Source organism: Musca vetustissima, unplaced genomic scaffold (assembly GCF_032173495.1).
Source record: "Musca vetustissima isolate MV318-11 ecotype Yass unplaced genomic scaffold, APGP_CSIRO_Mvet_v1 utg7876, whole genome shotgun sequence".
In the NCBI taxonomy this organism is placed as follows: domain Eukaryota; kingdom Metazoa; phylum Arthropoda; class Insecta; order Diptera; family Muscidae; genus Musca; species Musca vetustissima.
This window is the reverse complement of record NW_026877735.1, coordinates 171,676-222,848: the sequence shown is the minus strand read 5'-3', so window position 1 is coordinate 222,848 and position 51,173 is coordinate 171,676. Positions and strand designations below refer to the sequence as shown.

Genomic DNA, 51,173 nt, shown 5'->3' with positions numbered 1-51,173 from the left:
ATATTGTCGTATGTGATCGGATGTGGGAGATACACTTAAATATTTACAAGTGCTAACGTATTCAGATATAACTTAGTAACCCATTACCACACTGGAGGGCGGAAATATAGCGTTGATCGCTTTGAAAATTTCCATGAGGTCAAGGACAATGCCTATAATATGCGATGATGATCAGATAATAATTTGGGATGAAGTGGACCGAAAACACATTCTTTTTGTGTTTTTTTTTCTAGTCGATCTATAGGCCACAATTATGAGCCGATCATCACAACACAACTTACGGTGAAGGGAATATGGACAAGTAGCTAGAAGGACTGTACTGAATATTAGTAATATTCGGAAAATATGTCAGTGTAAGGAAGAGGCGGTATTGGCCTCTTATCGGGAAAGAGGGTGCAACTATCACGAAATATTGCCCGAAATATTTCTTTGGTAGTTGTGTAGGGTATCGTATGGTCGGCCCCGTCCGACTATACTGCTCCGCACAGTGGTTTTGAATTATTTTTTTTATTCAACGCCTATTTTTAAAACATCCTCGCTTTAAAGCCTCAAAAATGATTTTTAAAAAATCCACGCCTCTGGTGGAGCCTCAAAACTGATTTTTAAAAAATCCATGCCTCTGGTGGACCCTCAAAAATGGTTCTTAAAAAATCCACGCCTCTGGTGGACCCTCAAAAATGGTTCTTAAAAAATTCACGCCTCTGGTGGACCCTCAAAATATGTTTCTAAAAAACCACGCCTCTGCTGGACCCTTAATTTTTTTAATCTATGCCTCTGGTGGAGCCACAAAAAAAAATTTAAAAAAATCTGTCTGGTGGAGCCCCAAAAAAAATTTTAAAAAAATATGTCTGGTGGAGCCTAAAAATACTTTGTAAAAAATCCACGCCTCTTTTCAAGCCTCAAAAATATTTTTTAAAAAATCCAAGCCTCTTTTAAAGCCAAAAAAAATTATTTAAAAAAATCCACGCCTTTGTTAGACACTCTGGTGGAGCCTAAAAATATTTTTTTAAAAAATCCCCCCTTTGTTAGACCCTCTGGTGGAGCCTAAAAAATATTTTTAAATGAAAAAAAATTAAACCCACGCCTCTGGTAAAGCCTTAAAAATATTTGTAAAAAATCCACGCTTCTGATACACCTGGGAAAATATTTGTAAAAAAATCAACACTTATCTAGATTTAAAAAAAATATATTTAAAAAACACTTTCTGAAGGGTGGGTGGAAATCCACAACACCTTTTGTTTTTTAAATTTTATTTTCAGAAATTCCTCCACTTGTGTTGATTATTTTCACGTTCGTCACTCATTGTTGTGTCTTTTGTTTTTTTGTTTTTATTTTCATTTTTATTATTATTGTTGTTGTTATTATGTTTATTATTGGTATTTAGTATTTACTCGCTTCAAATGATCTCAGAAGAATGGCATGTTTATGGCGCGATATTTTCTGTTGTTCTGTTGTGTGTGTGTGTTCGATTTTCAATTTCAATTCATAAAGTGTAAATATGGGTGTTTCCATGAAGGTACGCAAAAAGAAAATAAATAAAATGGTGAAATTAAGTAACGAAAAATATGAGATGTGTAACAAAATGGGGTCCTGAATGGGTTAAATGATAAATATGATAACCGATAAAATAGAGGAAAACAAGTTTGGAAAACTTAGCGGGAAAATAAGACCCTGGATGAACACGAGCTGACTTCGATTTATTTTATTTTTTTTTTAATTAAAATCAAAAATATTTTTTATAATGCACCCTCCCATTTTCTCTCATAGTCACATTGATTATTACTTGCACGTGTACCATTCATTCATTAAATGATCTTCATATAAAAATATTCCATCCATAAAATAGCTCTCTCAAGAGAAAAAAATCAATTTCATGCAATTAACCCCTTCCAAACGACTGACCCAAATTTCAAGCCCAGAACATAAAAATCATAAGAAAATCTAGCGATTGCCGTAAAAACTAATAAATGTTGGCAATAAATTTTAACTACCTGTCTGTCTGTCAGTCGGTGTGTGCGTTTCTCTATTTTTTCTACAAATTAATCTTCATTAGAAGAGAGGAGCAGAACATTAAACAGAAAAATCATATCCATCACTATTAAGTGCGTTCATTAAATTTTTTAATATTTTTTGATTTCGATTTGAATACTTTATTTCATATATTTTGAAAGTTGTAATGAATTAACAAAAATTTTTAAAGGGACCAACAGAGACGTGGACTTTTTAAAAATGTATTTTTGAGGCTTTAACAGAGGCGTGGATTTTTTAAAAAAGTATTTTTGAGGCTTTAACAGAGGCGTGGATTTTTTAAAAAATACTTTTGAGGCTTTAACAGAGGCGTGGATTTGTTAAGAAAATATTTTTGAGGCTTTAACAGAGGCGTGGATTTGTTAAGAAAATATTTTTGAGGCTTTAACAGAGGCGTGGATTTGTTAAGAAAATATTTTTGAGGCTTTAACAGAGGCGTGGATTTGTTAAGAAAATATTTTTGAGGCTTTAACAGAGGCGTGGATTTGTTAAAAAAATATTTTTGAGGCTTTAACAGAGGCGTGGATTTGTTAAAAATATTTTTGAGGCATTAACAGAGGCGTGGATTTTTTAAAAAATATTTTTGAGGCTTTAACAGAGGCGTGGATTTTTTAAAAAATATTTTTGAGGCTTTAACAGAGGCGTGGATTTTTTACAAAATATTTTTGAGGCTTTAACAGAGGCGTAGATTTTTTAAAAAATATTTTTGAGGCTCCACCAGAGGTCTGGATTTAAAAGCAAACATTTTTTGAAGCTCCACCAGAGGTGTGGATTTAAAAAAATAAGGCTCCAAGAAAAGCGTGGATTTTTTAAAAAAATATTTTTGAGGCTTTAACAGAGGCGTGGATTTGTTAAAAAAATATTTTTGAGGTTTTAACAGAGGCGTAGATTTGTTAAAAAAATATTTTTGAGGCTTTAAAAGAGGCGTGGATTTGTTAAAAAAATAAAAAAATATTTTTGAGGTTTTAACAGAGGCGTAGATTTGTTAAAAAAATATTTTTGAGGCGTGGATTTGATAAAAAAATATTTTTGAGGTTTTAACAGAGGCGTGGATTTGTTAAAAAACCTTTTTGAGGTTCCACCAAAATCCGTCTGTAAATGTTAAATTGCAAACAAAGTACAGGTCGCATTTATGATCCGATTTGGATGAAATTTGGCACAAGTCACTTATTTGGCCCAAGAACGAACCCTATTGAAATTGAAGAAAATCGGGTCAGGTTTAGATATAGCTCCCATATATATTTTCGTCCGATTTAAGGTAAATGGGGCACCAATGTCGCTATATATATTTCGATTTGCACGAAATTTGGCACAGTGTACTGAATTGAGTGTAGAATGATGTGTGCTGAGTTTCGTGAAAATCGGTTCTGATTTAGATATAGCTCCCACATATAGTTTCGTCCGACTTTATGTAAATGGTGCGCCAATGTCCCTATAAATCTTTCGTTTTGCACGAAATTTGGCTCAGCCTACTGAATTAACTTAAGAATTATGTGTGCCAAGTTTCGTGAAAATCGGTTCAGATTTAGATATAGCTCCCATATATAGTTTCGTCCGATTTAAGATATATCGGGCGCCAAAGTCCCTATATATCTTTCGATTTGCACGAAATTTGGCATAGCGTACTGAATTGAGCTAAGAGTGACGTGTGTTAAATTTCGTGAAAATCAGTTCAGATTTAGATATAGCTTCCATATATATTTTCGTCCGATTTAAGTTATATAAAGCGCCAAAGTCCCTATATATCTTTCGATTGGCAAGAAATTTGGCATAGCCTACTGAATTAGGTTCAGAATAATGTGTGCTAAGTTTCATTAAAATCGGTTCAGATTTAGATATAGCTCCCGTATATAGTTTCGTCCGATTTAAGGTATATGGGGCGGCAAAGTCCCTATACATCTTTCGATTTGCACGAAATTTGGCATAGGGTGCTGAATTAGGTCCAGAATGATGTGTGCTAAGTTTCGTGAAAGTCAGTTCAGATTTAGATATAGCTTCCATATATATTTTTGTCCGATTTAAGGTATATGGGGCGCCAAAGTCCCTATACATCTTTCGATTTGCACGAAATTTGGCATAGGGTGCTGAATTAGGTCCAGAATGATGTGTGCCTCGAAATCCCTATATAACTTTCGATTTGCACGAAATTTTGTATAGTATACTGAATTGAGTCTTGAATGACGTGTGTTAAGTTTCGAGAAAATCGGTTCAGATTTGGATATAGCTCCCATATATATTTTCGTCCGATTTAATGTAAATGGTGTATCAAAGTCCCTATATATGTTTCGATTTACACGAAATTTGGCAAAGCGTACTGAATTAAGCCTAGAATGATGTGTGCTAAGTTTCGTCAAAATATAAATTTTTAAAAATCTTAATTTGCACGAGATTAGGCCTATGGTAATGAATTAGGTCTAGAATGATGTGTGCTAAGTTTCATGAAAACCGGTTCAGATTTATTTATAGGTCCCATAAATTGTGCACTATATATACTGAAATTAATATTCCTTCGAAAAGGCGACGTCTGTTAGGATACATATGTAGAATATACACAAAATGGTGAAGGGTATCATATAGTCGGCCCAGTCCGACTTTACTACTTTCCTTACCGGTTTTTTAATATTTTTGAGGTTCCACCAAAATCTTGGATTTTTTTAAAATATTTTTGAGGCTCCACCAACATCTTAGATTTTTTTAAAGTTTTTTTTATATTGCTCATATGCGGGTTAATACGATGGTAGGTGTGTGAGCCAGGCAACCAGCCATTCCAAAAAACAACCACATTTGCCACTCACCGATTCTCAACAGCTCCTCAAATCTAAAGTCTATGGAATTTAATTAAATAGTTATGGATTACGATCGTTAAGTGCTTAACAACAACAACAACACATAAAAATAACTTAATGATTTACTTTAGCAGATAGACAGGCATACAGTGTTGAGTTGGAAAAAAGTGGTTTTCAAATGGAATTCTTAATTCTGAACGTCGTTTAGCTGGCAATTACTTGGCACAATTTCTGTGCTGTGGCAGCGTTACTATGTGTGTTTTTTTGTGATTTACTTGATGGTGATTTTATTGTAATCTTTTTTTTTTTTTGAAATTTATTTTTTTAATTTTCTAATAAATATTTTTGCTTAGATTATTATATAGTTTTATTTATTTATTTTTTTTTTGTTGGATTGGCTAGCGAACTCTCAAACATGGCTATTAACCTCAATTATAGAATGGAGAACAAAAAAATGTGAAGTAATAAAATATTAAATATGCAAATATTTTCGATATTAGACTTTGGAGTTTGGGTGGTGAATTAATAATATAATAATTTTTTAAATCGAAAAAAAAATAAAAAAATTGATTAAAAAAATCCACAACTATGAGTTAAATATTTTTTAACCATTTTTATTTGAAATATATATATATATATATATATATAAATTCAAACCTTCGGTGGAGCTTGAAAAATATATTTTTTTAATCGTGGCCTATTAATAAAAATATAAAAATAAAATAAAAATAAAAAAAATATTTTTTTAAATCCAAGACTTTGTAAGTCCACGAAAAAAAAAAAATATTTTTATTTTTTTTCAGACCCTTTTGCTTCCCTAAGGTTTAAAAATGCACACACGCAAATTGAATATCGTGTGATTTATACTATTCCACCCCTCCCCCTTTAATTCTAATTATATTTAATTATAGAATTTTTATTTCAATTTGGCAATTTTGAAAACTTTACGTTTTTATTGTCACTTTTTGCCTTTAAATGATGTGACAATTTGTGGGACACTCCGCTCCCAATGCCACCGCGCATTAGCGGCATGAGAAAAAAGCAAATTCCTAAATAACTGACTATCCGACCGACCGAATGCCACATTCTTCAGCAATTACATATGGATTTAATTGAAGTTTAATTACTTAATTAAAATATAATTAATAACACTTACGGGGGAAAAAAATTAATAATTGCTTAAACACACGATGAAGTTGTGTGGTGGTCGTGGTGCGGAAAGTGTAACCCAGCCATAAATGCCATAAAAACTTTTGTAATAAAAACTAGAACTAACAAATATAATTTTCGAGGCTCCACCAGAAGCGTAGATTTTTCAAAAAATATTGTTGAGGCCTTTTGAGAGCTCCAACAGAGGCGTGGATTTAAAAAAAATATTTTTGAGTCCTTTTGGAGGGTTTAACAAAGGCGTGGATTTAAAATAAAAATATTTTCGAGGCCTTTTGCAGGCTCCACCAGAGGCGTGGATTTAAAATAAAAATATTTGGATTTAAAATAAAAATATGTTTTTGAGGCCTTTTGGAGGCTCCACCAGAGGCGTGGATTAAAAAAATATATATTTTTGAGGACTTTTCGAGGCTCCACCAGGGGCGTGGATTTAAAAAAATATTTTTGAGGCCTTTGGGGGGTTTAACAAAGGCGTGGATTTAAAAAAATATATTTTGAGGCCTTTTCGAGGCTCCACCAGAGGCGTGGATTTTTTATTAAAAAATATTTTTGAGGCCTTTTGGAGGGTTTAACAAAGGCGTCGATTTTTATACCCTACACAACTATGTTGTCTGGGTAATATAGCTTTGTGCAGCCCCAAAAGTTTGTAACGCCGCGAAATATTGGTCCTAGACCCACCTTTAAGTATACCGATCGTCATATCTCGTCTAGCTGAGTCGATTTAGACATGTGTGTCCGTACGTCCGTCCGCCTGCCCATTATAATTTGTAAAAACGATACAGGCCACATTTATGGACAAATCTTCACGAAATTTTGCATGTAGAATGGGTTCTGGCCAATGAAGACCCCTGTTGTTTTTGGTAAAGATCGGTTAATATTTAGGGGATGAAATGGACCTAAAACTTTATTTTTGTCGGTTTTTCTGGTCGCTCCCGAGGCCGCAATTATTACCCAAACACCGCGAATTTTTGCACGGAGAGGGGGATGGGCCATACAGAAGGGGGATAAAGATCGGCCAATATTTAGCGGGTCAAATGGACTCTGACTTTTGTGTGAAAAAATGACAAAATTTGTATTCTATAGTGTATATATTTACCCCTGAATGACATAGACCCGAGAAGTTGATATTATATCCAAGAGGAGTGGTTGACCTTTAAATTAAGACCAATTATATTGTTGTATGTGCTCGGATGTGGGAGTTACACCTAAATATTTACAGGTATCTCCGTATTCGTATATTATTTAGTAACCCATTATCACTCTAGAGAGCAGAACTATAGCGATGATCGCTTTGAAATGTTCCATAAGCTTCCAATTATGGTCAAGGACAACGCCTATAATTTTCGGTGATGATCAGATAATAATTTTGGAATGATGTGGACCGAAAACTTAATTTTTTATGTTATTTTCGAGTCGATATATAGACCACAACTGAAAGCCGAACATCACAACACAACCCACGGTGAAGGGAATCTGGAAGGAATAAACATCCGCAGAAAATTTGAGTTCCGCAGTAGTTGTGTAGGGTATCGTATGGTCGGCCCCGTCCGACCATACGATACCCTACTCCGATACCCGATACTACTCCGATACCCTGCTCCGCTCACTGGTTTTTAAATATTTTTGTAGCTCCACAAATTGCGTGGATTTTTTATACCCTCCACCATAGTATGGGGGGTATATTAATTTTGTTATTCCGTTTGTAACTCATCGAAATATTCATTTCCGACCCTAAAATATATATATATATATTCTTGATCAGGGTAAAATTCTAAGACGATATAGCCATGTCCTTCCTCTGAAATGAGATAGTGTGCTGAAATTGTGCATAGGTTTGTCTTTTGTCTGCAGGCAGGTCAAGTTCAGGTCAATTTCAAAAATACCAATTTTCGGTATTTTTGAGTTCTTGAGCGCGTGTTTCAACAGAATACGCTGACATTTGGTACATTGGTTTCTTATTTGATACAAAATGTATCCACAAGAAATTATAAATATAGGTCCACTTTTTCTGGTAGCCCCCATTTAACGGTTCCTCCTAATTTTCAGTATTTTTGGAGTTTTGATCGTATTTTTCCACCGAATTGGCTGCAATTTAGTATTTTGAGTTCTTAATAGGTACCAAATCTCTCCACAAAAAATTATGAATATAGGTCCATTTTTTCGGATAGCCCCCATATAAGGGTACCCCCCCCAAATTTCGGTATTCGAATTCGCTGCAGTTTGGTATTTTGTAGTCGTGCATGGTAACAAATCTTCCCACCAAAAATTGTTCATATTCGCCCCCTTTTTTAAGGGTAGTGCCCAAATAACCCCCTTTTTATTTATATTAAAATAGTTATCTAATTTGTTCCGCGTTTTGGGTTTGGTTCTAAGAGTCTGTCGTAATCATTTCACCTGCGGAGGATATCGAGATAAAAAGGTAGAACGTAAGGTTCGATAATGATCTATATATGAACTATAAACCGCATTTAGGCCTAGCCCTGTGTGGGAGGTGCCAGAAGTAATGGACCGATATTCCCCATCTTCGAACTTGAACTAAGTTCGGAAGAAATAATAAGATTGCCAAAGTTTGGATGAAATCTAAATTTTTTGAAACAAATTTGGTCCAACGAAACATGGGGGTCTAGAGTCAATATTTAGAACCTTAATAGGTTTGTAGAAATGTCGGTATAGGTACACTTTTTGGTATGTTCCCTATATTTTTATTTCAAGTACCTGACAGTATTTCTACTAGGAGTCTGGAAACAATATTTCCATGAGGCACATTTTCACCGTGTCAAAGTTTATACAACCTCATCAGCTATAAGACTGAGGGTATAATTATCAATTAAAAATTTCTGAAATTTGTATTATGGTTTACAAAATCGGTTTGTAGAAATGTCGGTATTGGTGCACTTTTTGATATTTTCCCTATATTTTCATTTCAAGTTCGGTCCGGCCGAACTTAACGCAAAGTTTGGATGAAATCAAAAATTTTTGAAATAAATTTGGTTCAAAGAAACATGGGGTCTAGGACCAATATTTAGAACCATAATCGGTTTGTTGAAATGTCGGTATAGGTGCACTCTTTGATATTTTCCTTATATTTTCATTTCAACGATTTTCCACTTGTTAAAAATATTTAAAAGCTAATGTTGAGGCCTAAGCAGATCGGGTTTTTTTAATAAATATTTTTGAGGCTCCACAAAAGGCGTGGATTTGAAAAAATATTTTTGGAGGCTCCACAAAAGGCGTGGGTTTGAAAAAAAAATTTTAGGGTTCCACCAAATGTAGGGATTTTTAATTGCCTTTGGATTAAAATAAATATTTAGAGAATTTTTTCAATATGCGTGGATTTGAAAAAATATTTTTAATGCCTAGTGGAGGCATGATTTTTTTAAAAAATATTGTTGATACTACATCAAAAGCTTAAAATTTTTTAATCAAATAATTGTGAGCTTCCACCAAAGATGGAGATCAAAAAAAAAAATATTTTTCGAGTCTCCAACAATGACTTCAATTATTTAAAAAATATTTTTGAGGAGTGGATTTTTTTGCAAGTTCTAAAAAAATAAAAAAAAACCCACACCTTCTTACAAGGGTTAAAAGCCACACAATGAACAACTCACTCCCTAATTATTTTTTTATTTTTGTCTTTTTGTTGTTGTTGTTGTCGTTGAGGTGTGTAATTGTTTATTTATTTATTGTCATTGTTTAAACAATTTCGTGTATAGGCTTATATTTCTTTCTTCGACAATTCAAACAAACACACTGGCAGCACACATGGTCATAATTTGTGGTTGTTGTTGCTGTTACCTTGTGTGTGTGTGTGCGTGTGAATGTGTTATGCCAAAAATGGAATAAGGTCAGTAAAAGTTTGTTTGTTGTTCGGTTTTAGTGTTGACTTTTTTTGGGGTTTTGTTTTTTTGGTGTGCATATCTATGGGTGAGTATGTGACTATGCTTACTGGTGGGACATCCCACTTGTGCATACCACTAGCAGGGGACTTAAAATATCAATTTCAATTTCAACAAATAATATTTGATTTAAAAATAACAACGCTACTGGTGAAATAAAAAAAATCTAAAATCAGGAATCTAAAAAAAAATTTTTCAAAACCCACGCTCTTTCTGGGCCCAGAAAAATATTAAAAAATCTACTCTTCTGCGGGACCATTAGAAATAATTTTTTTATAAATACGACACCTCTTGCGAACCCTAAAAATATTTTTTTAGCTTCAATCTTCAGCTGCACACTAAAAATATTCTATTTTACATTCACGCCTTTGCTGAACCCAAAAAAAAAATATTTTTAAAAATTCACGCTTACAACTTAGACCATTAAAAAATATTTTTCATCTCCATTTCTCTGTTCAAATTTATCTTCGGATTTTCCAAAATGACCCGAAAATGCAACACAAAACAAATTAGTGAAAGAAAGTTCCACATAAATACGTTATCACAATAAATTGAATTTTTTGTTATCCAAGATTTATGAATAAATTACCAAAAAATAAAACAACCACAAAATATTTCTTCATTACAACAACAACAACAGCATTAGAGAGAAAAATTTACAAGAACGCATATTAGCTACTGTTGTGTTTTAGGTTTCGATTTCGAACTAGAAACAAATTAGATTAGGCGTTAAAACATTTATTGTTGTTGGTTTTAGTTATTCAACAAATAAAAATGCAGTTACAGTCAAGTCTCAATAAATGAAACGGGAAAAACTATTGATAAGAGCGTTGATTTAAAAGAGTTTTTGGAGGCGTGGATTTTTAAAGAAATATTTTAGGATAGTCTCGACAGGTGTGGATTTTTTAAAAAATATTTTAGGAGAGTCTGGACAGGCGTGGATTTTTTTAAAAATATTTAAGGAGAGTCTGGACAGGCGTGGATTTATTAAAAAATATTTTAGGAGAGTCTGGACAGGCGTGGATTTATTAAAAAATATTTTAGGAGAGTCTGGATAGGCGTGGATGTTTTAAAAATATTTAAGGAGAGTCTGGACAGGCGTGGATTTATTAAAAAATATTTTAGGAGCGTCTGGACAGGCGTGGATTTTCTAAAAAATATTTTTGGAGACTTCTAAAAGGTGTGGACAGGCGTGAATTTTTTAAAAAATATTTTTGGAGACTTCTGAAAGGCGAAGACAGGCGTAAATTTCTTAAAAAATATATTTTTGGAGACTTCTGAAAAGCGTGGACAGGCGTGAATTTTTTAAAAAATATTTTTGGAGACTTCTGAAAGGCGTAGACAGGCGTAAATTTCTTAAAAATATATTTTTGGAGACTTCTAAAAGGCGTGGACAGGCGTGAATTTTTTAAAAAATATTTTTGGAGACTTCTGAAAGCTTAGACAGGCGTGAATTTTTTAAAAAATATTTTTGGAGACTTCTGAAAGGCGTGGACAGGCGTGAATTTCTTAAAAAAATATTTTTGGAGACTTCTGAAAAGCGTGGACAGGCGTGGATTTTCTAAAAAATATTTTTGGAGACTTCTAAAAGGCGTGGACAGGTGTGAATTTTTTAAAAAATATTTTTGGAGACTTCTGAAAGGCGTAGACAGGCGTAAATTTCTTAAAAAATATATTTTTGGCAGACATGGATTTTTAAAAAAATATTTTGGGAGAATTTGGACAAGCGTGGAATTTTTAACAAATATTTTGGGAGAATCTGTCTAGGCCCTCTAAATTCCATTTATCTGCCCTTAACTTTATTATCGTGCTATTTTGAAAATAGCTATGTATGTATATTTTTTCAAAATGTCATGTTTTCGTTTTGTTTGAAAAAAAAAACTCCTCTAAAACGCAGATCTGACTGACTGACTTTTAAGAGACCTGTCTGTGGCATAACAGACAGCTAGCCACACTGGGCTTATTAATATTCATACCCAGTCCACACGAGTGGTGAGTGAAGAGATAACAAAAAAGAAAACAGTACACAAACATCGCATACCTATTATTCGTACATTAGGTCTGTCTGTTATTGTGTGTGTGTTTTCTTCTATAATCAATCAATATTAGAATGACATAAATTATATTTTATTTCTGAGTTTTTTAAGGCAGTGCTTAGAGTAGAGTTTGGGGATGAAAGGGTGGCGGTGGTGCTGACCGTTGTCACGAACCATGAAGAAAATTATAGCTTTAGATTAAATTCTCAACCACAACATATTTCACGAAGACATTCGGAGACATTTCTTAAATATTTATGTAAATTTGTTTGTTTGTTTTTTTTCTTTTCCTAGAGGTGATTTTGCGTTCGAAGTGATTTTTTTGGTGGCGACAAATATTTTAGGTTAAGCTTATTAATGGATAATGGGTATGGCTGATAGGAAGACCTAACCTAAATGACTTTCACAAAATTATCGGAATTTTGTTCAAATTTGTATTTAATAAATTTCCGTGATGCATTAGAGAAAGAGAGGGGGGGGGGGGGGGGGGCTCACAAATATTTTTTACAAAATTCACGACTTTATTATTGGAACTTAACACACATCATTCTAGACCGAATTCATTACGCTGTGCCAAATTTCGTGCAAATCGAAAGATATATAGGGACTTTGGGGCTCCAAATACATCAAATCGGACGAAAATATTTATGGGAGCTATATTTAAATCAGAACCGATTTTCAGGAAACTTAACAAACATCATTCTATACCTAATTCATTAAGCTGTGCCAAATTTCTTACAAATCGAGAGATATATAAGGACTTTGGTGTACCATTTACCTTAAATCGGACGAAAATATATATGGGTGCTATATCTAAATCTGAGCCGATTTTCAGGAAACTTAACACACATCATTCTAGACCTAATTCATTGCGCTGTGACAAATTTCGTGCAAATTGATAGATATATAATGACTTTGGGGCACCAAATACATTAAATCGGACGAAAATATATATGGGACCCATATCTAATTTTGAACCGATTTTCACGAAACTCATCACACATCATTCTACACTCAATGCAGTATCCTGTGCCGAATTTCGTGCAAATCGAAAGATATATAGCGACATTGGTGCCCCATTTACCTTAAATCGGACGAAAATATATATGGGAGCTATATCTAAATCTGAACCGATTTTCAGGAAACTTAACACACATCATTCTAGACCTAATTCACTACGCTGTGCCAAATTTCGTGTATATCGAAAGATATATAGGTGCACCATTTACCTTAAATCGGACGAAAATATTTATGGGAGCTATATCTAAATCTGAACCGATTTTCAGGAAATTTGACACCCATCATTCTAGACCTTATTCATTACGCTGTGCCAAATTTCGTACAAATCGAGAGATATATAGGGACTTTGGGGCACCAAATACGTCCAATCGGACGAAAATATTTATGGGAGCTATATCTAGATCTGAACCGATTTTCAGGAATCTTAACACCCATCATTCTAGACCTTATTCATTACGCTGTGCCAAATTTCGTGCAAATCGAAAGATATATAGGGACTTTGGTGCACCATTTACATTAAATCGGACGAAAATATATATGGGAGCTATATCTAAATCTCAACCGATTTTCACGAAATCTTGCACACATCATTCTAGACCTAATTCATTACGCTGTGCCAAATTTCGTGCAAATCGAAAGATATATAGGGACTTTGGTGCACCATTTACCTCAAATCGGACGAAAATATATATGGGAGCTATATCTAAATCTGTACCGACTTTCAGGAAACTGAACACACATCATTCTATACCTAATTCATTACGCTGTGCCAAACTACGTGTAAATCGTAATATATATGGGGACTTTGGCGCCCTAATTACCTTAAATCGGACGAAAATATATATGGGTGCTATATCTAAATCTGAACCGATTTTCAGGAAACTTAACACACATCATTCTAGACCTAATTCATTGCGCTGTGACAAATTTTGTGCAAATCGAAAGATATATAGGAGCTTTGGTGCACCATTTAGATTAAATCGGACGCAAAGATATATGGGAGCTATATCTAAATCTGAACCGATTTTTCCCAATTTCAATAGGGTTCGTCCTTGGGCCAAATAAGTTACCTATGCCAAATTTCATCCAAATCGGATCATAAATGCGACCTGTACTTTGTTCAATACATGGACGGACAGACGGGCGGACATGCATAAATCGACTCAGAAAGTGATTCTATGCACATTCTCAAAAGGAACCATGTGTCTATCTCGTTTCCTTTTGCCTGTTTCAAACATATGCACAAAGACATAATACCCTGTACCACAGTGTGATGAAGGGTATAAAAATCCACCCCTCTGCTAAAACTCAAAAATATTTTTTAAAAATATCCATGCCTCTATTATATTTCTTTAATTGCCCATATTTATTTTATTATTTGATATTTTGGGCCTCCAACAAAATATATTTATTACTAATTTTTTTTCGGTGCTGTAAATTTATTTTCATTTTTTATGAAGACCCTAGTCATAACATCAGAAATATACCACCAATCAAAGTTATCTCAAAAGAAAATATTTTACAGGAATTTGTTTTAAAGCTTTTTTTCGTTATTTATTTTCCAAATAAATAAAGATAACTGAAAATTAATTTATGACCATAGCACCTCCCAGCCCCTTGAACCCCCGCTCACCATAAAGAAGAAAAGTTTGAAAATACCATAAAAACGATTTTTCTTTGATTTGTTCACGTTTTTATGGCCCACTTACATTTTGTAAAACATTCCAATAAGACATTCCATTCCAACATTCGTTTCTCTCTCCCATCTCTCATTTTTCATTGTTTCCACTTTTTCCAAAATATTTGTTTTTATTAGCTGGTTGGTAGTTGTTGTTGTTACAGTCATTAATTGATATGATTTTATTATTCTTCTATTTTATGTTATATTAGCCCTTCTTATGTTGTTGTTGTTTAATTTTCATTTTGTTGTTGTAATTTATTTTTCTAATTTGTTGTTGTAATTTATTTTTCTTATTTGTTGTTGTATTTTTTTATTTCTTCTTATAGACAAATATTTCCAACGATTTTGTTGCATTGAAATAACGATGCAGCATGCGAGCGTTTTGTACTGTCAGCGCGCCATTAGAAGTATGCGCGTCCTCGGCCGAACAGCTATCACCGGGCTCAAGATTTTTAGCACTAAGGTAAGCAGAATTTTATTGTAATAAATAACGTTAATATTAAATTATTTAATAAAAAGAAAATATCGGACCAAAAAAGAGCAACGGCAAGGGAGAAGAAAAGGAGAGAGACAGGCATCTGGGTTTGTGTCTTAAGTCTTTTGTTTAGACAATGAAACCTCACCAATAATAGGTATGCTTGGATTAAAAAAAAAAATTTTGGAGACTTTAAACATGCGTGGATTTTTTAAAAATATATCTGCAGACTTAAGACAGATGTGGATTCTCTAAAAAATATGTTTTTTTTTAATATTTTTGGAGGATTTTTTAAAAAATATTTTTTGAGACTTTTGATAAGTGTACATTTTTAAGAAATCATTTTGGAGACTTCTGATAGGCCTGGATTTTTAAAAAAATGTTTTTGGAGACTATAGTCAGGCCTGAATTTTTTAAAAAATGTTTTTGAAGACCCTGGACAGGTGGGGCGTAGGTGAAGAGAGATACCAAGCAACGGCTCTGATTGGATTTAACATGGCGAAGTCCAGGCTTATCTTGGTCCCTCTTTCATCTCAATTGTGGACACTGACCTACCCGTGGTGCCACCTGGGGTACCTATTTTCATTACCCGATGAAATAGTGAGCTAATATGTGCCGCGAATTCACCCATAAGAACCATTAAAAATGGGTTGAGGCGTCGGGTTAATTGCCCATACTCGGAAAACCGAAAATACTAAGAAAAAGCAAAGAAAAATAAAACCAAACCTACCAATGTTGACAACCCCCGCAAACGTATAAAGGACCATGATCTGCGAATCTGCACTTGGAATGTGCACACCTTGTATAAAACAGGCGCAGTTTTCGCTTTGGCGGATATACTCAAGAAGTACAAAGCCGATATTATTGCCTTACAGGAAATGCGATGGAAAGGGACGGGCGTAAGTAAATCAGACGATAACGCACTGTATTATAGCTGCCATGAAACGATACATGAATTTGGCTGTGGATTTATGCTCAACAGGAGAATAAAAGAACTCGTCTCCAGATTCACTCCAGTAGATGAGCGAATTACTATAATCCGCATAAAAGCGAAGTTCTTCTACATCAGTCTCATTTGCGCCCATGCTCCGACCGAAGATAGAGATGAACAGACCAAAGACATATTTTACGAGCCTCTAGAAACAGCATACGACCGTTGCCCTTGCCATGACATTAAAATTCTGCTAGGAGATTTTAATGCAAAAATCGGACATGACATGGCCATGACATTAAAATTCTGCTAGAAGATTTTTAATGCAAAAATCGGAAGGAAAATATTTTTGGTCCCACTGTCGGAAAATTCAGCCGCCACAAAGAAACATCCGACAACGGCATGAGGTTGATTGACTTCGCGGCAGCAAAAACATGGTAGTTAGCAGCACCAGATTCAAGCATCTCGATATACACAAGGCCACTTGGATTTCTACTGATCGAACAACGAGAAATCGAATTAATCATGTTGTGATCGACGGAAGGCATTCAACCAGTGTATTAGACGTTCGATCGATGCAGGATAACTTTAACTGACACAAGATCAGCAGTTAAAGTCGGGAAGGACCTCTCGGAGCCCTCCAATATCGAACGAGGATATAGACAAGGTGATAGTTTGTCGTGTGATCTTTTTAACATCCTGCTGGAAAAGGTCATACGAGAGGCAAAAGTGCACAGAAATTGCACTCTGTACACCAAACAACACATGTCACTCGCCTACGCCGATGACATCGACATAATGGGTCGAACATTGAGAGCGGTAACAGACACATGTGAACAAATTGAGAAGGAGTCTGCCAAAGTGGGTCTGGCAGTAAACTGCGAGAAGACCAAGGTGATGGTATCAACGCGCAAGACGTCCAGTAGACTCGGGCCAACTGTGGAACTTGAGAACTACAGCTTCGATGTAGTCAAAGATTTTATATACCTTGGTACCGCCATAAACAAAACGAATGACATTATTTTTGAAATTCGGAAAAGGATAGTGATGGCCAACAGATGCTACTATGGTCTAAGTAAGCAGTTTAGAAACGAGGCCACTTCTCGCTAGACCAAACTCACACTGTACAAGACGCTGATACTACCCGTTCTGTTATATGGATCTGAAGCATGGGTACTTGCGGAAGCAGATGAGACAGCTCTTGGAGTGTTTGAGAGAAAAATTCTCCAAAAGATCTATGGGCCGATCTGTGTTGACGGTGAATATCGCCGTCGAATGAACCCTGGTCTGTACCAGCTATTCTCGGACTTCGATATTGTTAAACGTATTGAGCTGCAGCGACTACGTTGGCTAGGTCAGGTTGTGAGAATGGATGAAGATGCCGTAGCCCAGAAGGCATATAAAAGCGAACCAGCTGACGCGCCTGGAAATCTGTTTTAAAGCTCGGCTTATGGAACGAAAGTTCTGTCACAAGCCAGCTAAGAAGAAGAAGAGGACAGGCGTGGCTTTTTTAAAAAATTGCTTTTGGAGACCCTGGACAGGCGAGGATTTTTAAAAAAATATTTTTGGATACTTTAGACAGGCGTGGATTTTTAAAAAAATATTTTTGGAAACTATTGATAGGTGTGGATTTTTTTTAAAGTATTTTTGGAGACTATTGATAGGCGTGGATTTTTTAAAGGAAAATTATAGATTTTGATAGTCGTGGATTTTAAAAGAATACTTTGGAGACTTTTGACAGGCGTGGATTTTTTAAAAGTATTTGTGGAGACTTTTGATAAGCGTGTGTTTTTTAATAGTATTTTTGGAGACCTTTAATAGGCAGGGTTTTTAAAATTATTGTTAGAGACTTTTGATAGGCGTGGTTTTTTAAAAGTATTTTTGTAGACTTTTGATATGCGTCGTTTTTTTAAATGTATTTTTGTAGACTTTTGATAGGCGTGGTTTTTTAAAAGTAATTTTGGAGACTTTTGATATGCGTGGTTTTTTAAATGTATTTTTGTAGACTTTTGATAGGCGTGGTTTTTTAAAAGTATTTTTGTAGACTTCTGACAGGCGTGGACCTTTAAACAATTTTTTTGGAGACTTCTGGCAGGCGTAGACCTTTAAACAATTTTTTTGGAGACAGGCGTGGACGTATAAACAATTTTTTTTGGAGACTTCTGACAGGCGTAGACCTTTAAACAAATTTTTTGGAGACAGGCGTGGACGTATAAACAATTTTTTTGGAGACTTCTGACAGGCGTAGACCTTTAAACAAATTTTTTGGAGACAGGCGTGGACGTATAAACAATTTTTTTGGAGACTTCTGACAGGCGTAGACCTTTAAACAATTTTTTTGGAGACAGGCGTAGTCCTTTAAACCAATTTTTTGGAGACTTTTGACAGGCGTGGAGGTATAAACTATTTTTTTGAGACTTCTGACAGGCGTGGAGCTTTAAACAAATTTGTTGGAGACTTAAGACCATAGTCGATTTTTAAAAGAAAATGTTTGTGGACTTTTGACAAGTGGGATTTTTAAAAAATATGTTTGGAGAATCTAGACAGACCTGGATCTTTTAAAAAATATTTTTGGAGTTTTTTGTCAAGCTTTGAATTTTAATAACACATTTTTGGAGACTTTTTTAATTTATTTCTTTTTCTTATTTTCATTTTTTTCGCAGGCTTCTAGGCAATCAACAACCCAAAACCTTATACTTCCTAGTCGATGCCAAGAGTCGAGTCAGAGAAGTGTATACGCAGACATGTCTACATTTTGCCACACAAGGCATGCTAGATACCGAACTATTCGGTTTAGCTGTGTTGATAGGTAAGTGTTGAGAATAAAAACAAATTTAAAATTAAATAAATAAAAATAGAACAAAATAAAAAAAATATAAAATTGCGGAATAAGTGAAAAAATTAAATTTGAAGTATTTCCAAAGTCGTGGATTTTTTGAAGTATTTCCCAAGTTGTGGATTTTTTAAAAATATTTTTTGGATTTTTTCAAATATTTTTTATTATTTCCTCAAGCCAAGTACCCACAAAAATGCCAATGCAACCAGTTAACTGGTATGCAAGTTTAACAAACCCGTAACATCAGTGTACACACATACACTCACACATAAAAAATCAACGAAAAAATGTCTACAAATCAAACAGACATATACACACTTACAAAACTAAAAAAAAAAAACGAAAAAAAAATATTTTTTGTGCAGATGGATATTTTTATCCTCAAATTTAAAATTGTTGTTGCAGCTTCGTCTTCTTCTTTTTACATGAAGCATGCCTTGTAATGAAAAAAATTGAAAAATTTTTCTGATGCCTCCTTGAACACTTAACTGCCTCTGCCCGGGCCTGACTGCCAGCTAAGAAAAATTTACGTTCTTCTTAACATCACATATTTGTTGTTGTTGTTGTTTGGTTCTGATGTTGGGGATGCTGCTGCCTGTACTGGAAATGCTTCTGCTTGTGCATTGCATTGTTGTGTGTAACAACAACAGCAACAACAACACGACAGCCCAGCACAGCATCAAAAACGGCACGCTTGCTTGCGGTTGTATTAAAGCAATGCACAACAGCTACCTGAATTACTGAACACGCGTCTTATGTTTGTATGACTGTCTGTCTGTCCGTCCGTCCGTCCACTTTCAAAGTCTGTCCATCTGTTTTGTTGGCCGTCGTTACGACCTGTCTGTCCATCTACTTTTTTATGGGTCCCCCACCACATCTCCCCAATCATGCTGAGATCCATCTCCCAAACCCAACCGTCCTTTTGCCTGCCTGACTGGTTGTCTGTCTCTTCGTCCGTCCGTTCATCTGTATGTTTATACATATTTTTCTGTAAATATGTGTGTAAGTGAAATTTGAAATCTTTAAACGTCGTTCTTAAGGTCGGACTGTGGATGGATTCTGGTTCTTTGTTGACTTGGTTGTTGGTGGAGGTGCTGGAGGTTGGCCTTTTTGTTTGGTTGCTTCCTTAAGTATTTTGGTCCGGAGAACAACAACAGGTGGATGGCATGTTGTGTTTGTTGTTTCATTTGTAACTTATTTTGAAATAATAAACAAATACACACACATACATTAATTGGGCACCAAAAGATTTTCATGTTTGTGTCTTAAGTCTTTTGCTTTCTTAATTATTTTCGTATGATGAGGGGGTTTTTTTAAAAATATATATCTTTTTATTTTTTAAAAAATATTTTTGAGACTTTGGGCAGGCGTGGAAATTAAAAAAAAAAAATATTTTTGGAGGCTTAGGACCCGAGTGGACCCGAGATAGTCTTGAATTTTTTAAAAATATTTTTGGAGTCCATATACTTACTACTTACTTAGGTGGCTTGCTACAGAACGGTTGTTCCATAAGCAGAGCTTGAAAAAAGATTTCCAAGCGCGTTCCAAAATGTTGTTTTCTACTTGGTCTTTCCATCTAAGTCGTGGCCTTTCCCTTGTGCGGGAACTATAAGTAGGCTCGCTTTTATATGCCTTTTTAGCTGGGGCATTCTCATTCATTCGCACAACATGGCCTAGCCATCGTAATCGCTGCAGTTCAATACGTCTAACAATGCCGATGTCCGAGAATAGCTGGTACAACTCGTAGTTCATTCGACGCCGATATTCACCGTCGACGCCGTTCGGCCCGTAGAACTTTCGGAGAATTTTTCTTTCAAACACCCCAAGAACTGTCTCATCTGTAATATCAGCGTTTTGTAAAGTGTGAGTTTGGTCTGGCGGGATGTGGCCTTGTTTCTAAACTGCTTACTTAGACCATAGTACCATCTGTTGGCCATCACAATCCTTCTCCGAATTTAAAAACTGATGTCATTCGTTTTGTTTATGGCGGTACCAAGGTATATAAAATATTTGACTACCTCGAAGCTGTAGTTCTCAAGATCCACAGTTGGTCATAGTCTATGGACGTCTTGCGCGTTGATACCATCAGCTTGGTCTTCTCGCCGTTTCCTGCCAGACCCACTTTAGCAGACTTCTTCTCAATTTGTTCAAAGGTGGAAACAGCCAAAACTCGCAATGTTCGACCCATTATATCGATGTCATTGGCGTAGGCGGGTAACTGGTGTTGTTTGGTGTAAAGTGTGTCATTTCTGTTCACCTTTGCCTCTCGTATGACCTTTTCCAGCAGGATGTTAAAAAGATCACACCACATACTGTCACCTTGTCTGAATCCTCGTTCAGGCTCCGATAGGTACTTCCCGACTTTAACTGCTGACCTTGTGCCACTTAAAGTTATCCTGCATATCCGTATTAATTTTGCAGGAATGCCGAACGTAGACATGGCTTTAAAAACCTCACAATGGATAGGGCTGTCGAATGCGGCTTTATAGTCGACGAATAGATGGTATGTGTCGATGTGTTTTTCGTGGGAGTGAAATGGTCAATGGTGGATTTGCGAGGTCTGAAGCCGCTTCAATCGTTCACACAGCGCCACTGGATAGAACTTTATATGCGATGGGAAGGAGACTTATTCCTCTATAGTTGGCACATATCGTCTTGTCTCCTTTTTTGCACGGGACACTTGATGCTGAGATTCCAATCATTGGACATGCATTCTTCTAGCCAAATTGTACTAATCAATACTGACCAGCATCAGACCACCGCACTTTTATGACCTCATCTTGGCTAGGTGGTACGCACTCTATACCATCATCTCTTATTGGTTCTGCGGTATCTTCTTCACCCCCACTATTTGCTACCAGGAGCTTTTCAAAATGCTCCTTCCAGATCCTCAGCAGGCTGTCTGTATATGTCACCAGGTTTCCTTCTTCATCTCTACAGGAGGATTTGCCTGCACCAAAGCCTTCGGTTTGGTGTTTTACTCGTTGGTAAAATTTTCGGACTTCGTTGAATCCTGTAAATCTCGATTTGCTCACGCTCACATTTTTCTTGCTCTTTTTTCATTTTTTGGAAAATACGTTTCTCCTCTCTCCTTTTCTCCCGATAATTCTCCATCACATTACGTGTTGCTACTGTCCGTAGGGTTTCCCTATACGCTGCGTTTTTCACATCAGTAGCATTACGAAACTTCTGATCGTACCATGGGTTTCTTGGTGGTGGTTTTTGTACCCTTTGCTGCAGTTTGTAGGGAGTGGGCAATTCTTTGCCATTGTGCTTCTATACTGTTATCGGAACAAGAAGTGCTTTCGTCAAGAAGGTGGGTAAGTTGAGCGGAGTAGGCCTCGGCTACGACGTCGAGTTTCCGTTTTGTGTTAGATCGCACCTATGCTGCTACATTAAGACGGGTGGGTACCTTGGCTGCCACAAGGTAATAGTCCGAATCGATATTCGCTCCTCGGATCGATCGAACGTCTAATACACTGGATAATTGCCTCCCGTCTATCACAACATGATCGATTTGATTTCTCGTTGTTCGATCGAGGGAAATCCAAGTGGCTTTGTGTATATCGAGATTCTTGAATCTGGTGTTGCTAACTGCCATGATTTTTGCTTCCGCGAAGTCCAATCAACCTCATGCCATTGTCGGATGTTTCTTCATGAAGGCTGAAATTTCCGACAGTGGGACCAAAAATATTTTCCCTTCCGTTTTTTGCATAAACATCTCCTAGCAGAAATTTAATGTCATGGCCAGGGCAACGGTCATATGCTGTTTCTAGGCGTTCGTAAAATATGTCTTTGGTCTGTTCATCTTTATCTTCGGTCGGAGCATGTGCGCAAATAAGACTGATGTAGAAAAACTTCGCTTTTATACGGATTATAGCAATTCGCTCATATATTGGAGTGAATCTGGAGACGAGGTCTTTTATTCTCCTGTTAGCCATAAATCCGCCAAAGCAACGACTGTGCCTGTTCTGTACACGGTGCTTACATTCCAAGTGCAGATTCGCAGATCGTGGTTCTGGATGCGTTTGCGGGGGTGGTCAACAATGGGGGGTTTGGTTTTCTTTTTCTTTGCTTTTCAATAGTAGGTTCGGCTTTCCGAGTGTGGGCAACTAAACCACCACCTCAACCCATTTTTTATAATTCTTATGGGTGAACTCGAGGCACATACCAGCTCAAAAATATTCTTTTAAAAAATACACGCCTTTGGTGGACCTTTAAAAATATTCTTTTAAAAAATCCACGCCTTTGGTGGACCCTTAAAAATATTCTTTTAAAAAATCCACGCCTTTGGTGGACCCTTAAAAATATTCTTTTAAAAAATCCACGCCTTTGGTGGACCCTTAAAAATATTCTTTTAAAAAATCCAGCCAGCATCATAATTCAGAGGGTATATCGAATTCGTTGTAAACGTACTTATCAGAACTTTTATTTGTTAGGTATTTTTGTAAGACCTTAGTTGTTATTGTTGTTGGTTTTGTTGAGTGTTCATAATGTTTTAAATGGCCTTTCCATGCATGCAATAATCATGCCCAGCATCATCTTTTTACCATCGTCATCATCATCATCATCGCCAACATGATTATCTCCTTTATTTTCAGCCTTTTTTCCTACAACATGGTCTTCCTCTTTAGCGTCCTCGTCCACATACACATCCTCTGGCATTTTTATATAGCTGGGTCGTTTGTTTTTTTTTTCGATTCTAAAAGTGTTCTTCCAGCAACGACCTCTTCTTTAAAAAAAAAGAGAAAAAAACCAGAACCAGTATCAATCTCAGGCCTTTTTGGCCAGAACATAGAATCTTTAAACAGCAACAGCATCGGCATACACCACATAACCAGCACCTTTTTTTCTTCGTCTTCATCTTCTTCCTCATCCTCCTACTTCTCCTCACAGCTCTTCTCGTAGAACTACAAGAATTTGTTATTAAATACAGGTTCTTCTTTTTTCGTGGTTCATGGTTTCTTTGCAATGGCATGCCATGCCATTAGGGTTTCGGGATACAACAACAACATACTTTTTTGTGAATTTTTGTTGTTGCTGGTTTTTGTAAATGCGGGTAAAGAATTTTTCGATTTTTTTTGCAGACAAGCCAACCAAACCTCTAAGTTCTTGAGGGAAAACAAAACAAAAAATGATGATGAAGAACTTAAAGATAGTGTTTTTTAGGAAGGTTCGGTTTGGATGGTTGGTAGGTAGGTTGTTGTTGTTCGGTCGCCTGATGCTAAAAATAAAGACAATATATAATTTTCAACAAAAATTTGTCAATATCGACATTAATATTTAATTGGAATGTCAAATAGTTTCAGCATCAGATTCGCTGAAGTAGTGGTGGTGGAGAGGTACAGGCATCCAATAAAAACAAAAGACTTAAGACACAAACTTCAATGAAGAAGATGAAGGGGTTCTTTTGGAGATTTTTGCTTACAAAATAATTATTATGAAATGGAAAATATTAAATGGAAAATTAAATCAATATTAATGTTAAAAATACTTTGAAAATTTAAAAAAAAATTTTTTGAAAAAATTATAAAAATATATTTTTTGAAAAATTTAATTTTTTTTAATTAAAAAAAAATATATTTTGGTAAAAACTAAAAAATTTTTTTTATATATTTTTTTTATTAAAAAATATTTTTTTATTAAACAATATTTACTTTTATTAAAAAATATTTATTTCTATTAAAAAATATTTTTTTATCAATTTTTTTTTATTAAAAAATATTTTTTTATTAAAAAAAATTTTTTTTGGGATTCTTAAAAATATTTTTAATAAATTCAGGCCTTTGGAGATTCTAAAAAACATATTTTAACTAGCATATACCCGCAACTTCGTTAGCGAATGTATCGACCATAAATTAAATTTGAGTACCATTTAGTACCAAATTTCATGAATTTTTGTTGTTGTTAGTTTTTGTAAATGCGGGTAAAGAATTTTTCGATTTTTTTTTGCAGACAAGCCAAGCAAACCTCTAAGTTCTTGAGGGAAAACAAAACAAAACATGATGATGAAGAACTTAAAGATAGTGGTTTTTCGGAAGGTTCGGTTCGGTTTGGATGGTTGGTAGTTTGTTGTTTTTGTTGTTCGGTCGTCTGATGCTAAAAATAAAGACAATATATAATTTTCAACAAAAATTTGTCAATATCGACATTAATATTTAATTGGAATGTCAAATAGTTTCAGCATCAGATTCGCTGAAGTAGTGGTGGTGGAGAGGTACAGGCATCCAATAAAAAACAAAAGACTTAAGACACAAACTTCAATGAAGAAGATGAAGGGGTTCTTTTGGAGATTTTTGAAAGAAAAAAAATTAATTATTAGGAATTGGAAAATATTAAATGGAAAATTAAGTCAATATTAATGTTAAAAATACTTTGAAAATTTAAAAAAATATTTTTTGAAAAAATTATAAAAATATATTTTTTGAAAAATTTAATTTTTTTTAATTAAAAAAAAATATATTTTGGTAAAAACTAAACTAAAAAATATTTTTTTTATTAAAAAATATTTTTTTTTTATTAAAAAATATTTTTTTATTAAACAATATTTACTTTTATTAAAAAATATTTATTTTTATTAAAAAATATTTTTTTATTAGAAAATATTTTTGTATTAAAAAATATTTTTTTTTTATTAAAAAAAAATTTTTTTTTTGGATTCTTAAAAATATTTTTAATAAATCCAGGCCTTTGGAGATTCTAAAAAACATATTTTAACTAGCATATACCCGCAACTTCGTTAGCGAATGTATCGACCATAAATTAAATTTGAGTACCATTTAGTACCAAATTTCATGATTCGAATCCTAAAGGTTCACCCAAATCCAAATTTTACCAAATTTTCCATTTAGCGCACATTATTTCCATAAGTACAAAACTTCGTGCGTACCCCTTTTCTACACCCCTACAATGATTCCAAATTTAAATTTCAGGATTCCAACTCTATTGGTTCACCCTCAATTAAATTTGTACCGAATTTAGTACACAGTAGTATGAATATCCAAAACTTCCTACTTAACCCAAACCTACACTCCCACAGTGATTCTAAGTCCAAGTTTCAGGATTCCAACTTATCGGTTGACCCGCAAATCAAATTGTACCAAATTTGGTACATAGTTGTACCAATTTCCAAAACTTCCTACATACCCCAATCCTACACCCCCACAGTGATCCTAAATCCGAGTTTCAGGATTCAAACTCTATAGATTCACCCACAATTCAAATGATACACAATTTTGTACATCCCAAACCACATAGTGATCTTAAATCCGAGTTTCAGGATTCCAACTTTATCGGTTGACCCGCAATACAAATTGTACCAAATTTAGTACAAAGTAGTACGAATTTCCAAAACTTCCTACTTAACCCAAACCAACACCCACAGTGATCCTAAATTTTTGTTTCTGGATTTAAACTCTATCGATTCACCCACAATTCAAATTGTACCAAATTTAGTACACAGTAGTACCAATTTTCAAAACTTCCTACATACCCCAATAGTATACCTCCACAGTACCAAATTTAGTACATAGTTATACTAATTTCCAAAACTTACTACATACCCCAATCCTATACCCCCACAGTGATCCTAAATCTAAGTTTCAGGATACAAATTGTACCAAATTTAGTACATAGTTGTACCAATTTCCAAAACTTCCTACTTAACCCAAACCAACACCCCCACAGTGATCCTAAATCTAAGTTTCAGGATTCAAACTCTATCGGTCCACCCACAATTCAAATTATACAAAATTTTGTACACAGCAGTACCAATTTCCAAAACATCCTACATACCCCAATCCTACACTCCCACAGTGATCCTAAATCTAAGTTTCAGGAATCCAACTCTATCGGTTCACCCACAATTCAAATTGTACTAAATTTAGTACACATCACCAAAGTCTCTATATATCTTCCGATTTGTACGAAATTTGGCATAGCGTACTGAATTGAGTCCAGAATGATTTGTGCAAAGTTTCGTGCAAATCAGCTCAGATTTAAATATAGCTCCCATATATATTTTCGTCCGATGTAAGGTAATTGGTGCACCAAAGTCCCTATATATCTTCCGATTTGTACGAAATTTGGCATAGCGTACTGAATTGCGTCTATAATAATGTGTGCTAAGTTTCAAAAAAATCGGTTCAGATTTAATTATAGCTCCCATATATATTTTCGACCGATTTAAGGTAAATGGTTCACCAAAGTCCCTACATATCTTTCGATTTCCACGAAATTTGGCAAAGCGTACTGAATTAGGTCTAGAATGATGTGTGTTAAGTTTCGTGAAAATCGGTTCAGATTTAGATATAGCTCCCATATATATCTCTGTCCGATTTAAGGTAAATTGTGTATCAAAACTTCCTACATACCCCAATCCTACACCCCCACAGTGATCGTAAATCTAAGTTTCAGGATTCAAACTCTATCGATTCACCCACAATTTAAATTGTACTAAATTTAGTACACATTAGTACAAATTCTAAAACTTCCTACAGTATTAATTTGTTAAACTGCATCCTGACTCTAATCCTACACGCCTACAATGATCATGACTCCTAATTTCATTGTTCCCGCTCTATCGGTAAACCCAAATACAAATTGTACCAATTATAGTACGATTTAGTACTTTTCGTACACATAAGTAAACATTTTCCAAAACTATGTACATATCCCAATCCTAAACTCCGATGCTATTGGTAATTTCAAATTTCAGGTTTCCAGCTCGATTTGTACCTCCGAATTAAATTTGTACCAAATATAGTACCATGTAGTACTATTTGTACACAAGAGTACATGCTTTCAAAACCATTTCCTTAAATAGACTCTACATCTCAACCCGAATTCGCATTTCAAATTTCAAGTTTTTAGCTCTATTCATTCTAATGTTACAAAATTGTACCGAATTTAGTACATTTTAGTACTTTTCGCATACTTATAGTTCGAATGTCCAAAAAAAACCCTTTGCTATATCTATTCTACACTCCATCAGTGACCCTCAGTTAAAATTTAAGAATTCTAGCTTTGCCGGTTCGTCAAATACAAATGGTTTCACCTTAAGTTATTTTTAGTACTTTTCGTGGCGTTCTAGTACGAATTTCTAAAAAACCCAGGCTTATCTGTCACCTTTGGACCAAGAGTGACCCTCACCCAAAATTTCAAGATTCTAGCTTCAGCCGTTCCGTCTGGGCGTCAATCACTTTACTCTTTTATTAGTATAGATAAATTCACACCTTTGGAGATTTTTAAAAAATATTTTTAAAAAATCCACGAAGATTTTTATAAAAAATATTAAAAAAAAAAACATGTCTGTAGAAATAATTAACATCCACTAGTACAACTCCCTTCATCATGTGCCATCATGTTTGTTCAATGGAAACATATTAAAATTTAAATTAAAACAACAAATTATCTTCCAATGAAAAAAAGCGAAGAATCTCCTGAGAATTCTTCGACATCAAGGTCATGATTTTTTTTTTTTTTTTTTTTGAGAATATTTTTTTTGAACATCACTCTGTGGTGCATTCAAAACACCTACGACGAAAGTCAAGGAATTCATCCATGTTAAAGGGAAAAACATTTATTTGTATGGTTTCATCAACCAATCTTCGATGTTGAACAATGTGGGACATTATCCCAAAAATAAAATCCAAAAAAAATCCCCAACAACATTTCAGTCAAGACACAACACAGACACAGTCAGTCAGCCGGACAGACATAAAACTAATCAGACTTTTAAATTAAAACATTTTTTCGGGGTATAATTTGATGGCATGAAATTTCCGGCCACAAAACAAGAAAACATATCGAATGAAACCTCTTCAACCATCTATCCAACCATCCTACCAAAACCAAAAAGTTGGCGGGATGACGACACAAACCGATGTTAAAAGTTGATGGAACCTGAAACAATACGAAATAAAACATGGACAGGGTTCAGAAAAACAAGCACATGATTCCTCCTCCTGGATAACAACACCTTGTGTCATTCATGACAGTATGACATGTTGACGGATGGATGGATAGACGGATAGGTGGATGGATGGGCGGCAGACGTTTATGGGCACACATCATAGATTCAGAAATGAAATTTCAGGAAGTTCGTCTATGGGCACAGGTCAGGAGTTGTATGAAGGGGGAAAAAAGAGAGGCGGGTTGGTCTTGAAAAAAATTAAATCCACGACTTGTTGGTCTTTGAAAAAATAATTTTTAAAACCTGCGAGCGGAGCAGTATAGTCGGACGGGGCCGACCTTACGATACCCTACACAACCACCATGGAACTCTAACTTTGAGTCGTTCTAGATTTTGAGCTTGGGCAATATTTCGCTATATTTGAACCCTCTTGACCGATTAAAGATCAAAATCACCTCTTATTTACACTGGCATATTTTCCGAATATCCAGATTCTTCTTATCCAGATTCTCTTCACCGTGGGTTGTGTTGTTATGTACGGCTTTCAATTGTCGATCGACTCAAAAAAAAAAAAAAAATAGTATTCGGTCCTATTCATCCCATAATTATAATCTGATCATCACCGAAAGTTATAGGCGTTGTCCTTGACCATACCTGGATCCTCATGGAAAATTTCAATGTGATCAGCGCTATATTTTTGCCCTCTAATGTGGTAATGGGTAATGGGTTACCACATCCGAGTACATATAATTGGTATTAATTTAAAGGTCAACTACTCCTCTTGGATATACTATCAACTTCTAGGGTCTATGTCCTTCAGGCGTAAATCTATACGCCAAAGAATACAAATTTTGTGACACAAAAGTCAGGGTCCAGTTGAACCGTTAAATATTGACCGATCCTTATGAAAACCGGCATGCTTATTCTTTGGCCCAACATACTTCTCCATATAAACTTTCGATATTCGGACCATAATTGAGGTCTCTGAAGCAACCAGAAAAGCCGACAAAAATTAAGTATTTGATCCATTTCATCCCCTATATATTAACCGATCTTTACCAAAAACAATAGGGGTCTTCAGTGGGCCGAACCTATCCTCCATGCAAAATTTGATGAAGATTGGTACATAACTGTGGCCTGTATCGTGTTTACAAATTATTATGGACAGACGGACCGACTGACACACATGTCTAGATCGACTCAGCTAGTCGAGATATGACGATCGGTATATGTAAAGGTGGGTCTAGGACCAATATTTCTCGGCGTTACAAACTATTGGGGCTGCACAAAGCTATAACACCCTGACAAACATAGTTGTGTAGGGTAAAATAAAAGACTTAAGAAACAAACTTCATATTGGGGGAGTTTTTATACCCTTCATCACACTGTGGTACAGGGTATTATGTCTTTGTGCATATGTTTGTAACAGGCAAAAATAATCGAGATAGACCCATGTTTCCTTTTGAGAATATGCATAGAATCACTTTCTGAGTCGAGTATGCATGTCCGTTCGTCCTTCTGTCCATTTTAAATTGTAAACAAAGTACCGATCGCATTTATGCTTCGAATTTGATGAAATTTGACACAGCTCATTTGTTTGGCCCAAGGACGAACCCTATTGAAATTGGGAAAAAATCGGTTCAGATTTAGATGTAGCGTCTATATATATATTTTCCTCCGATTTAAGGTAAATGGTGTACCAAAGTCCCTCTATATCTTTCGTTTTGCACGAAATTCGGCACAGGGTAATGAATAAGGTCTAGAATGATGTGTTTTAAGTTTCGTGAAAATCGGTACAGATTTAGATATAGCTTCCATATATATTTTCGACCGATTTAAGGTAATTGGTGCACCAAAGACCCTATATATCTTTCGATTTGCACGAAATTTGGCATGGCGTACTGACTTGAGTTTATAATGATGTGTGTTAAGTTTCGTGAAAATCGGTTCAGATTTACATATAGCTCCCATATATATCTCCGTCAGATTTAAGGTAAATGGTGTATCAAAGTCCCTATATATCTTTGGATTTACACGAAATTTGGCAAAGCGTACTGACTTGAGTTTAGAATGATGTATGTAAAATTTCTTGAAAATCGGTTCAGATTTAGATATAGCTCTCAAATAGTTTCGCCCGATTTATAGTTTCGCCCATATATATTTTCATCCGATTTAAGGTAATTGGTACACCAAAGACCCTTTATATCTTTCGATTTCCACGAAATTTGGCAAAGCGTACTGACATGAGTTTATAATGATGTGTGTTAAGTTTCGTGAAAATCGGTTCAGATTTAGATACAGCTCCCATATATATTTTCGACCGATTTAAAGTAAATGGTTCACCAAAGTCCCCACATATCTTTCGATTTACACGAAATTTGGCAAAGCGTACTGACTTGAGTTTAGAATGATGTATGTAAAATTTCTTGAAAATCGGTTCAGGTTTAGATATAACTCCCATATATATTTTCATCCGATGTGAGGTAATTGGTGCACAAAAGACCCTATATATCTTTCGATTTGCACGAAATTTGGCACAGCATACTGAATTGAGTCTAGAATAATGTGTGTTAACTTTCGTGAAAATCGGTCCAGATTTAGATATAGCTCCCATATATATTTTCGTCCGATTTTATGTAAATGATGTACCATAGTCCCTATATATCTTTTGATTTGCACGAAATTTGGCATAGCGTACTGAATTAAGTCTAAAACAATGTGTGTAAAATTTCGTGAAAATCGATTCAGATTTAGATATAGCTCCCATATATATTTTCGACCGATTTAAGGTAAATGGTTCACCAAAGTTCCCACATATCTTTCGATTTACATGAAATTTGGCATGACGTACTGTATTGAGCCTAGAGTGATGTTTGCCAAGTTTCGTGAAAATCGGTCTAGATCTAGATATAGCTCCCATATATAGTTTCGTCCGATTTTATGTAAATGATGCACCAAAGGCCCTATATATCCTTCGATTTGCTCTAAATTTGGCACAGCGTAATGAATAAGGTCTAGAATGATGTGTGTTAAGTTTCGTGAAAATCGGTCCAGATTTAGATATACCTCTCACATATATGTTCGACCGATTTTAAATAAATGGTACACCAAAAACTCAAAGATATGCCGATTAACACAAAAAATTTACACTAACGTGTGTCAAGTTTTATTGGAATTCGTTCAGATTTAGATATAGCTGCCATATAGTTTCGTCCGATTTTAAGTAGGCCAAGGACTCAAAATATTTTCCTTAGGAACAAAACGTGCATAAATTAGTCTAATCTAACCTGTGACAAGTTTCGTTGAAATCCGTTCATATTTGGATATAGCTTCCATATCTATTTTCATCCGATTTTAAGTAAATATTGCACCAAGCTCTTCATGTTTTTTTTTTTTTTAGAATAGAATGACGTAATTGCGTGTAGAAGTACAGATGTAGACCATATATATTTCTGACCGACTTCGTGTTAATTGGGCTCCAAATATTCAACGGGTACCCGATTGATATTTGCTTGAAATCGATTTACATTGTAACAAACGAATGACATGTTTATGGACTGATCTAAGTCGATTCTCATTTAGATAAAGGTCACATATTTTAATTCATTTAATTTCATGTTAATGGCCCTTCTGTTAGAATGTTTTTTTTTTTTTTTTGTAATATACCCATAGTGCTGAAGGGTATCATATAGTCGGCCCTGTCCGACTTTACTGCTTTCCTCACTGGCTTAAAAAAATCCACGCCTTGTTGGTATTTGAAAAAAAAAAATTTGGAACTGTCTGTTCTATTTTCTCGTTGTGGCGCCTTTCCAATACCCGTTTCCATTCAACAACAAGACATGACAACGACCGTCAGGGTAACTAACATACATAATTGCTGCAAAAAAAAAACCTTATCGCTACTGATCTACAAAAAACAAGAGGAACAACAGAAATAATCCAAAATAGTACAACAACTAGTCAACAGCAAACTTTCTAATAAAGCATAATTTGTATATAGGGGAGCGCGCGATATATGCATATTTTTTTTCTTGTATGTAATTACCCCGAGCGTTTTCTTTTTTTTTTGCCTACTACGATTTTTTTCTTCTTCTATCATCCATGGTTCGGTTTTTTTTATTCAATATCATCTTTAATAATTTTTTGTAATATTTTTTCTTGTTTGGCTTTTTACAAAAAAAAAAAAAAAATGATAACAACATGAAAAAAACCTGGCTGGCCGGGGAGGCACAGCCAAAATGATGATCTTGGCCTCGACCAAAAAAATGTATGGAACCAACAGCATCATCACCACTGATGCTCTGATGATGACGATGATGCTGTTGCTGCCGGTGGTGGTGATTATCAGTTTGACGTTTATAATAATGGAGTTTTGTGCAAGTTGTTGTTGTTGATGTTATAGCCAAGAATAACAACAAGAAAACAACAACAAATTATATATTAATAATAAAAATACCATGTCATCGATTTGCTGATGAACTACTTTAAAACATCTTTTTTCGATGTTGTTGTTGTTGGTGGTGGTTTAAACGAACCACCAAAAGACTTCAAACCAGCCAACGAACCAACCAACCAACCGAACACAGACCCACCTTGTCATCACCAAACAGCCAATACTCCACACACAAAATCAAGTGTGTCTAGAGCGCATGCGCACCAGCTTCTTCGACTCAGGCCAGCCATGCGGCAAAGTCAAGCATCTAGCAAACGAGGCTCGCCAAGCTCGGCCCGGCCCGGCCAAGCACTTTGTATGGAGTTTGTGCGAAGATGAGATTTGAGATTCTTGTTTCGCTTGGTGGATTCCAATCTGTATTGGGTGGTAGTGGTGGTGCGAGGCTACAGGCTTGATTGTTGGATATATGGTCGTGGTGTGCAGGCTATGTGTGTGTGTGTGTGTGTTCAAGTGACAGCCAGTTGGGCCATTTGTTTCTGTTGTTGTTGTGGTTCTATGTGTGCTACCTTTTTTAGCATTTCCAATTTTTTTTTTTTGCATTTTTCTTTTTTGTAAAAAGCATTCACTTTGTATGTGTGTCGTTTTTGATGGAATCTCCAGCTACTGGTGCTACCCGTTGGGTGCTTTTTTTGTTATTACTTTACAAAAATAAACAACAACAACATCAAAAATTGACTCAAGCACGCGTCTTGTACAGCTTCACAAACGATGTAGTAGCACTTTATAGCACTACAGTGACGGGGCAAAAGAGAACAGGACAGCAATTTTTTGATGGAGGAAAAACACAGGTTTCAGGACTATAGAATTTTTTTTTTCATAGAAAACAATCAGATCTATTCGAAGAGGAATTTTTCCCTCCTATAGAAATAATAAAATCTTAAAGAAATCCTTAATATGAAGTTTGTTTCTTAAGTCTTTTGTTTTTTAATATTTACTTGATCTTTTTTAAGGAATATCAAGACGTGCATTTAAAAAAAATCAGACGAATATCGAAGAATGGATTAAATATATATATATATATATATATATATATTCCGAACAATATCGAAGAACGTATTAAACTTACTTACTTATCTGGCTTGTGACAGAACTTTCATTCCATAAGCCGAGCTTAAAAAATATTTCCAGGCGCGTCGGTCTTTTCCCAATTTGAAGTACCATTTTCGGCAATGTTGACCTCCACTTGATCTTTCCATCGTTTTCGTGGTCTTCCCCTTTCTGCGTGAACCATCAGCCGGTTCGCTTTTATATGCCTGTAGGGCTGGGACATCTTCATCCAGTCTCACAACATGACCTAGCCAGTGTAATCGCTGCTGCTCGATGCGTCTAACAATGCCGATGTCCAAGAATAGCTGGTACAGCTCATGGTTCATTCGACGGCGATATTCATCGTCAATTTTTCTCTCAAACACTCCAAGAGCTGCCAGATCTGTTTGCGTAAGTAACCATGCTTCAGATCCATATAACGGGTAGTATCAGAGTCTTGTAGAGTGTGAGTTTGGTCTGGCGGGAGGTGAACTTGTTTCTAAACTGCTTACTTAGACCATAGTAGCATCTGTTGGCCATCACAATCCTTTTACGAGTTTCAAAACTGATGTCATTCGTTTTATTTATGGCGGTACAAAGGTATATAAAATCTTTAACTACCTCGAAGCTGTAGTTCTCAAGTTGTAGTTCTCACAGTTGGTCTGAATCTACTGGACGTCTTGCGCGTTGATACCATCAGCTTGGTCTTCTCGCCGTTTACTGCCAGACCCACTTTGGCAGACTCCTTCACAAACGATGTAGTAGCATTTTATACCACTATAGTGACGGGGCAAAAGAGGACAGGACAGCAATTTTTTGCTGGAGGAAAAACACAGGTTTCGGGACTATAGAATTTGTTTCCATAGAAAACAATCAGACCTATTCGAAGAGGAATTTTTTCCCTCCTATAGAAATATTTTAGAAAATCTAAAAGAAATTCATAATGTGAAGTTTGTTTCCTAAGTCTTTTGTTTTCTTAATATTTAATTGATATTTTTTTAAAGAAAATCAAGACTCCTTCTCAATTTGTTTAAAGGTGGCTATTACCGCTCGCAATGTTCAACCCATTATATCGATGTCATCGGCGTAGCGAGTAACTGGTGTTGTTTGGTGTACAGAGTGCCATTTCTGTTCACCTTTGACTCTCGTATGACCTTTTCCAGCAGGATATTAAAAATATCACGAACGACAAACTGTCACCTTGTCTGAATCCTCGTTCGGTATTAAAGGGCTCCGAGAGATCCTTTCCGACTTTAACTGCTGATCTTGTGCCACTTAAAGTTATCCTGCATAGCCGAATTAATTTTGCAGGAATGTCAAACGCAAACATGGCTTTAAATACCTCTGAAGGGATAGGTCTATCGAATGCGGCTTTATAGTTGACGAATAGGAGAAATGTGTCGATGTGTTTTTCGTGGGTTTTTTCCAGGATTTGGCGCAGAGTGCAAATTTGGTCAATGATGGATTTTCCAGGTTTGAAGCCGTATTGGTATGGTCCAATAATGTCATTGACCATTGGCTTCAATCGTTTACACAGCACACTGGATAGCCCTTTATATGCGTTGGCAAGAAGGCTAATTCCTCTATAGTTGGCACATATCGTCTTGTCTGCTTTTTGTGCACGGAACACACGGGATGCTGAGGTTCCAATCATTGGGCATGCTTTCCTCTAGCCAAATTGTACTAATCAGCTGGTGCATGCTCCTGACCAGCATCTGACCACCAGTCGTGATTAGTTCGGCTTGTAACCCATCGGCACCTGTTGCTTTATTATTCTTCAGCCGATGGATTGCTATTCTGACTTCATCTTGGCTAGGTGGTATACTAGAGTGTATCGTCATCTCAAAGCATTTCAAAATGCTCCTTCCAGATCCTCAACACACTGTCTCTATCTGTCACCAGGTTTCCTTTTTCATCTCTACAGGAGGATGTGCCTGCACCAAAGCGTTCGGTTTGGTGTTTTACTCGTTGGTAAAATTTTCGGACTTCGTTGAATCCTGTAAATATCGATTTGATCACGCTCACGTTTTCCTTGTTCTTTCTTCTTTTTTTCTGAAAACACGTTTCTCCTCTCTCCTTCTCTCCCGATAGTTCTCCATCGCATTACGTGTTGCTACTGTCTGCAGGGTGGCCCTATACGCTGCGTTTTTCAGATCAGTACCATTACGACACTCCTGATCGTACCATGGGCTTCTAGGTGGTGGTTTTTGTTACCCAAGTGTTGCTTTTGCTGTAGTTGGTAGGGAGTTGGCAATTCTTTGCATTGTGCTTCTATACTATTGTCGGGACAAGATGTGCTTCCGTCAAGCAGATGGGTAAATTGAGCGGTGTAGGCTTCGGCAACCTGTTGTGTTTGCAGCTTTTCGACGTCGAGTTTCCGTGTTGTGTTAGATTGCACCTTTGCTGTTACATTAAGATGGGCGCGAACCTTGGCTGCCACAAGGTAGTGGTCCGGATCGATATTCACTCCTCGTATCGATCGAACGTCTAAAACACTGGATCGAACGTCTAAAACACCGTCTATCACAACATGGTCAATTTGATTTCTCGTTGTTCGATCGGGAGAAATCCAAGTGGCCTTGTGTATATGGAGATGCTTGAATCTGGTGCTGCTAACTACCATGTTTTTTGCTGTCGCAATGTTTATCAATCTCATGCCGTTGTCGGATGTTTCTTCATGGAGGTTGAATTTTCCGACGGTGGGGATATTTTCCCTTCCGATTTTTGCATTAAATTTTTTAGAATTTTAATGTCATGGCCAGGGCAGCGGTCATATGCTGTTTCTAGGCACTCGTAAAATATGTCTTTCGTCTGTTCATCTTTGTCTTCGGTCGGAGCATGTGCGCAAATGAGACTGATGTAGAAGAGCTTCGCTTTCTACGGATTGTAGCAATTCCCTCATCTAGTGGAGTGAATCTGGAGACGAGGTCTTTTATTCTCCTGTTGGCCATAAATCCGCAGCCAAATTCATGTCTCATTTCATGGCAGCTATAATACAATGCGCATTCGTTTGATTTACTTACGCCCGCCTCTTTCCATCGCATTTCCTGTAAGGCAATAATATCGGCTTTGTACTTCTTGAGTACATCCGCCAAAGCGAACACTGCGCCTGTTCTGTACAAGGTGCGCACATTCCAAGTTCAGATTCACAGATCCTGGTCCGTTATACGTTTGCAGGGGTCGTCAATATTGGGAGGTTTTGTTTAATTTGTCTTCTGTTTTGCTTTTTCATAGCAGATTCGGTTTTCCGAGTGTGGGCAACTATCCCGACGCCTCAACCTATTTTTTTATAGTTTTTCTGGGTGAACTAGCGGCACATATTAGCTCACTATTTCAGCGTGTGATGAAAATAGCTACCCCAGGTGACACCGTTGGGAGGTCAGTGTCCATAGCAGATTTGGTTTTCCGAGTGTGGGCAACTATTCCGATGCCTCAACCTATTTTTTTATAGTTCTTCTGGGTGAACTAGCGGCACATATCAGCTCACTGTTTCAGCGTGTGATGAAAATATCTACCCCAGGTGACACCGTTGGGAGGTCAGTGTCCACACTTGAGATGAAAGAGGGACCAAGATAAGCCTGGACTTCGCCATATTAAAGCCAATCAGAACCGTTGCTTGGTATCTATCATCCCCCTTAAAAATTTTTTTTTTAAAATCCACGCCTCTATAAAGGATTCTCATTATTATCCTCTTCAAACCACATTGACTTTTTTTAAGGCTTGTGCCGGTTTTTGTCACCCGAAATTTGATGATGATGCCCAAAACCGTGAAACAGGTTAGAGAAAATCTTGATTGGGAAATAACTTAGTGGAGGATGAGATGGTGAAAAATACAACACCAACAACAAAAACACGAAGCAAACAAAACTGCTTACAACATACATTGTTGTTGTTGTGCAGTTGGGGCTCCAAAAATCGAAAATTCTGCCTACTTAGCAAATATCCCCGAATAGCTGGTGACTTGCAAGGAGGGCCATCGATGCATACAAACAGAAATATATTTTATGTTTGGATGTATGTATGTATGTGGACTGTTGTTGTTGTTTTTGCCTTGCCAAAAAGGCAGGTGTGATTATTTTTTTGTCCACTGAAAAAAAATTTTTTTTTTTGGTTTGCTGAAAATGCCATCTTTTTCCGGCAATCGGGTTTGTTGTTATTGTTGTACTGCAAATAGTTTTACCTTTTTTCTGGAATGCACACAAATACCCTTCAGACAAGAGTTTGCTTCGTCGCTGAGTCTGTAAGGCCAGGGATAATGTGATTCGATTTGTTAGCCATTGAAAGAAGAAGAAGAAGAATATGTGAGATTGGAATTAGAAATTCCCTGGTGTGGCGGAAGAGGATAATTTTCGAAAAACTTATTTTTTTTAAGAGAATTGTTTCTTGTATTTATTCTGTTTCTATAATTATATGTCTGTCTATAATTATATGGTTTGGATTTGTGTGTGTGTGAAATATTGATTTTTGCAAAATAGCCCAATTAATTTGAAAACCAATCTCATTTCCGGTAATTAAAAAATTTTAAGGAACGATTTTTTCCAGGGTTCCTTTTTACAAAGAAAGAAAAAAAAAACCAAAATTTTTTTTAATTCAAATTATTTCAATATTATGTCAGTGCGAGTGTGCATGTCACAACAGGTCACCTCTTCGAGGCAGCATTTTGTGTTTCAAAAAAAAAAAATACCTAAAGCCATCCACATCTATTTTTAAAAAAGCTACACGTGCATAGATCGAAAGAAGGACAGACAGATCAACGGAGACACGTTACCACAACAAATTAATAAAAAACCAACAACAATAACAACAACAAAAAACAAACACAACATTAACATCGAGAGATTATAATCTCAAGGGCATGACCGACCTTTAAAACGGATCGTTCAAAGCTTTTAATGTCAAAAAATAAACAACCGAACAAAAAATACATGTAGCAGAAATTACCACAAACTGACAGCGGGTGGGGGTGGGGAGAGAAAAAAAACAGCAACAACAACATAACAGATAATCCCAACTCCCCCGCTGTTTGCCGGCGGTTTGACGAAAATGTCATTATCATCATAAAAAAAAAGTTTTTTTATAGACACATACACACACATACACACAACACTCACGTGTTGTACACAATTGAAAAGAAAACTATTTTTTAAGTTTTATGAGATCTCACCCCATAGCGGAGTGTATGAGGTAGTGGATTTTTTACAAAATGTTTTTAAAAAAATTAAAAACATAACGAGGTCTGGATATTTTAAAAAATATTTTCAAATATTTACCAATGTTTGGATTCAAAGAAACTGGAAAGGTTAACAAGCCGTGAATTTAAAAAAATATTTTTAGGAAGAATATCAATCGTAGACTTTTAAAAAAAATATTTTTCAGGAAAACATTTAAGGCATAGTCGTGGATTTTTTTTTTACAATTTTTTTTCAAAAAAAAAATTGAAAATTTTTTTTATAAAACCAGATATTTTTAATTTTTTATATCGTTAAAAAAAAAAACATCTTAATGTTTTATTCAATTTTTATACCCTACACACAGGGTATAAGAACTTTGTGCATTCCCAAGGGTTTGTAACGACGCGAAATATTGGTCCTAGACCCACCTTTAAGTCTACCGATCGTCATATCTCGACTAGCTGAGTGTATCTAGACATGTGTGTACGTCCGTCTGTCCATTATAATTTGTAAACACGATACAGGCCACAGTTATGGAACAATCTTCACGAAATTTTGCATGTAGGATGGGTTCTGCCCAATGAAGACCCCTATTGTTTTTGGTAAAGGCCGGTTAATATTTAGGGGATGAAATGGACCAAATATCTAATTTTTGGCGGTTTTTCTGGACGCTCCAGAGGCTGCAATTATGGCCCAATCGAGCCAAAGTATAAGCATGCCTGTTTTGATAAAGATCTGTCAAATGGAACCTGACTTTTGTGTGAAAAATTACAACATTTGTATTCTATGGTGAATATATTTACTCCTGAAGGACATAGAGCCGAGAAGTTGATAGTATATCCAAGAGGAGTGGTTGGCCTTTAAATTGGTTTACGGTGATAACAATATTGGAATGAAGTGGACCGAAAACTAATCTTTTCGATTGAAAGCCGAACATAACAACACAACCCACGGCGAAGGGAATCTGAACAAGTAATTAGAAGGGCTGTACTGAATTTTAGTAATATTTGTTGACCTCTAGTCGGTCAAGAGGATGCAAATATCGGGGAATATTGTCCAAGTTCAGAATCGGTTCAGATTTAGATATAGCTCTCATATATATTTTCGTCCGATTTAATGTTTACCAAAGTCCCTATATAACTCCCGATTTGCACGAAATTTGGCATAGCGTACTGAATTAAGTCTAGAATGATGTGTGTAAAATTTCTTGAAAATCGGTTTAGATTTAGATATAGCTCCCACACATATGTTCGACCGATTTAATGTAAATGGTTCACCAAAGTCCCTATATACCTTCCGATTTGCACGAAATTTGGCATAGCGTACTGACTTGAGCCTAGAATGATGTGTGTAAAATTTCTTGAAAATTGGTTCAGATTTATATATAGCTCCTAACATATATGTTCGACCGATTTAATGTAAATGGTTCACCAAAGTCCCTATATACCTTCCGATTTCCACGAAATTTGGCATAGCGTACTGACTTGAGTTTTGAATGATGTGTGCAAAATTTCTTGAAAATCGGTTTAGATTTAGATATAGCTCCCATATAAGTTCGACCGATTTAATGTAAATGGTTCACCAAAGTCCCTATATATCTTCCGATTTGCACGAAATTTGGCATAGCGTACTGAATTGAGTCCAGAATGATGTATAAAGCTCCCATATATAAGTTCGACCGATTTAAGGTAAATGGTGTACCAAAGTCCCTATATATCTTTCGATTTGCACGGAATTTGGCATAGCGTACTGACTTGAGTCTAGAATGATGTGTATAAAATTTCTTGAAAATCGGCTTTGATTTAGATATAGATCTCATATATATTTTCGACCGATTTAAGGTAAATGGTTCACCAAAGTCCCTATATATCTTTCGATTTGCAAGAAATTTTTTTCAGTGCACTAAATTGAGTCTAGAATGATGTGTGTTAAGTTTCGTGAAAATCGGTTTAGATTTGGATATAGCTCCCATATATATTTTCGTCCGATTTAATGTAAATGGTGTACCAAAGTCCCTATATTCCTTCCGATTTGCACGAAATTTGGCACAGCGTAATGAATTAGGTCTAGAATGATGTGTGTCAAGTTTCCTGAAAATCGGTTCAGTTTTGGATATAGCTCCCATATATATTTTCGTCCGATTTTAGGTAAATAGTGCACCAAAGTACCAAGAGGGCAAGAGCAAGTGGGTGCAACTATAAGGAAATATTACCCAGGCTCGGAATAAAATCCGCAGAAATATAGAGTTATGTGGTAGTTGTGTAGGGTATCGTATGGTCGGCCGCGTCCGACTACTGCTCCGCTCACTGGTTTTTAAAAATATATATTTTTTTAATTTATTAATTTTTCTATTTTTTATTTCTCTCATTCTTAATTTATTTTTTAATCTAGTTTATCCTTAATTTTTTTCTTATCCTTCCAGATGGCGAATACATGTTTGCCGATCCCGAGAGCAAACTATCCAAATATGGTCCAAAAAGTTGGCGTTCCTCGCACACACATGTAAGTCGCAATGAAATTGCATGTCTAATATTTTATTAACCCGCAATTACTTATTACAGGGTCTCGATGCCAATGGTCGCCCTTTGTTGGAGCTGCACTTTCGGGTGCAATTCTATATCGAGAGCCCGTTCATGTTAAAAGATGAGACGACGCGACACAACTATTATCTCCAATTAAAATACAATGCCCTACAGCGTGACATACCAAGAGAATATGCGGAACAGTCGATGATATTGCTGGCGGGTTTGGCATTGCAGGCGGATTTGGGTGATGCTCCGACGAGCGGCGGCGGCAATAACAACAATGGTGGTGGAAATAACAACAATGGTGGAACAGGTGGTGATTGTAAAACTTCCAGCGACAGTGGCCAAGGTGACAATACTACGAAACAGGACAATGGAGAAGCGAAGGGAAATAAAACCGGGACGAGCAGCAGCACTACAACCTTGCCAAAGATTAGTAAACGTGCTAATATGGTAAATGAGCGGGTATTACGTTTGTCCAGTTATATGGCCTCAAGCTCCAGGGACCATCCATCAGCAACGGGTATGGATGGCTTGAAGCGGATTATTGGTTCGTCAGCAGTTAAATCACCACTCTCACCCTCTTCCTCGTCCGCATCATCGATTAGTCGAGGTCCCAGCAATGCCTCCACGAATGCTTCGACAGTTTCAACAAATGCCAGCTCTTCATGTGCGGATTATTTTCGTTTAGAAGATTATCTGCCCGAACATTTGAGGACAGCCTGGGCTGCCAGTGCTCTAAGGGCCTGCCATCGTGAAAATCGTGGCCTGTCACAGGCCGATGCAGAACTCCATTACATCCAGCAAGCCTGTTTGGTCAACGAATGCATCAATGCCCACACGTTTCGTATGCGTATGAGCAAAAATGAGTTGGGTCCAGGAAATTCATGGTTTGTGGTCTACGCTAAGGGTATAAAAATTTTCGGAGGTGCCACCGGTCCGGATGGACAGCAGCAGCAGATAACCTTCCTATGGCCAAATATCACAAAACTCTCCTTCGAACGTAAAAAATTCGAAATTCGATCGGGTGAAAGTAAAATCACCCTGTTCGCCACTTCGGATGAGAAGAATAAAATGCTGTTGACCCTATGCAAGGAAACGCATCAGTTCAGTATGAAAATAGCGGCACGCCTTAAGGAGGTCATTAAGCGTGAGGAGGAGGAAAGTAATTGCCTGCATGCCTGTTACGTCTACTCGCGTAGCCTTCATTTGCCGACCTATAAAAATAAAAGCGATCAACGGATATCGGTTATATCGAGTACCAGTTCCAATACCACTTCGGGTATTGTCAGTGATCGGGTGCATTCGGAAGATGAGCTGGAGATAATGATTAATTCACCACCGGCTCCCATTGCTGCTCCGTCGACGGAAAGTTTGGCATTGGCCCATTTGCTGGATAGACCCAGTGTTAGTAGGCAAACATCTTCGGTAGGGCAGGTATCTCTAAAGGATTTGGAAGAACAGCTGGCGGCCTTGACGGTGCGTCAAGCCCAGAAGCAGAGAGAATCTCCAACGGAATTGAGTAATACCTCCTCGGCGGGAAATTCCACCTCGACAAGTGGTTCGTCGCTACCAGTTCCCATGGCCGCAGGAAGCCAGCGTAATAATACCGACTCATCGACAGATTCCCCCTCTTCGCAGCACAACATTGGCTCACAATGTTCCTCGACCTGCAGTACCGTAGTTGTGGCATCTTCCACAGCAAATGACAACAACAATTCCCTGGCCACCTTGGCAGTGCGCTCAAGTGTTCTGAATTCTTCCGATTCCAATTCGCCGCATCATCATCATCATCACCATCAACGGAAAAATTCCACATCATCCAGTTTGGAATTGGGTTTCAGTCACACGGCACAAAATTCCACCCTATCCGAACCGGAATCGACCTGTATCGATCATGATTTTATTGCCGCGTCGTCCAATCAGGATGAAAATGAAAGTGTTTCGGGGGTGTATACCTTGGCCCATGCAGTGGCCCCTACCGAAACCTCAGGTGTGTACACCATGCACAGTAGTGAAATGACCGGCCAATCTTCAGAAATGGCTGAATCGGAAAAAAGTTCCCATTATGGCATTTTTCAACCGGCCAGCGGAAGCGGCAGTGAAGTGAAGCATAAGCTACAAGACTCCGTAGATGGAGGAGGAGGGGGACACAGCGGAGTAGGGGAAGCCTCCGCCGGAGGATTAGGTGGCCTCGCCACCTATCGTGGTAAACGTTTGAAAAATTCCGATTTTCGTTTACGTTCCGATTCGAATGTCAGCACCAGTGACTCGTTCCGTGGTGATGGCAGTGATCCCACCGACAACAAGCATTCCCTGCTCTCGGCCGAAGAGTTGACGGAGTTGATTGTGGGTCGCGGGTCATATCCGAATCGTAAGACGGTATCGAATACCCTGGACTCGGATTGCGATTATGTCACATTGCCTCTGTCGATGTCGGGGGAATCTTATATCCAAGGCCATCAAGATACTGCACCCACAGAAGATCATGTGGAAGATTTGATTAGCGATCTATTGCCCACCGATCCTCCAGCACCACCTAAGCGGGTCGATAGCAACATACCCAGTTTGAGTAATATACAAATGCGTTCGCCGCCACCCTATAATGCGAGGCATAAGACGACTGGATTGTGTGGGCCACCCATAAGGTCTACCACCACGACAACAACAACAACATCCACATTGAATTCTGGAGGAACTACATCGACCACCTTACCACCAGCAGTGGCCCCACCGCCACCTTTGGCCTCTGGGAAAACTACCTCCACCAGTCATGTGCCATCGTCTGCGGAATCTAAACCACTACCGAAAATAATGAACACACCCAAACCACCCACACCTCCCATAGTGGGTGCGCCAGCGGGACCCACAGTCATTAAGCGACGCAATCCACCACCCTACCCCTTGGCCACGAAACCACGACCAACCTCTCTCATTTCTGTTGCCTCTTCAAGTTCCTCACTCAATCAAGCGCCAGCCAATGGCTATCCCAATGTTGGCGGATCAATGACATCCTTGAAATCCGAAGAAATTACCGCCCGTTTTATAACCACAAGGCCACAAATAAATATTCTCAAGGCCCACACATCCGTCGTGAATGAGAATCCGAAGCCGAGTTATGCAGCACCGACCAATTGTTCCTCCGCTGCCTCATCCACCGGGTCTGTGTGTAGCCATCATCTACCCAGTCATTTGTCACAATTATCGGTTCCTAATTCCAATTATGTTAGCGGTTCACAGGCATCGCTGAACATGCAGTTGCATGCGGCCTCCACCCCTACAACACCTACCCATTCGTCCACCATGTCGGTGACCTCAATGGGTCATCAAGCAGGAGGTGGATTACCCAACTCATTGAGTGGTGGTATGCCAGCGCTACACCACCCATACTCCCTACATGGTGGTCACAAATCCATGTCCTCGCTGCACCACCACCATCATCATCACCACCAGCAACAGCCTCCGCCACCACCACCACCATACCCTTCGGAATTGAAGCAACCCACCCCAAGGACATGTGTTCTCCTCCCTGTCATCAAGCCACGACAATATTTGCCGCCACCACCACCCTCACTACCCAGGCAACCACCGCCTCCACCACCAACCCAATTGGCCAGCCTCTACACCACCGCCAACCCACTGGCCCACAAACAACTGGAACTCTATCAACAACAACTGTACAGTGATGTGGACTATGTCATCTATCCGCTGCAAGATCCGGCCGTCAGTCAACAGGAATATTTAGATGCCAAACAGGGCTCTATGTTGGCAGCCATGGCTCAATCACCACCTCCGCCGCCGCCCTCACATGCCGCCCACCATCACCACCACCCCTATTTGGCAGCTGCAGCCTATCATCATCATGCTGCCGCAGCCGCTGCAGTCTCCCATCATCACCATCAGGCATATGAGGCCTGTAAAGGTCATGCGATTTATCGCAGCACCCCCTATCTGCCATTGGCCTTGACCACACATTCGCGTTATGCCTCAACACAAAATCTATCCGACACCTATGTCCAACTACCAAGTGCCGCCGCCGCCTATTCGCCCATGTATTCGCCCTCGATGGCCAGTATATGTTCATCATATGAACCACCACCACCGCCGCCTTTACATCCTGGCGCCGTGACAGTTTCTGCGGGTTCAACATCGACGGCATCACTGTTCGGCCGATCACGTTCAGACGATAATATTCTGAATACGTTGGATTCGTTGCCGAAAGTGAAACGATTGCCGCCTCCGCCGCCGCCACCCTATGTGGATAGGCGTCTGAAGAAACCTCCGATGCCGACGCCAACGGAGAAGCCGCCACCAAGTGAGTAGGAAAGGGGAGGGAATCACATCTTTACTCCAATAACAGAGGAAGATCATTTTAAAGAATATATCGGGCTTCAGGGACCCTTGAAAACATTCTTTAAAAAATCTACTCTTTGTTAAAAACCCCTAAAAATATTCATTAAAAAATCTACTCCTTATTGTAGACCCCTAAAAATATTCTTTAAAAAATCTACTCCTTATTGTAGACCCATACAAATATTCATTAAAAAATCTAGTCCTTATTGCAGACAAAAAAAATCCACGCCTTGTTAAGGACCCCCAAAGATATTCTTTAAAAATCCACTCCTTGTTAAGGACCCCCAAATATATTCTTTAAAAAATCCACGCCTTGTTAAGGACCCCCAAAGATATTCTTTAAAAAATCCACGCCTTGTTAAGGACCCCAAAAAATATTCTTTAAAAAATCCACGCCTTGTTAAGGACCCCAAAAAATATTCTTTAAAAAATCCACGCCTTGTTAAGGACCCCAAAAAAAATCTTTAAAAAATCCAGGCCTTGTTAAGGACCCAAAAAAATATTCTTTAAAAAATCCACGCTTTGTTAAGGACCCCAAAAAATATTCTTTAAAAAATCCACGCCTTGTTAAGGACCCTAAAAAATATTCTTTAAAAAATCCACGCCTTGTTTGGGACCCCTAAAAATATTCTTTAAAAAATCCGCACCTTGTTAAGGATCTCTTAAGACATTCTTTAAAAAATCCACGCCTTGTTAAAGATCCTATAAGATATTCTTTAAAAAATCCAAGCATTGTTAATGATCCCTAAAAATATTCTTATGAACCCCAAAAAATATTCTTTGAAAAATCCACGCCTGGTTTTTGAACCCCTAAAAATGTTTAAAAAAAAATCCACACTTCTTGTGGACCCTTGAAAAAAATATTCTTCAAAAATTGACGCCTTTTTTATTCCGAATATTAATTTTTTTCTTCTTCTTTTTCAGTACCCTCCAAACCCTCACCCTTAAGCCAAACTACCAGCAACCTGAACCTTGCAACAGCAGGTCAGCAGCAGCATTTACAACAGGATTCAATGTCAGCTTTTCGTAGCAGTCAATTACCCCCACGCAAACCCATAACGCTGAGCGTTCCACGCGGCATTAATAGCCATATGACAAAGACCTCAAGTGGCGCCCAATGGGCTGGCGAAAGACCCAAACATGATTTGCTCCTGGGACGCTGTCAAGAAAGCAATATTATTGCCCAGCTTCAGGCCTCAGTCCAAGCGGCCAAACAGCAGGCCAGTCGTACAGCCTTGGCTGCATCACAATCAAATGGAGTTGCCACATCGATATCAAGTGGTGGTGGTGGTGGAGCTGGTGGTCAAACCCCACCCAGCGAATTTGATATAGCCTTGCTGAGGGAGAAAAGTAAGCACTTGGATCTGCCCTTGATATCGGCTCTATGCAATGATCGTTCGCTGCTCAAGCAAACCAAAGTTTTGACACCGACGAACAATAATAAAGGTTCAAAACCAGCAACATCAAAGGATTCAGGTGGTGGTTCCAGTGGTTCGACAAGTTCTACACCACCTGGTAGTAGTTTGGAAATTAATGGTAATATCAATGCCAGTACAGGAGCGGGTAATAATAATAATACCCCACCTGCAGCTTCTTCAACCACCTCAGTGGCTAAGGCCCTGACCAATAACACTTCCTCGACTAGTACCAGCGTCCCAACTGGCCAACTAACCAAGACACGTAAAACTTCGATACCCCACCGTCATCCAAATGATAAATTGCCTCCATTGCCCATGCAATTGGCCGAGGCCAATAATTATGTTATGGATCCGGCTGCTGTATTGAAACATCATAAAAGCTATAATTCGCATACGTAAATGGCAACAAGAAACAACAACAGCAACAGCCAAGCAACCGCAACAGCGACAACTGGGTACCATCTCTGCAAAATGGGTACCTCTTTAAAAGCAGCAGCAGGGCTGCTACAACAACTGTTACCATCATCTGATAACCGGTGGCCACAAGTGACAATTTTCATCATCAAGGTTTCATAATAATAATACAACAAAAACAACAACAAACCAAACCCCCTCAACTCAACACAAAACTGAAAGGTATTCGTTTTCGTTAATAGTAGATTTCTGACAAGATGAACAAATACAAAAAAGGTCATACTTTTAATGGTATTCCCCCCAAAAAAAGAGGATGAAAAAAATATTCCAAAAAAAGGGGAGGAGATTTCCCTTCTCCTCCCCTTCAAGGAGACAAAGAAAAAAAGAGTAAATGGAAAAAATGTAAGTTGATCTTTTTTTGGCATTCTGTTTGAAAATTAAAAGGAGATTGACAGGTCAGCCGAAGTGGTTATGTCTGAAAATTATAAACAATGCTAAAAATGGGGACCCTCTCCATTTTTAGTAATTTTAATAATTTACAACATTATCATTCTCATTCTGACCTTGCCGTACCCTCTAATAAATACATTATATTTGCGATATTTATATATTTTTTATAAAAATACATTTCAATCGACTCGCAGATCTATGAAGATTTTTTTGTGGTGGAAATTATTTTAAAACGAGATTTTTAATACAAATGTTATTTTTTCTAAAAGACCGGTGTATAATTTTCCTCCCAAATGTTTTTTTTATAAACAAAAAAGTCAGTTATTAAAAAATGACGTCGTTAAACGCTTTACCTTTTTGAGAAATGTGTTGCTGCAGAACCACCAATAATTTGATGATGTGAAGAATGAGACCCAAATTTAATATATGGTTGCATACTTTTAGGGGGCTGGTGTTAAAAACAATAACTACAACCAAAAAATGTTGCATACTTTTGGGAGATAATTTTTTCATTCTAAGAAAATTCTTGTAAAGAAATTGATTTATATAATTTTTTTTATTTAGAATTTTCTTCGAATGAAAAAATTGAGTCTTCGCAATATGGACCTTGAGAATTCTACAGATTATGAAAGAAGGAGAGATCAGCTGAAAACAGGTTTTGTTAAAGGATCGAAATTATCTTAGCGTGGGCAAAAAAGAAGTTAAATACCTTTTCCAGGAATATTCTTGGAAAAAATATTTTTTTAAAAACCAAGCTGGGATTTTTGAAAAATTTTATCTTCAACAAATTTAAAAAAAGACATAGATTTATTTTTAAAGTTTTGTTTAAAATGGTCCAACAACTGATTTTCTAATCCAAGATTAGAAATTTTGAAATAATAATAATAATAATATATTATTTTTAAAGTTCAAAAAAGAATATTTTTGAAAATTACTTTAAAAAAAATTTTTTTAAAACAATTTTTTAGTCCAATACTTGATATATATATATATATATATATATATATATGGATATTTTTGAAAATACATTTTTTTTTAATTTTCAAAAATTATTTTTTAAGTCCATTTTAGTCAATATTAACAAAAAATTCCAAAAAAAAACTTACGACCAAACCTTTTTTATGTTTATAAATGTTTTCTGATTCAAAACAAAAATAAATGACATATTTTTCAAAACCAAGGAGTTTGGTCGTAAGTCACTCGAATTCGTTCGTTTGGAATTTTACAAAAACAGGCTGTAAATATTCTTGGATTTTTTTTTTATTCTAAAAAACGATTGCTTTTTCTTTTAAATTCACCTCTTGGATATATTGAAAAAAAAAAATGATTAACGAATTTTTTATTGAAAATTTTAGAAAAAATATTTTCAAAAATCTACGCTTGAATATTCTTGGAAAAAATATTTTTTTTTTTGCTTTGAAAAATCCACGTTCTGAAGTGAAATATTAAAAATGCCAAAAATGGTGCCTATTTTTAGGCGCGCCAAAATTCAAGTTCGGATATTTTTGAAAATATATATTTTTTTTCAAAAATTACAAAGAAGAATTTTGCATCAACAATGCAAAAAATTGTGCCTATTTTTAGGCGCGCCACAAGGAATGCAACTGATTTTAAAACTGAAAACTTAAATCAGCTGATGCTAAATATTGTCAAATATTTAACATATGATAGTGAAGAAAAGATTGCATACTTTTTGGAGTGACATTTATTACACAGCTATTTTTCGACATATCAAAAAATGTTTTAGATATCAAAAAATATTTTAGATATTGACGAATTAAAGAAAATGTATGCATACTTTTAGGCATACGGTAAAGGTTTACCCCAAATTTTTTTTTATATTTTGACATTAAAAAAATTATATGGCACACTTTTTGGCTCATCTGTCAATTTTGAAAATGTTGCTCACTTTTTGGCACATCGTTTTGAAATGCTTTAGAGTGTAAAAATTTTAATTAAATTTTTTAACAGCTGATTTCTAGAATTTTTCGAGAAAAATAATTTCACACAATTATTTCAACAAAATCAAAGCATATACAAAGAAATCATTGCCTACTGTTAGGCATGTCATATAGCAAAACAGCTGATCTCAACGAATTTGAGGAACATTTTGAAGACATGTTGAAGTTTGGACAATCATACCATTCAAATGTGGCCAAGGGTTACCAAGTGTCAACCAGACATAATAGAAGCGAGAGAAAACATTCTGAGCCGGAATAAATATTTGAAAAATAATATTGCATACCTTTTGGTGTGTCGGCAATAAAATCAAGCGGTACGGGAAATTGTATACAAAAATATTTATTGGAAAAATATTTACAGGAAAAAAACCTAACAACTGAGACAAGACAAATTTTGTTGATCTTTGTCTGCAAAAATCCCTCAATGGGTGATTTTGAACTTATCAGATGGCGGGCCATCATTCTTTTTCAAGTAATTACAAAGTACAATTTTATATATTTAATTTTGTATATGTGTGATTACTCGACCTTAGGCTAAGGCATTTATTTAACAAAAGCAAAACGATCTTTTACAAAAATCGATTTTGCCTAATATTAATATAGCATAGTTTTAGGATGCCTGCTGGTAAGTGT

The 51,173-nt window shown here is 36.7% G+C and overlaps 1 protein-coding gene across 1 annotated transcript; it reads left to right on the top strand.

Annotated features, from left to right (window-relative positions):
* The first annotated feature begins 14,940 nt into the window (after positions 1-14,940).
* LOC133322418 (protein expanded) lies at positions 14,941-48,121 on the top strand. The gene is made up of 6 exons (XM_061531414.1): positions 14,941-15,077; positions 18,684-18,829; positions 41,842-41,921; positions 41,981-44,714; positions 44,793-46,259; positions 47,222-48,121. Exons 1-6 carry the CDS (start codon positions 14,986-14,988, stop codon positions 48,112-48,114), a joined length of 5,412 nt encoding a protein of 1,803 aa, XP_061387398.1. The 5' UTR covers positions 14,941-14,985; the 3' UTR covers positions 48,115-48,121.
* The last annotated feature ends 3,052 nt before the right edge of the window (positions 48,122-51,173 follow it).

Excerpts from the sequence above, each read along its gene's own strand:
- LOC133322418 (XM_061531414.1), top strand. The coding sequence starts at position 14,986 with ATGCGAGCGTTTTGTACTGTCAGCGCGCCATTAGAAGTATGCGCGTCC. Across the intron at positions 15,078-18,683 it reads TCAAGATTTTTAGCACTAAG|GCTTCTAGGCAATCAACAAC; the intron begins GTAAGCAGAATT and ends TTTTTTTCGCAG. Across the intron at positions 46,260-47,221 it reads AACGGAGAAGCCGCCACCAA|TACCCTCCAAACCCTCACCC; the intron begins GTGAGTAGGAAA and ends CTTCTTTTTCAG.